General features: G+C 42.4%; 2 protein-coding genes across 8 annotated transcripts in view; both read right to left on the minus strand.

Moving 5' to 3' along the window:
* LOC129643159 (cytochrome P450 4V2) overlaps positions 1-4,451 on the minus strand; it is a 15,414-nt gene extending 10,963 nt beyond the window's left edge. For both annotated transcript variants that reach the window (XM_055567337.1, XM_055567335.1), the window contains exons 1-3: positions 3,930-4,451; positions 471-583; positions 3-88 (exon numbers count right to left, since the gene is read on the minus strand). In XM_055567337.1, coding sequence (XP_055423312.1) covers positions 3-88; positions 471-583; positions 3,930-4,143 — 413 coding nt within the window. In that variant the 5' untranslated portion in view covers positions 4,144-4,451. The remainder of the gene's footprint in view (positions 1-2; positions 89-470; positions 584-3,929) is intronic.
* Positions 4,452-10,591: 6,140 nt separating this feature from the next.
* FAM149A (family with sequence similarity 149 member A) lies at positions 10,592-51,239 on the minus strand. 6 transcript variants are annotated; one of them, XM_055567341.1, is made up of 14 exons: positions 51,221-51,239; positions 30,345-30,455; positions 29,910-30,048; positions 27,577-27,719; positions 26,122-26,247; positions 24,522-24,692; positions 23,785-23,969; positions 22,730-22,884; positions 19,720-19,823; positions 19,104-19,313; positions 16,248-16,368; positions 14,228-14,356; positions 14,062-14,140; positions 10,592-10,829 (listed from the first exon to the last, which is right to left on the minus strand). In XM_055567341.1, the coding sequence occupies exons 4-14, from the start codon at positions 27,660-27,662 to the stop codon at positions 10,756-10,758; spliced, it is 1,440 nt and encodes a 479-aa protein (XP_055423316.1). In that variant the 5' UTR covers positions 27,663-27,719; positions 29,910-30,048; positions 30,345-30,455; positions 51,221-51,239; the 3' UTR covers positions 10,592-10,755. The 6 variants fall into 6 exon arrangements, with proteins under 6 accessions (XP_055423316.1, XP_055423318.1, XP_055423313.1 ...); XM_055567343.1 differs by lacking the exon at positions 51,221-51,239 and adding an exon at positions 50,808-50,839; XM_055567338.1 differs by lacking the exon at positions 51,221-51,239 and adding an exon at positions 49,218-49,939.
* Between the last annotated feature and the right edge of the window lie 14,811 nt (positions 51,240-66,050).

A 66,050-nucleotide genomic window follows, 5' to 3' on the forward strand; every position in this document is an offset into this window, starting at 1 on the left:
ACCTTGTAAGAAGTCCTAGTCCAAGCCACGGTTCTAAGAACTTGTACATATAGGATTTTTCAATGTGCTTTGAACTGTTTAAAATTACCTCAAAAAGAGAGAAAAAAAAAGAGAGATATAGACATCAAAACGATATCAATTACAAGAACATCTGGCTAGAACACAACTACTTTTTAAAACAAGATTTCATAATTGTTATTTCTCTGTGATTCATTTTTATTCCTGTGCCTCAAAGAAATTCAATTAAGAGTTTTGAACATATAACTGTCATTCAGTCTCGAGGACTAAATGGAATTGAAAGAAAACACCCAAGATGATTCCTGGTTTCTGCCACCAACTAGGAACTGAATAGAGAATTTACTGAGGGAGATGGGGGGAGGCAGGTGAATGTGGAGAATGACCACATCTAATGAGATTCCCACACCATCAAACAGACAGTGGAATATGGACCATATTTGCCACATACTCACTTCCACAGTTTCTGCATTATAAAGGATCACGAGAGGCACGGGCCCGAGCCAGAGTTTCAGCAGTGGCAGGTGTCGGTATTCTTCAGTGCCATCAACTATCTGCTGAAAAAAATCTAGGAGAAATATTTAACCTTAAAATCAATCAAGACAAGAATTCTGTCTAACAAGGATCTACTGTAGAGCGCAGGAAACTCTACTTAAAACTCTGTAATGACCTATATGAGAAAAGAATCTAAAAAAGGATATATATATATAAAAACACACACACATATAAAATGTATAACTGATTCACTTTGTTGTATACCTGAAACTAATGTAACATTCTGAATCAACTCTACTCCAATACTTTTTTTTAAAAAAAGACAAGAATTTTGTAATAAGTTCCTTATGTTATTTTAGATTCCACAGAGAAGTGAGATCACACACTTATCTTCTTTGTCGGACATTTCATTTAGCATTCACGGCCTCAAGTTTCATCCATGTTTTTACAAATGGCAGTATATCCTTCTTTTTATGACTGAGTAATATTGCTGTGTGTGTGTGACATTTTCTTTATCCATTCATCCAGGGATGGGCGCTTGGGTTGCTTCATGCTGATACACTGCCTGCCTCAGTCTGATCTGACAGAGGAGACAGGGAAGTCTGAATCTGGTTTGAAGGTATCAGGTCCAATAGCAGGTAGCCGCTGAGGAAGACAAGTACTGACACAGAAGCAAAAGCAAGAGTCTAGTAGAGTTCAAGAGGCTCATGGGAAGACAGCCACAAAATGTAAGGCACAGCCTCCATGTGAGATGAGACGCCGAGGACAGGAACTATTTTGCAGAATATTCTGAAATCCCCAGTTTTGTTGAGCTCAGCACTGAGCACAAAGCAGGGCCTCGATAAACGGATGATTGACAATCTTAAAGAGCTTATTTGAACCAAGTTTGGACAGTGTTCTAGAAACTACATGCATTACATTTAATCCTTAAAATTACTCTGTACTACTACAAAGTGAAAATGAAGTCACTCAGTCGTGTCCGACTCTTTGGGACCCCATGGACTATAGCCCACCAGGTTCCTCCATCCATGGGATTTTCCAGGCAAGAATACTGGAGTGGGTTGCCATTTCCTTCTCCAGGAGATCTTCCCAATCCAGGGATTGAACCCGGGTCTCCCAAATTGTAGGTAGACGCTTTACCATCTGAGTCGCCACCAAGGAAGCCCGTGATACTACAAGTTTATAATATTAAACAAAAAAGTTATGTAAAAATATAGACCTTCCCATCCCCACTAAAGAAACAGTATGCTTAAGAAGTCTCATGTTCTTTTTGAGAATTTTTCTAATTGAAATCTCCACTGAATAAGACCTATTTTAAAACAAACTGCGAGTTGTCTTTGGAATTACTTTCTGAGTAAAGAGAATGACAGCGTACTGCCTTTCATAAAGGACCATTTTAATCTGGCATATAAATACTGGATTTTGGCATCAGGCAAACCTTGGCTCAATTTCCAGCTTTGGAACCAAGTTGTTTGATTTTGGGAAGTTGTTTAAAACTCTAAGTTAGAGTGGTTTCTTTTTTTCTTAAGCATGTACTTATATTTTTACATAACTTTTTTGTTTAATATTATAAAGCCTTAGGATAGAAAGGGAAGTTAGCTCAGCTTTTAAGTATTAGGGACTTTTCTCGTAGCTTAGATGGTAAAGAATCTGTTTGCAATGCAGGAGACTTGGGTTCAATCCTGGGTGGGAAAGATCCCCTGGAGAAGGGAAGGGCTACCCAGTATTCTTGCCTGGAGAATCCCAACGACAGAGGAGCCTGGTGGGCTACAGTCCATGGGGTCACAAAGAGTCGGACATGACTGAGCAACTAACACTTTCAAGATGACTTTACAAATGTGGTTTTGATATAAATAAATGTGTTGTTGGATCACTTGTGATGTTAGTCACTTTGATGTTTGGATGGTGAAACGTCTACTTGGATTTCTTCTGCCCTAAAATACGTTCAGTATTTTGGTAAACACTCTCCCACAAGGCCTCGTGGTATTCTTGTGAGTTTAAGATGACAGTATTGTTTTGCTTGGGAAAACAAAGGAAAATAATCCTTCAAGCATTGCAGTTAATCTTCAGCCTGTAAAACCACTAGTATTTACAATTAATTGGAGGGGGAATTGGGTTCTGGTCCCTGACTTATTTTAAAGCATGTCATATTGAGCAAATCTTTTCAGCTCTGGGTAATTCAATTTATACCCCTATGAAATAAAGTATGTGTGTTCATCAGTTGTGTTTGACTCTTTGCGACCCCATGGACTGTAGCCCACTAGGCTCATCCGTCCATGGGATTTTTTTCCAGGCAAGCATACTAGACTGGGTTGCCATTTCCTCCTCCAGGGGATCTTCCCAACCCAGGGATCGAACCCCAGTCCCTTTGAACCCCAGTTTCTTGGGTCTCCTGCATTGGCAGGCAGATTCTTTACTACTTGCGCTACCTGGGAAGCCCTGAAAATAAAGTGCTCATATCTGTTAATAATTCATCCTCCCTAATGGAGGACTCCAAATCTCAGATACTTCTGAGACTTTTCTAGCTTAAAGCAATCTTTTCCATCAACAAAACACTATAAATCTCTCTCTTCAAAAAGACGATCTCAATAAAAATAAATTCACTCTTAAATAAGAATTTTGAAACTTCCTGCATGAGTTTTCAAGAAGGCCTGGCCATATGTTTTGTTATTACATAACCTCCTTAAAAGGGCTAAAATATGAAAGTCAAGAAGGAATCAAAGTTGTGGTCAAGTCTTGTGATGTCTGGATAGGGAAGAACCTCAAGTGCCTTTTGAGAGAGAGAGACAAACAGAGACTTCTGTGTTCTAAGGGATTTATCTTGTTCCAGGTGGTGCCAGTGGTAAAGAACCCACCTGCTAATGCAGGAGATGTAAGGGACCTGGGTTCCATTCCTGGGTTGGGAAGATCCCCTGGAGAAGGGCATGGCCACCCACTCCAGTATTCTTGCTTGGAGAATCCCATGGACAGAGGAGCCTGGAGGGCTACCGCCCATGGGGCCACAAAGAGTGGAACACCTCTGAAGCTACTTAGCACGCAGGCACAGGGAAGTTTCTGCCCTTAAAGGCTTTAAAAGCCCAGACAGAAGCAAAGGCAGCAGTGTTCTGAGGTGTAGGCGCAGCTACGAGGTGGAAAAAGCAGCAGCAGAAAAGCAGGACAAGAGCTTAGAAAGCTTGTGATCTGTGCTGCACAGGCAGAAAAAGTTCATTTGGACCAAATGCAAATGCAATGTTGCCAGGTGTCACAGGGAACCTGGATAGAATTGGGAACCCGTCTTCTAATGAGTGGGTGACAAATTCTCTCTCTCCCGGAGTCAGCAGGCCGGGCACTTCAGTGTCCAGACTACATGCTCGAGGGCCGGCGGGCGGCGCGTGCTGGAAGCCCGGGCCCTCGGATGGGGACGCGGCCGGCGCCCTTACCTCTTGCGTCCGGCTTCAACATCAGCGCGTGTCCCACCAAGGGGTAGGGGTCCCCAATGGTCGGGACGGGACGCATCTGACGCCATTTCCGCGCGTAGCTCGCCACCATCTGCAGGAGGTTCAGGGTGAGGGTGGCGCCTGCCAGAGAGACGGCGCACAGCCCGCCCCAGACCAGCAGCTTCGGCCCGACGCTCAGCAACCACGGCGCCAGCATCGCGCCCGCGGGGCCGCTGTGCACCGGCGCCGAGACCGCGGGGACCGCAGGGCGGGATGCTGCGGGCGGCTGGCGCTGTCCAGCCCCCCGAGGTCAAGTGCGCGGGCGCTGGGAGGAGTTCCTGGCCTGCGGGCGGTCGGAGCCGAGCCGCAGGAAGGGGCGCGCCGGGCCAGGTCACTTGCCCCCTCCGGCCGGTGGAGGGGGTGAGCACCCGTCTGGCTCCCACTCTGGTCTCCGAGCCGACGACGCCCGGCCGGGCTTGTTATGAGGGGTCAAAGCCTTCGTAACGCGCACCGGCCTCTGTTGTGCTTCCAGCGGAAAACGAAAGTTCGGAAAGCGGCTAGAGCGCTCAATAGGCTGCGCGGGTGTAAACGGAGGCACGTTAGTGGGTGGAGACTGGAGGATAATGAAGGTGGAGTGGAAGCAAGCGGTGTAGTGATGGAGAGGCGTCCAGGGGCTGGGGGCTGCGTGGGTTATACCCAGCAGCTGCTGGGTCCCGGACAACTTCAGGGTATAGCAAGCTGGATGTTTTAAAATGGAAAAAAAAAAAAAAAAAAAAAAGCATCTGGTTTGAAGCTCAACCTCTGGAGCTCATTTTTCGCTCGCGGCTGGGTATCTAACCTCGCTCCTTTGCACTCCGCTAGGACCGGCTGCCAGCCCGGATGGAGATGGGTTGCTTCTTGGCTTCCACGTTAGGGTCACCCGGATAGCTACCTACTTTGATGCTGAGTAGCCTTAGGGGCACGACCTTCGGGGCACCAGTTATCTGGCTGCATTGGGCGGATGATTGCGACACAGGTGAGTTGAGTAATCCAAGCTATGATCCAAGTATTTTTCAGAGTATTTTTCAGAATATTTTTCGGGACCAAGAAAAGTTAGCACCCCAAGAGAACAAGACAAGGGCGGGTGGGTGAGGATGGAGGTGGGGGTCTCTGAAAGCGGTGAAGGTAAGAGATGCTGGGAGAGGAGGATTTGATAAGGAGACAGCAGTTGGGGAGCACGCTGAAAAGGGAAAGACGACACACCGTAGAGCCCGCACAGAGAAAAAGTAAGGACAGTGAGAAGGACCCTCCGGTTCTGCCCAGGGCCTGGGTTCTCTGACTCTCAATTCCTCCCTTTTCTCCAGGTGCTCAGTCCTGATTCTCCTTTCCTTTTCTACTCTTGATACTTCCTCGAAAAGGGACTGAGAGGGGAGTGTTCCTCTCCTAGCAGAAGGTCCCTAAATTGTAGAAAAAGTGCCAAGGAAGATGAAGTATTGAGAATACCCTGCATATTTTTCTTTTTTAAATTATGAAAGTGTGATGACACATTTACAGGAGACGTGAGAAATAAAGAACAGTTACATTCAGTTCCACTATATATTAAAATTACTCTTAAAGTAGATACATTAAGATTTTTACTTGGAGTTTCAATATCAAAAATTAGACGAATTAAGATTTTTAGTTGGAAAAAAAAAGATTTTTAGTTGGAATTTCAATATCAAACTCTAAAAAATTAATAGGCAGAAAAGTAGAAGGATATAGTAGACCTGAAAAGCACTATGAACCAGTTCAACATAATTAAGATTTATACAATTTTCACACAACAGCAGGATGCAAAGAGAATATCCTGCATTTTTACTTTGCTTAATTGGATTAGTTTTTCCAGCAGCTATTGTATAGTTTGCTCACAGTCACCTGCAGAGGAAACCTAAGACTTTTCTCTAACTGGATTTCAAGTGATCAACATATACTGACATAGAACAATGTTTGTGAAATAGTAAGTGAAAAAAATAAGCAAGTCGCAGAACCAAGTATTTAACCTAATGCCCTCTTTGGGAGACTTTTTTTCTTTAATTTTAAATTTATTTATTTTAATTAGAGGCTAATTACTTTACAATATTGTATTGGTTTTGCCATACATCAACATGAATCCACCATGGGTGTACATGTGTTCCCAATCCTGAAACCCCCTCCCACCTCCCTCCCCATAACATCCCTCTGGGTCATCACAGTACACCAGCCCTTTGTTTTTCTTTCTTTCTACCGCTAGACTGATATCTGGAAAGAAAAATACTGAGCAAATTGATCATTTGGGAATGGGGAAGAAACTTGAACTTTTATGTGATTCATGTCTATATTGTTTACTTTAAGACTTTAAAAAAGTGTATCTGCAGCATCTGTTAGTATATCTTCCTGGACTTCGATTTCCTCCTCTCTAAAGGATCAAGGATAGAACTTCCTGGTGGCCCTGTGACTAAGACTCTGCACTTCTACTTGGTCGGGAACTAAGATCCCACATGACTAACATCTCTCCAAAAAATGTATCAAGGCTCAACTACAAGGTCCGTTATACATATAAAAGTACAGGGTTTGTATATATCTGACTCTCTGCTAATCTCTGTGGACAAAACAAGAACTGTTACATACAAGTGCTGCCTTCGGAAGTGGAGAAACAGGGTGATCCCAGGAGCAAGCAGCAAATGTGAGCCAAGAAATGCCCCCACCCAGGGGAGGATATGAGGGATTCTAAAGGCAGTGGAGGGGCTCCTGTTTGCACACAGGTCAACTCATAGTGACAAGAGCAAGATAATTTGGCGGCATGGAGCAAGCTGAAATAGAGCTTGACTGCCAGGCTTAAATTTTTATTTCTATTTTGAAGACAATTTGTGAGTGAGGAAGAGGCACTGAAGTTTGTTTTTTTTAAAGGGGCAACACAATAAAAGCCTTCTGTTTTGTTTCCTTTCATCTTTCCTATGGTTTCCTTGTTACCAGATGGGACCCTCTCATACTGCCTTGGAATACTGAAATTGCCTTGGAATATTGAAATTTCAGATGAAACCAGTCAAATGGCCAGGCCTGCAAGAAATGTACAGCACCATCCTTTCTCTCTTGGCAACAAAGCGCACAGTGAGTCCACCATAAAGTGGAAGAATCCTCTGTGTAGGGAACAGTGCTCTGCCAAGGTCAAGACTATCAGCCTTTGTAACTGTGTTGATTGTCAGCCTTGCGGAATGAATCTGACTGAGTAGGAAGGTGTGAACCTTCTCTCCTGAAGATTCATTCTAGAGTAAAGGATGAATTCCTTCTCACCTGGAAGGTCTTTGCCACTCTCTCCAGCAAGTGCTTTTGACAGTTAAAGTGGTAGGCCAGAATATGTTATAAACTACAGAAGGGCTTTGTAAACGTTGACACTTGGATTTACTGAAATTTTCTGTCACTTGGAATGGTTCCCAATATGAAAAAGGTTATTTTAGACTGAAAAACAAATTCTGGCTGGATACAGAACTATGGTATCTATATACTCACACACGTCAAACCATCAAGTGTAAATTCCTATCATCTTCAATTCCTCTCCCTGTATTCTCTCCTGAAGCCTCTGCAGTCAGAGTTTTGCCTTGACCATTCATTCTCCTAGCACAGATCTTGTCAAGATCACCAATATCTTCCATGTTTTTTTTTTTTTTTTAAGTCACTCAGGTGTGTCTGACTCTTTGCAACCCCATGGGCTATACAGTCCATGGAATTCTCTAGGCCAGAATACTGGAGTGGGTAGCCTTTCCTTCTCCAGGGGATCTTCCCAAACCAGGGATGGAACCCAGGTCTCTCACATTGCAGGCAGATTCTTTTTTTTTTTTTTTTTTTTTTTTTTTGCTGTTTATTTTTTTTTTTTCAAGCTGTGGGTCTTTTTTATTTTTTTTAACTTTACAATATTGTATTGGTTTTGCCATATATTAACATGAATCCGCCACAGGTATACACGTGTTCCCCATCCTGAACCCTCCTCCCTCCTCCCTCCCCATACCATCCCTCTGGGTCATCCCAGTGCAACAGCCCCAAGCATCCAGTATCGTGCATCAGACCTGGACTGGCAACTCTTTTTCGATGAGTCACAAGGGAAGCCACAAGGGAAGAATACTGGAGTGGGTAGCCTATCCCTTCTCCAGGGGATCTTCCGGACCCAGGAATTGAACCAGGGTCTTACAAACTGAGCTATGAGGGAAGCCCTATCTTCCATGTAGCTAAACCTTTAAGTCATTTCTCAGACCCTATCTAAATTGACTTATCAACAGCATTCAACATATGTGAGTGCTTATTACTTCCTTGAACCCCTGCCCCATTTAACTTTGAGGATTCCATATTCTCTGGACTGTTTTCTCCCTCACTGGTCATTCTTTTCTGCTTTGCTAGTTTCTCTTCACACCACATACCACTAGATGTTAAAATACCTAGAGCTCGAACTCTTTTTCTCTGCTTTTCCATTCTCCACTCTCTTGTTTAGCTCATCCATTTCAGTACTTAAATTATATATATATATAAAATATATATATATATATCTGGGGTATATATATCTGTATCTATATGTATCTGCATGTATATATATTCCCCCAGTCTGAACCTCCTCTTTAAACCCCAGTGTAACATCTCCACTTAGACATCTAATAGGCATCAGACAAACACATCCCAACATGCTTCCAAATCTGCTTCTCTTGAATTCTTTCTGATTTTGGTAAATGTCAACATCATCTTTCCAAGTATTAAACCAAAGCCTTGGGGTCAACCTGGATTCTTTTTGTTGTTGTTGTTACCCTCCTCATCCAATCCAACAGCAAATCCTATTGGTTCAAATTTGAGAACATACCCAAAGTCCCTGACTTGTCACCAGCTGCCCCTCTGTCATCTAATCTGAAACATCATCTTACATCACTCTGTCCTCAAAATTCTCCAGTGGCTTCTGGTTTCAGGTAACTTATAACTCCCACCGCCAAAAAAGAATCTTAATCCCTTGCCCCTGTTACTTTACTGATCTCATCTCTTATTATTTACCCGCTTGCTACGTCCATCCCGTGTCCCACCGGCCTCTTTACTGCTCTCTAAACCTCCAGGTATGCTCCTGTTTTAGGCTATGTGTTTTCCCCTATGTCTAGAATTTTTTTTTTTTCATCTCTATATGACTTTTCTCATGTTCTTTGAGTCTTTGCTCAAATACTCTTTGCAATAAAGCCTTTCCTGATTATTCTGTCTAAACTTGCAACTCTTTCCATCCTGTCACATGGCCATATTTTATGTTTCTTCATCGCATTTATTATTATCTGACCTTATATTTCTATTGATTTGTTTATACTCTGTGTCCTTCATGAGAATATAAGTTCTGTTAGGGCAAAGTCTTTGTCTTGTTCAGCCCAATGTTCCAGAATCTTACATGAAGAAGGTGCTTGATAAATATTTGATGAAGTAATAAATCCAGGATGACGGTCACACAGTCACACACATGCTTAGTGCATGTATTCACACTAATATATGAAAGTATATTATTTAGGAATATGCCTTTTTAATCTAGCAGTATATAATTGTCTTCACTTTTGTCTCATTCTATTATTAATGCCATTAAAATCCTAGTCACTAATAGATATTACTCCCTCCTTTAGAAAAGTTGGTACAATATGCCAGGTTGACTAATAATCAGATTGTTCTAGTCATTGGGCTGACTTTCTTTTACCTTTTTTTACAGGCACTTTATATGCATAGACTATACTTCTCTGATAGAAAAGAAGACATGGCCATTTGAGATCTGACAATATCTGAATCCAAGGATTTCAGTCACTATTAAAGGAAAACAACGGTAGGTAGGGGGAAAAGGAAGCAAAAGATAAAGGACCCTAGAGGCTTGCCTCCAATTGATACTGCTCCCGCACCTTCTCTGTTCAATTTTCTATATTAATATCAGGTCAGGACATGTGCTCTGAAGAAAAATACAGCAAGGCTGGAGGACAGAGGGTGGATAAAGCTGCTGTTGAGACAGAGGGGTCTGGGAAGGTTTTCTACAGAAGTGACCATTTAAGCAGAGATCAGATTGTGTTAAAATGAGGAAGATGCTGCTGCAAACACTTCCCACCAGTAGATGAGCACTTCTGTCGTTAATAGTAAAGAGGAAACCATATGCAATATGGCTTAAATACATCTATATTCAGCTTTTACACAAGCAATCAATTTGGGATACTTTTATTGTATTTGAAATAGACTGCCTGAATTTGAGCATGAAAACTAGTAAAAACAAAACTGGCTTGAGACACTTAGCCATTGACTTTCCTCTAAGTCAGGACAATGACTAGAACAATCTGAATATAAGTCAACCTAGCATACTGTACCAACTTTTCTATCTTCTAAAGAGAGAGTAATATCTATTAGTGACTATGATTTTGATGGCGTTAATAACAGAATGAGACAAAAATGTCAAGACATAGTTATATACTGTTAGATAAAAAGGCTTTTTTCCTAAATAATATACTTCCATATGTTAGTGTATGAATACACACATTAAGCATGTGGATGTCTGTGTATAACTGATTAAAGGATGGATTATAAACACATACTAGATTCATCTGAGTAAAACCTAAAGAACCTGTATAGGAATGCTTCCGATAAAGGAGGAGGTTGGTAATTTTGACTCATATTCTCTTAACAATGCAAAGTGTTCAAAATTAAATTGTTTATTTGTTTGCATTTCTCTCAGGCAGTCTAACATCTCAGACTGTCAGATACATAACATAATAATTCTTCCACTTTTCAAGTGATAAATGGTGTGCTGAGGCTTTGAATGCTCCAGAAGGGTTGTAGTTCTGGTGATGTCACATCAGGAGGCCACTTGGAATCTCTTTCTTAAAGTCAGTGTTGTCCTCTGGAAAGATTTAGGTGGATACTGTGAGCCTGAAACACCAAGAAAAATTCTCATTCAAATGTTTTTACAAACCCCAGCTCTCAAAAGGGTCATGTTTGTATGTTCCATGCACATGATATATATTTTTTTTAATTAAAAAAATTGTAATGTCACTTTTACACAAATCAGGGAACAGTCATATGGAGAAACTGCCATTTGGGGTGCTGAGAAGAAGGAAGGGTGCTCCCCTTAACTGGGCCTGGATCCTGGCTGTGAATTGTCCCAGATAATTGTCAGCTGCCTTAAGAAGTCCTTCCCACTATTTGCCTCTCATTTCTTTTTTTTTCTTTTTTCCTGCTACAGAGCAAATGTTGGTAAGTTTATATCCCTGCTGCTTTTGGATCTGGGAACAAAGGTAAGCACAAACCACATGCCTGCTCATCAGAGAGAAAATACATCGTTAGAAATACAGGATCATCTCTCTTATGTACCTTTCATTGCTTTGAAAAAAAATCATATTACTACTTTATTTTACTTTAATTTTATTTTGGCTGTGCCTCGTCTCAGTTGCAGCATGTGGGATCTAGTTCCCTGACCAGGGATCGAACCTGGGCCCCCTGCATTGGGAGCATGGAGCTTAGCCAATGGACCACCAGGGAAGTCTCCCTTCCATCACTTCTATAGACATGAAAGAGGGCTCCAACCAGCAATAATAATAGTTGTCAGAAAGTTATTGATAAGAGAATACAGTAACTTAGTATTTGGTGAAAAAGTAAGAGTGTAGATTTTAAACAAATTCAGACTTCGGTTTCCCCTTCCTAACCTCTCTTCCTGTGTGCTATTCCACTTTTCTACTTAGCACACTTCGATCAACATCTCCAAAATTAAATTCATCAAAACACCTCAGCACCATCTGCAGCCATCTGCAGAGATCACATTTATCAACTCTCACTCTCCTGTCTCTCAAGTATCATGGCCGCCATTTACAGAAAGAACTATTGTCACTGAAAACGATAGCAAACACTGCTGGGGAACGTATAAGAAAAACAGCAACAAAAAGGCCTGGCAGCTTAGAGCTATGAGCATAGCAAGGGAAATTTCAAACGAATAAAGAACTCTTTGACATCACTATGCTGGGCTGATATAAACAGTGATAAGCCTAGACTGTCCCAATGCTTGAATTATACTAGATTTATCTTAAAATGATACTATAAAATAATAATAATAAATGATACTATATTAAGTGTTTCCCTTAAAACAGAAAATTGTCCTCTATGTTTCAGATTATTCATAATAAAAATGGTTCATAATTTTTGAGTGAACAATGTATCTTTGACATCTGGCTAGGTCCTTTCCATACGTTTTTCCAATAATTAGTCTATCTAGTCTATTACAAAAGAACTAAGATCCAAAGAGGTTGTTATTGTCTTTGTTTAGCTGCTAAATTGTGTCTGACTATTTTGTGACCCCATGGACTGTAGCCCACTAGGCTCCTCTGTTTATGGGATTTTTCCCAGATAAGAATATTGGAGTGGGTTGTCATTTCCTCCTCGTGGGGATCTTTCCATACTGGGAATCAAACCTGCCTCTCTTGCATCTCCTGCATTGGCAGGTAGATTCTTTACCACTGAGCCACCAAGGAAGCCCCTCAGGAGAGGCTGAGGCTCTCTTAAAGTGCTCAGCCAATAGGTACTAGAGTTAGGCATTTGATTCCAGAGTGACACACCTCACGACAACGCTATATGGTGGTGGTGGTTTAGTCACTGAGTCATGACATATTTCGTGAGCCCACCAGGCTCCTCTGTCCATGCGACTTTCCAGGCAAGGGTACTGCAGTGGGTTGCCATATCCCTTTTCCAGGGGACGATGCTATGTTACCTCCTTAAATAAAAATGCTGGTAATGGTTTTGAAAATTAAAATATCATTGGCCTGAGTTCAGGCTAGAAACCTCATTCTTTAAATGGCATGCTGCTGCTGCTAAGTCACTTCAGTCATGTCTGACTCTGTGTGACCCCATAGACAGCAGCCCACCAGGCTCCCTCGTCCCTGGGATTCTCCAGGCAAGAATACTGGGTTAAATGGCATATTAGCTGAGAATAAGAATTTATCTGTAAAACTCTAAATCATAAAATAACTGGAATATTTGTATTATTACTTTTGTGAAGCATTTTTGTAATTAGATCTTCAAAGAGAATCTTAAAGTATCGAGTTTCATTTAGAAGAAAAGTGTAGAAACTCTACAACAGAGAAAGACCTTGATTTCTCTTAAGACTCATAAGACAGCATTTTCTTTTTTACGTGGGTGAGGCCCTAAGTTATTCAGAACCTTTGGGCATTTTCTCTTTTAAGATTATGAAAATTAATAAAAGGAAACCTCAGCCAAAGTTGGGGGCAGAAGGCCAGTAGAGGGAGCTCTCTAGCCGGCTTACCACTCACCTTCAAAAATCCCAATAGAAGACAGCTGGTAAAGCATGCCTGCAATGCAAGAGACCCAGTTCGATTCCTGGGTTGGGAAGATCCCCTGGAGAAGGGATAAGCTACTCACTCCAGTATTCTTGGGCTTCCCTGGTGCCTCAGACAATAAAGAATCTGCCTGCAATGCGGGAGACCTGGGTTTTTTCCCTGAGTTGGGAAGATTCCTGGGAGAAGGTCATGGCAATCCACTCCAGGAGAACCTCACAGACAGAGGAGCCTGGTGGGCTACAGTCCTTGGAGTCGCAAAGAGTCGGACACGACTGAGTGACTAAGCTCAGCACAACCAGAAAGAAACTATCTTGGTCTCCCAAACAAGCAGCCCAGCCGCATCCTACCCCAGCAGGAGGAGGGAAGACTTCCTTGTTGCCGAGCAACAAGCCCAGCCAATGGGAAACCCAGCAGCTCAGCCAATGAGAAGCCATCATCACTTAACCCTTTCCTTTCCTCCAATGAACTTTCCTTTTTCCTTTGCTTATGACTTCCTTTCCTTGGCCTGCCTTCCTTTTATAAAAGCTGTCCATGCCCTGCAACTTCTCAGAGTATCTGTTTGCCAGATGAGATGCTACTGGATTCATGAACTGTTAAAAAAAAATAGAGTTATATCTTCAAATGTACTCAGAAGATTTTTGTTTTTTAACCAACAGTAGAGAAGTGCTTGTCTTTGTATTTTGCTCTTCATAAAAATTCCTGAGATACAACCAAAGACTACAAACACTTGGTCAAAATTATCCTCTCAAGGTAGATAATCTTGAAAACTTGAAACTTCACATATGACATCGTTTTGTTTGTATATGGAAAACACTGACCTGTTAAAAAACCTTGACCTGTCCACACATGCCCAGCAAATTCCATCAGTGTTAATGAACCTTTTTGAGGTGTATCTGACTGTTAGAAGAAAAATAAAATGAAGGATGAGTTTTATTGTTTTGAATATTTTTAAGAATCAGAGTTAACGGTTAACAGAGAACCTACCCGAAATGTATGGGTAGTGCTGGGCCTTGAAAACTGTTCCATGGTTAGAGATCTTTCTCGAAGAGGTGACCGTTCTACATTATCAGGTAATGCACTCAACCCATGATTTTGTAGATGTCTTCCTCTGAGCTAAATAAAGGATAATATATTCTTTTTAAAACAAATGCAATTCTTAAAAAGACAAGAGAAAATCTGTATATGTTTCAATCAGTCTCTCATCTATTCATTCTTTCGCTTATTTGAAAAACTTATATTTAGATGTTGCTAAGTATAAGGTCTACTAACACAAGTATCAAAATATACTTTGTGTAACTAACTGTATCTTTTAATCTGATAAAGCCCTAATAAGTAAATATGGATTAAAACATTAACCACATAAAATTATTAATATTAAATTATGATAGAAATGTTATTCTGCATTTGTGAATGCAGCATGGGTGAATTTGTGAGGCATCTGAATTTTTTTAAATGTGATGTTTGACTGCTTTTATGATTCCACTCTAAGCCACAATATTCTAAGGTTAAATATTAAAGCTTTGCAACTCTTGCCTTCTGGGAATGATTTTTATTGCTGTGCCCAAGGAGGCAGAAGGAATGTGAGAGAAAGCACTGCCTCAGTTGGTTTTTCTCTCTCTAGACTTTATGTTTCCTACGGTTGGCATTCTTCTATATTTTATCAAAGAGACACAAGTTAGACTTCTTTGGCTCTCCAATGGTTAAGGCTCCACACTTCCAATGCAGAGGGTGGGGATTTAATGCCTTGTCAGGGAACTAAGATTCTATATGCTACATGGCCAAAAATTAAAATAAATAGTTGCTTATATTGGAGTCTCGGAGAAGGCAATGACACCCCACTCCAGTACTCTTGCCTGGAGAATCCCATGGATGGAGGAGCCTGGTAGGCTGCAGTCCATGGGATCGCTAAGAGTCAGACACGACTGAGCAACTTCAGTTTCACTTTTCACTTTCATGCATTGGAGAAGGAAATGGCAACCCACTCCAGTGTTCTTGCCTGGAGAATCCCAGGGACAGGGGAGCCTGGTGGGCTGCCGTCTATGGGGTCGCACAGAGTCGGACACGACTGAAGCGACTTAGCAGCAGCAGCAGTGAGAAGTCTGTATAAATCTGGGGGAAATCTGATTATGCTTCCTACCAGCATCATAGCTTCCTCAGGCTTTCTGTAATTGCTTGGCTGAACTGAGCTTGGGTGAAGAAGACAGTGCCTCTACACTGCAGTGAACATGGTACAGATTAGCTATAAAGATGAGAGTTTAGGGCTTCGCCGGTAGTCCATGGTTAGGGACTCGGCATTTTCATTGCCATGGCCAGGGTTCAATCCCTGGTCAGGGAACTAAGATCCCTGATGCCATGTGGCAGGGCCAAAAAAAAAAGAGAACTAGTAAAAATGGCAGAGTATTTTACTGTGCTTTTCATCTATGCCAGGCATTATTTAACATCTATAAATTCATTTAATCCTTATAGCAATTCTTTGAGGTGGGAATCATTATTGCCCTTTTATAAATAAAATTAAGGGAGATTAATTTGTACCAAATCATACAGAGAGTTTGTGTGACAGGCTTCAAACACAGATCTACCTGTCCACAGGATTCTCCAGGCAAGAATACTGGAGTGGGTTGCCATTTTCTTCTCCAGGGGATTTTCCCAACCCAGGGATCGAACTCAGGTCTCCTGCATCGCAGGCAGATTCTTTACCATCTGAGCCCCCAGGGAAGCCCCTCTTGACCTAACCTTCACACTTTTCCTTACTACACCATCCTGACCACCAGATATTTCCTTGACACCTGGACCCTCTGATTTAATTCAGGCCATGTTTGTTTCACAAAATATTGAATCAACCATCCAGCCTCCTGTAAATTCTCACAAGCTACTGACTTTCAGGAAGCAGATCAGGGAGATGTTTTATGCTACTGAGCTCTTGTGAAAGTGTTACAGTTATGTCTGCTTGCTTTCCAACAAACAGTGAAAATGGTGCACTTAAGTATTAAGACATTTGTCTTACGGAAACAGGGCGTGATCCGGGACCTGCCACGTGGTGCTCTCCCGTCTCGGAGCCTATTGGGGGCAGCCGGCTCCATGGGGTTTGAGTCGGTGGGGAGCCCATACGGTCCACGCCAGTTTGCCTGTAAACACAACAACGTGACCTGAGCACCCAGGTGCAGAGGGACGAAAGACTTTTCTGCAAAGCTCCTCACCTGAGCTATTGATCACAGCCTGCCTCCAGCACCTAGCAGAATGAGCTGAGTTTCCTGAAGATGAATGTGGGCGGGGGACTGAGCCCCAGCTCCACTCACTCCCGTGTTTAGCAAGGACTATGAGCCTGTGTTTAATAAGTGCTCAGCTATGCGCAGAACACACAAGTTTCTGAAGGTCTAGTTCCTCCCCTTATGGAGATTTGTTGTTGTTTAGTCTCTAAGTTGTGTCCAACCTTTTGCGACCCTGTGATCTGTAGCCCACCAGGCTCCTCTGTCCATGGGATTTCCCAGGCAAGAATACTGGAGTGGGTTGCCATTTCCTCCTCCAGGGGATCTTCTGGACTTATGGATCGAACCTGTGTCTCCTGCCTCTCCTGCATTGGCAGAAGGATTCTTTACCACTGAGCCACCAGGGAAGCCCTAAGGGAGATTACAAGTTATTGAAAACAAGATGAAGACACATAAATAATTAGATTACAAGGCAATGCAGTTGATATAGTGCTATGTCCAGTATCTGGTTCTTATTACAACTGCTGTAGAAATTTAGGGAATAGAGCAATCAATGCAGGATAAAATTAATTCTACTCTGCAGGGCTTAGGTGAGGAAAACCACAAAATTTTATGTAAGGTCATAAAATCAAGAGGCAAGATAATGCTCTTTGATGGGAAAACTAAATATTCTGAAAATGTCAATTATTCCTAAATCTTAAATAGATTTAAAGCTATGAGGTCCAATGTGATACTTTTTTTAAAATTTGACAACCAGATTGTAAAATTTATCAGGATGGATTAGAAATTTTAATAAAAGAAGAGTAAGGATGATAAGACACCTTCCTTACCAGATAATAACATTGAAAAATTAAATGATCCAACTCATGCACAAGAATAGAGATGGATACTCTAGAAATGAATTCTAATTCATTTTTCATTTATTCACTAATCATAAACTTATGAAAATTAAAATATGACAGGTTTTGATCCATCAGGTTTTAAAATACACATACTACCTAAAGTTTACAGGCTGTAAGGAAAGAGTCTTGTCTGTTGCCAGGGGATCTATAAAAATTGGTAGAACCATTCTTAGAAGAACTTTGAAAAAATATTTCAAGAGCCTTAAAAATATCCATAATCTTTGACCTAGTAGCTTTACTTCTAGGACTCACTACCAGGAAACAATTTTAAGACACCCTAACTAAGATTTGGAGAAGGCAATGGCACCCCACTCCAGTACTCTTGCCTGGAAAATCCCATGGACAGAGAGAGGAGCCTGGTAGGCTGCAGTCCATGGGGTCGCTAAGAGTCGGACACAACTGAGCGACTTCACTTTCTCTTTTCACTTTCATGCATTGGAGAAGGAAATGGCAACCCACTCCAGTGTTCTTGCCTGGAGAATTCCAGGGACGGGGGAGCCTGGTGGGCTGCCGTCTATGGGGTCACACAGAGTCGGACACGACTGAAGTGACTTGGCATAGCATAGCATAGCAACTAAGATTTATGTCAGATAATATTCACTGCACATTATAATAGTGAAAATATAAAAGATATGAAATTTTCCAGTAACAGGGCAACACATATACCCACATAATTATATTTTAATCATTAAAATCATGCTTTCAAAATTATGCAATAACATGGAAAATATGAGTAATGTTTAAGTGAAAAAGTGTATGAAAAAGTGCTACATTACAGGACTTCCCTGTGGTCCAGTGGGTAAGAATCTGCTTGCAGATGCAGGTTCCATCTTTGGTTGGGGAACTACTGATAAGATCCCATGTGCCACAATTTAACATCTTGTGTGCAGTGACTAAGAGCCAAAGCAGCCAAAAATACATTTAAAAAAGCTGTTCTTGGACTGTCAAAGCAATCAACAAGACACTACTATTAACCTAAATATTGCCTGACACTTGGTGACTGAGAAAACTGCTCCTCTGTAATTCTGCAATTAAAGGAAGCGACAAATGTCTTTTTAATAAGGCAATGATTTGATGTTGATTCCCCAAGGCCAAAAGACTATCTGAAATTCCCTACACAGAGTGAAACTTGTCCTTAGAGAGAAATAAAACTAATAGGTATGTTGTTGTTGAGTCTTTAAGTTGTGTCCAACTCTTCTGTGACCTCATGGGCTGTCCATGGGATTTCCCAGGCAAGAATACTGGAGTGGGTTACCATTTCTTTCTCCAAGGGATCTTCCCAGTCCAAGAATCGAACAGCTCCTGCCACATCTCCTGCATTGCAGGTAAGGTTCTTTACTGCTGAGCCAGTAAAGAACTATTTACTGGAGCTATTTACTCTAATAGCTATGTATATCAATTTTTACACATCACAATGAAAGTATCAATTATGTTTTTTAAACGCTAATAATTAGCTAATTATTCGTTTTACAGACTCGATCACTGAAACCCATCCAAGACCCTCTCTCTCAAAGAACTTCCTTTTGTTTGGCTGCCTGTGCTATAGGTACATGGCCTGACTTTATATTCTAGTATCCAACTAAGTATACTACTTCAGTTCATGTTAAATATCCAGAGTAATGAACCACTTAGAACAATGATCATATAAAATCTGACAGCAGATGCTTTGTCTGGAATAAACCACAAACTAACTGACCAGCATCTCTGTCCTCTGTGATCTTTGCTTTACCACCAGAGAGAAGCAAGACTTACAGTTTTGTCCCCCTAAGAACTTCATCACTGTACACATTGGGGATTTTCAGTCTCTGGGAGTCCGAGGTAAGAGAAGGCAGCCTCCTGTGCGCGAGTGTTTTCTTTGCGGAGGTCTGTGGTCCACGAGCATCCATAATCCGGGCCAGACGGTTCTGGGCTGAGGAAAGAACAGCGGATCCTACACCCAATGGTTTGTCCTCCTGCTCACTCCTGGGGGAGAGAAAGTAACTTAATTGCTCAGGGGTAAGCTCTGCGAGAACAGGGCACTTACATATTTATCCTTTAGCAGACTCTGTCTACAGCCTGGCGTGCAGAACATAGTCCCATTTGTTCAATGAATGAACAGACTAACATGCCCAGCTCAATTTTAATTTCAATGAAGGATCATCAACAGGGAAAAAAGATCTAAATTTCTTCTGGTTTGCATCAAACCATATAGCCCACAAGAGGCAGAATTCATAGCTACAGTCCCCTTTTCTTATCAGCCCCAACCTAACAAATTGTTTTGTGGCTGATACCTGACTATCGTCCTTTTACACATTGACTGCATGTGGTTTTTAGGGCTAGAACGCATCCAGCCCGGGGAAGAGGGTGGATCACTATTTTTTATACGCACTGTGTTCTATCTGCAAAACAGGTAGGTCTCTGCTGAAGTGGTTTTGCTTGAATTGTCATCACACCATTCAAGTCACTATAAAAATTGTTGGAGAAGCGGTGTATCTGAGAAAAGTAAACACAATAAAAATTAAAAAGCATCCAGGGTCACTGCAATTACTGTTAAAGGACACCTTCAAACTGGCTAATGGGAGGTGCATTTAATAAAGGGACTCTATTTTCTAAAAATATGTGAAGAGAAATTAATAAAGAATGACCGAATTTCTGAATGGGCTTCTCCAGTCGCTCAGCAGTAAAGAATCCTCCTGCAACTTCATAGAGTTATTAGGAGAATTCAATTTGATAATCTTGGTGAAAGCGTGAAATAAAGACTAAATTATTACTAATCTAATATCTGGCCTGTAATACGACCAAGTAGATTTAAGATAATATTTAGTTTCAGGAAAACAGGGTTTCTAAAACTAGAATTCTAATTCCAGAAAAATGTGGCAACCCTAATCCCATTTTCCTCATATCGAATGCATATAAAAATGTCAGAGGCATAAATTAAGACCTAGTGTGATTACCACCAAATGCTTTGCCTGTTTCAAAATAAACTCTACTAGGGGTTGTGAAGAGTTGGACACGAGCAACTTCACTTTCACTTTTCACTTTCATGCATTGGAGAAGGAAATGGCAACCCACTCCAGTGTTCTTGCCTGGAGAATCCCAGGGATGGGGGAGCCTGATGGGCTGCCGTCTATGGGGTCACACAGAGTCGGACACGAGTGAACGACTTAGCAGCAGCAGCAGCAGCAGCATTTTATTTTTACTTTTAACTTTGTTGCCCATTCACTTTCTTTTACATTTATCCAAATTAAAACAAAATAGCTGTAAAAAACATTTTTAAAAACCATAAAAAGCCATAAGTACAACAAAATATCTGTTGAAAAATTTCCTTAGATTTGAAATTTTCCGTATTTCTCAAGTATATTTTGTTGAAGTGAAGTGAAGTAGCTCAGTCGCGTCCGACTCTTTGCAACCCCGTGGACTGTAGCCTACCAGGATCCTCCCTCCATGGGATTCTCCAGGCAAGAGTACTGGAGTGGGTTGCCATTTCCTTCTCCAGGGGATCTTCCCGATGCAGGGATCGAACCCAGGTCTCCCACATTGCAGGCAGACGCTTTAACCTCTGAGCCACCAGGGAAGCCCTATATTTATGTTGCCTGATAGTTAAAGCTTCTCTTCTATGTTGTCATCACTGTTCATTTGTATGTGATTCACGTTTCATATTTTAATATGAAAAGTGGGAAATATTATTGAGCCTGTCAGCAATTTAAAGAGACCAAAAAGCACATTAAGCTGGTAGCAATTTAAAAAGTTTCTTTTGAACAGCACAAGCAAAGACTAAGTGGAAAGCCCTGGCACTAGAGAGTAAATTCTATTAGTTATTTCTGTTTTAATCCACTGCTCCCTGAACCTCACGCCCTATTGCTCCTATGCTGGGTGCCTATTTCTGCCTCTGCTTTGTCATCCTCCAAAGTTGTATCTTTGGATATATCTAAAGCTACAGCTGTCATCTATTCTAAACATTATCTACTAGATCGCCTCTGTGTGTGTGTGTGTATGTGTACACGCGCACATACGCACATGTGCTATATTCTTTGTCATGGCTTGACTCCCTCCAACTAACTTGTAAGAACCAGGAATTTCGTCTTCTCTTTTGTCTGCTTCCCCACACCAGATGGGCTGTACAAACATAAAGTCCAAACTCCTTAGCCCTCCTGAAGGTCTCCCATGAACAAGTGCATCCTTTCCAGCCCACTTCCCACTAGATCTTTCTTCACATAGGGACGTAATTCAAGAAAACCGTATTGAGTTCCCAGTACATGTTTGTATGATTCTGTGCTCACAACAACCCCTTGCACAACATATGATTGCCCTCATTCTACAGATAAAGAAACTGAAGTTTAGAAAAGTTGAACAACAGGTCCAAGATAATCCTCCTTACGGGTCTCAATTCCCAATGCCACGTCCTACCACAGAGACTCTGCTGGTCCCGGTGCCCCATTCTCCAGCCCTCAGTCCGTCAATGCCGCCCTCCCTCACGCCTCCACGTGAGAATTGTCTGAATTGACCCACACAGTCTTCCCACCCAGGAAAACTACCTGTTTCCTCATGTTTGGCTCAAATTTCATCTCCAACCTAAAAGATGAAGCCTCGCTTCAGGCACGGTAAATCATCCTCATCCGCATCCTCTTACAACCCTTCTTTTGCACATCACTTAGAGAAGACACTGCATCTGACCTGTATAATACTTTTCACTCGACTATTTCAGAGAATATGCTGTGATCATCTCTGTGTGTCCTTAAAACACCTAATATAGTTGGTGTGTGGGTGCTCAGTTGTGTCTGACTCTTTGCAACCCCATGGACTATAGCCCACCAGGCTCCTCCATGGAATTTCTCAGCCAAGAATACTGGAGGGGGTTGCCATTTCCTATGCCAGGGGATCTTCCTGACCCAGGGATCGAATCTGGGCCTCCTGCATTGGTAGGCAGATTCTTTACCACTGAACCACCTAAGAAGCCCCAATACAGTTCACTTAATACAAACTCAATAAATGCTGAATGAATTCAATGCATACTCATTGATTGAGTCTTTTATTGCTTTGGTGGGAGGGAAGGAGAACATCCGAAACCTTCAACTTGTCTAGAAATACTGGGGAAAGCATGTTTTCTTTTCAAAAATTGTGGAATCAGTTCTACCACTCCAAACAGCTGGAAAGTCACAAATCTGAGTGTCCCTGCTCTGTCAAACAATCTGGTGATTCTATTAAACTTCATCTGAGTGTCCCTGTTCTATCAGGAAATCTGGAAATTCTATTAAACTTCATAAAATATTTTAAAATTTTGGTCTTATTGGCCAACAGACCCAAATATCTTGATAACAATTTAACACTGGACACTGGCACTCTGGACAACCTGAGGCCAGATACATAAAGACTGAAAGAGAGAGCGAGAAAGCACCTACCTGCAGTGGGTTAAGATGAGAAGCCAGGGATACACTTCGAGTTTCAGAGCTTCTGGATGGTGGAACACTGGACACATCAGCGTTAATGCGGGAAATGACTATGGGTGGAGATTTATTCTCGGCTACTTTCAATTTTTCTTTCTGTTTTTTTCCTTCTGTGCCAAAGAAAAACCAATATTATTACAAAACATTATCTAATACTGTATATGTACTTAAAATTCACTGTTCAGAGAGAGCATTTCTTCTTGAGATCCTTGAGTCTGCGATGGCCATTGAACCTTAAAGAGAACAGACCCTACAGAGTAATGGGCTTTGACACTTTTCCAAGAGCATCTAATGAAATGCCTATCCTTTCAGTGGTAGGTAAGAAAAAAAAATCAGAATTATACACTTGGAGCAAGAATGATTCTTGGTATTTTATAATATCCCAATTAATCCCTTTGATTGCAAAAAGTAATATTTAATTAATATATTATTAATTATATATAATATATAATATATTATAATATATACTATTATATTAATTATTGATTAATTATTACTATATTATTATAATAATATATATATATTATTATACTATTGTGAAAATTGGTTAACACAAGTCATTACTGTCCACCACTGACATTTCTATCATTTGTTTCTGCTCGGTTTCGAGTAGAGAACATTTTATACAGGTAAATGAAGTGATTAATAAATTAGCTTTGTTGACCTTTTATTTTAGAAATAATGTCATCTAGAATTAAAAAACAATATCCCATTACTAGAGATTAGTTAGGTAATTTTTTTTAATCAGAATTTAAAAAGTGACTTCGAGCTTCTCTCTAATGTATTTCTGTATTTTTTCAGGAATACCTCAATCTTATTTTTATAGCTCAAAACGTGAGAATGTCATTTCTGAGGTGATTAAAGGTTACTTGTGAATAAAGGCAGAAACCCACTTCCCTTCTCACTCCAGTCATGTCCTAGATTTGGCCAAGTCAAGCAAGTGGGACAGAAAGCTGAGGAGCACAGGTTACTTTTTCTTTTCAATACGTCACATTCTACAAATTACGTACCTGTAAGTTCCCAGTTTTTTCTGGTCAGCTTTTCCAACACCTCCACCACATTCATCCAGACATGATCAAATACTTCTGCAGCCACCGCGTCTCTGACACAGTCGTGTGGCGACACGGGAGGAAGTCCATGCTTATGCCACGTCCTGCGACGATGAGCTGGTTTTTGTTCAAGACAGTCCTCGCCACTAAGGACAAAACCCATTCTCATTACTAAGCTATCAATGGTTGAGGTTAAAAGAATGCTACTCCTGTATCCGACACACATGCATATATGTATACTGTATGTATATAGACAAACAGCATTTTCTTAGTACTAATTTTTAATCAAGACGCAAATTTTCATTATACAATACCAATAGCACTTGTCTAAGAATCAGATATGCATTTAGAGCAGAGACTGACCTGGACCTTTTCCCCTTTGCTCTCCTGGGCAGGCAGATTCCGAAACCCTGGGGGACAAAGGCCACGAGGAGCCTTTTTCCACTTTCACCAACACGCTAAACGCGATTCTTATTTTCTGTCAGTGCCACTTTGTCAGAAAGACAGGGAAACACTGCTCTAACATATCTATATCCTGCCAGGAATTGAAAAACTTTGGGGTGCACAGGACTCTCAAAAGAATGGAAAATCTTTCGGATAAGTGAAAAATGCACAAAACACTACATGAGCCTATAATCAACATACACGCCCAATAAATATTATTGTACTAAGTCAATGTCGAATAAAATTCTATTTACTCTTGTTTTCTGTCAAAAGCAAAATACTCTTCAATCTTTCCATCCACATCAAAAACCTCTTCTTCCAGAGATGAATGTGCCATGAGGTCCACAACCCTGGTACCATCAGGACCCGGCAGGGAGGGGGCTGAGAGCACGGCCGGGACTATCTGAGAGCCAGAGATGCACAGCCTATGGGGAAAAGCAGATTCTCCATGAGGGTCAGCAATATAATGTTTACATGATCAGGGTGGGCCCTTCAGTTAGTTATAAAGCCACAGATTTCCAAATTTTAAAAAGCACTAAACATTACATTTGACAAAAGGCATATGCTTAAAAGCAACATTTTAACCCAGGCATCATTAAAATTTTTAAGGGCTTCTTAAAAATATTAATTATTCTACGAGTTTGTGTCTTCTTTGCTATGATGAAGGAGCATCATGGCATAGTCCGTCCCTAAGATGTGTGAATGGCATAAGGGATTTACCAAAATCTGTTCATGAGCAAAAGAACACAGAATAGAGTTTATTTCTTCTGCTACTGTCTTGAGGCTTAGTATCCATCACCATGAGGCAGTTCTTGATTTGGCATCTAGCCCCCGCCTCTCAGAGTATTTGAAACAACAGTTTAAAAGTTAACTGTCTTGATATTTGTATTACATGCACACAGCACCATCAGTTTAGAATCGGAAGTATCTTGGGTGAAAAAAAATTGCTCTATATTTGCCCTTTATTAAAATCTAAATTTCTAAGTTGGTGAAGCCAAGGATCGCGGCTGAGATAGACATGAAAAAGTGTAACTAAAATGCATTTGAAAATACTTTTTAGGGCTTCCTACATGGCACAGTGGCAAAGAATCTACCTGCCAACGCAGGAGACACAGGAGACTCGGGTTCCATTCCTGGATCAGGAAGATCCCCTGAAGGAGGGCATGACAACTCTCTCCAGTATTCTTGCCTGGAGAATTCCATGGACAGAGGAGCCTGGCGGGCTACAGTCCACGGAGTCGCAAAGAGTCAGACATGACTGAGCGTGAGCACATCTGCTCGTAACAGTGGATGGATGTGTGTGTGTGTGCTAAGTTGTTTCAGTCGTGGCTACTGGGGTTCCCCAGTGGCTTAGCAGTGAAAAATCCACCTGCAATGCAGGAGCCACAGGAGATGTGGGTTCAGTCCCTGGGTCAGGAAGATCCCCGGGAGGAGGGCATGGCTACACTCCATGGCTAGTCTTGTCTGGAGAATCCCATGGACAGAGGAGCCATGGATAGTTCATAGGGATGCAAAGAGTCAGACGCAACTGAAGCAACTTGGCACATGCACACTCTGGCTATTAATTATTCATTTAAATATGTAATTTAAAATATGCTTCCCAGGTGGCTCAGTTGGTAAACAATCTGCCTGCAATGCAGGACACCCAGGTTCGATACCTGGGTCAGGTAGATTGAGGTCAAGGGATCAAGAAAGATCCCTTGGAGAAGGAAATGGCAACCCACTCCAGTATTGCTGGAGAATTCTATGGACAGAGGAGCCTGGCAGGCTATGGTCCATGGGATCGCAGAGAGTCAGACACGACTGAGCGACTAACACTTTCACACTTTTCGAAAGTAACTTCTAGCAACATACTCTCTGATGTTGCTGCTGTGTCCACAGTCATCAAGGAAGGGTCCGTGGATGGCAGAAGCAGGCCGGCTGCTCTGGAAATGCTCAACTCCTTCATCAGCAGGCGGGATGAGCTGTCTTCCTAATACTCTGAAAGTGGGGGGAGGGGGGTGGAAAAAAGGAAACTAATATTTTTTTATTGGAAAGGGGAAGATGTTTTGAAGCAGTTTTGAAAGTATGAAGCAATAAGGTAAATACTGGTACATGAGCAGTGTAACGGGATCACAGGAAATGTACGGGCTTTGAGAGGGGACATACTACACTGTTCTTGCCATTGATGGAGAGCTTTTACCCAAAGTTTGCAGGCTCCCTGAGCCACTAATTTCATCTGTTCCATTTTGTATGCAAAGTGGAATAACAGTTCCCTTGTAGGACTAACAAGTAGCTTAGAGACAGTATAATCACATTCAGACAACTAGGGTAATGCTAGGCACACAGAAGCTCCCTATGTTAACTGATACATTCGCAACAAAGGAAAATAATGTGAATATATATACTTGGTTTATGGTCCTTGCCATCTTTTCTTTTCTCTACCCTCTCTCTTCCTTCATTTTTATCTTAAGTATGTAAGACAACACTGAAAGAAACAGATCTGAGCTCCTGGGTTTAGGCAAGTGCACCATGACGCCTAGGAAAGTCCACGTTGCATCATTAACATCTAGTGGATTCTAAGGCAGAGGCTTACAATGGCCTGGAGATGAAAAATTAAACCTACCGAGTAAAGATTTTTAAAAATCTTAGTTAAGTCAGGAGTTTTAAAAATCTTAGTTACTTAGTTAAGATAACCAGAAGATTTATCAACATGTGTATGGAAGTTCTAATGTAGTCTCCCCAGATATAACCCAGAGAAACTTCAGATAACTGACATGGATTTTTTTTTTTTAACCCTCTAAGTAGGTTTGGCTGAGTAATTGAAGGAAGACAATCTTCCCTTTATACTCAATCTATATACTTCATCTTTGATATTAAAAAGAAATAGATGACCTTCTCCTACATAAGGGATCTTGATGAGATGGTCAGATTCATCCACGCCATCATCTAGCAAATAATCTCTCTATTCCTGCCCAGACCTTGCCCCATGCATTGCTCCTCAAGGACAGACAGACATAGCTGCTCACAGACTAGGGAGTGGGAAGGCACGGATAACTCCCTCCCTTCTTCCATTCTTGCCCCTGTGATACACAAATGCCTTTCCAAGCACGAGCTCCATCTGCTTCTCACAGATTAAAGTGCACTTGGAAGGTCTCCAGATTTCCTCAGACACCATTTCAAAGGGAGTGATTTCTCAGTAAAGCACACGTGTTCTGGGTACATATTTTGACAAACACTTTCACTCAAAATATACCGACGTATTGAACAGGTCAACAGGGAGCAGTTCCCAACTCCCTTCTGGAGAATTTTTGTGAACAACCTCCTCACCTCAGATGCAGGGACCGGCCCGCCCATTCACGGCACTCAGCCTGGAGATTCTGGGTGTGAGGGCTTACTTTCCCTTCAAACAACATTTCCTCGACCTCCCAGAATAACTGCTGCACTTTCTGTGCACTGGCTTTGTCAAACTCCTAAAATATAGAAATGCACATTTAGTTACAGGACTAGAAGTTGTCAATAAAGGCTTCAGAATCAATGACACTTACAATTTATATAATAGGAGGGAGTGTGACTCGATCGAAACCAGACATACCAGGGCTCCAATTTTACTCTTCTGAAAAATTACATCCCAACTGAGACTTAGTTTCCTTAACTGTTAAATAGAGATAATCTCTACTACGAGAAAGTCTCATAATCCAAGATTTTACATAAACATAGTTATAGCTATGAATATACATATTGACATAGACATTGATAATGCTAGAAACACACACACCATATATCCAAGCACATACATATGCACATATATGTGGGTACACAGACATGTGTCCCTCATATAATTGTGCATCGGACACCTAACTACATTTGCAAATTACAATCTTTTTCTAATGAAAAGGAATATTATTTCATGGAAAGGGAAATAATCACTTTCTTTTAATCAAGGAAAACAGAAAAACAAACAAAAAACCATCTTAGGTATCCTAAAAGATGTGGTTATTAGGATGAGACCAGAATATTCATTTTTCCTGTCTGGCCTTAAGAGATTCTTGGGCTGTGGACGCAGTGAACTGTCAGTGAGAAAACCCTTCAGTTTTTCTATATATTGAAAATGAGTGAGAAGTAACAGGCCTTGAGCCCTTACCTCACTGACCTAGAGTCAGTGAGGAAAACGTGAACAGAAGTACAACTGGAGGAACCAATTATTGGCTTACAGGGCAAGGGCTTTAGTTCAGTCCATTTTCTCCCAGGGCAGGTGTGTGAAATCTAACCCATAAATTCAGCCTGACATACCTGATCCAAAATGGTCAATTCAGGCTGATTTTCACAGACTGCTATTCCATATTTTCCATGATACTTCTTCCCCTTAGTTGATAAAAAACTAGATTCCCAGACTGCAGGGTAGCTGAATTACCTCTTTTAAAATACAAATAAGGAGAAAACTCAGAACAGTATTTGGCTGGGGTATGAAGAGGGCTTATTTTCATTTTTCTCTCATTTTTCTCTCTTTTGTATTTTGTTGCTTTTACAAATATTACCTATTAAAAAGTAAATAAACATTTTAAAATTCAAAGCAAAACAATGTTTAGGGACTGGAGTAATTTAAACTCTATAAATGGAAGTCATAAGACTCTCTTTGGATAATTACTTGAAATTTTGCAGGAAAGGAACCCAGCATTTGGACGGTAATGCTTCATAAAGCAATGGTTCTCAGCCTTCTTCCCATCTGCACTCTTTTGACCAAAGAGTGTGGGTGGGGGTTGGCGGTGTTTATCCCAGTGACAGACTCAAATCTCCTCCGAAAAGTGCCGAGTGATTCAGGGCTGACTCCCTTTCAGCTGCCCCCCAACCCCCGCCCCGCACCCCACAACCCTCTCCCTCTGGCCCCTTTGGAGACCCACTCCTATAAAACTATGTAAAACCATCCCTGGGGAGTGGACCCACATGCACAGTCCAGGGCGGAGAGCTGCTTTTAAAGAAAGCAAAGAAAACCAGAACACAAACAAGAAAACAGCAGGAATGAGACCATCCAAAGAGCTAGTCCGGACTCTTCCAGGCCACAGGGGCGTCACAAAAGCCTGTGTTCCGGAATTCTCAGACTCTTGAGGGGATGAAGAGGTCAGAAACTGTGCAATCACACAGATTTGAATGGTAAGTTTGCGCTGCAGACTAAAGTCCCACCCAGCTCAGTCTCACTACAGGGTTAACATCTTCTGCTGGGATTAGGTGTAAAATATCTCATTTAGAATATTCAGGGGGAAATTCCCTAATTGTGATGTGTTTTTTCTAAACAGCTTTTATTTTTCCCCAATTTTTCTCTTGTTCACGTTCCTAATTGTCAGAATCTCTCCTGAATTTCCAAACACAGATATTTATGCAAGAAATCATATATAACAACCTGATGGGGGGTTTGGAGGTGGGAAAAACCGAACTATCAACAGCTAAGATTCTGGATTGTGTGGTTATGGGAGCTTTTTAATTTTTCTTAAGAGTGCCTGTATTTTCAGTTTTATGTGTGACATATCAGTGCTTTAATATTTATGTGTATGTACAAGTGGACCAGGTAAAGATTTTAATTTGGTAAAAACTTAAAAAAAAATAAGAAAGCAGATCATCGTTATGAATTGTAACCATGAGATTATCCAAAATTTTGTGAGACATACATCATCTCTCCAGGAGTAAATGGAGCTCCTCTCCGTAGATAAACCAGTTGTTGAACTCTGTGTCCCAGACCCAGACCAGGAGTTGGGGGCTTCTGTAGGCGTGGGGCTCCCACTTGATGAAAATGATGACACAGATTCCCTGCAGGAAGAAATATAAGTAACATAAACGACAGTTACTGGAAACAGGTTTTACTGGGAAGCGGCTTCACCTCTCTGAGCTTACTTCCTCTTTTTTCTTTAAATATACTGGTTAATTTTCACAGTACACTGATTTTAAAAGATTTATGCAGTGTAACATTTCACTTGGCTAAAAATAAAGCGTTTTATTTTTTTTCACCTTGGAGAAATCCATGGCCCATCAGTGATTCTGTTTCCCATATTCATTCAGGCAAGTTTTGATTTTGTGATCAGAAGCATTTAAAGGCTAATTCTTACCGACTGTATTTAGCAATGGCTTTCTGTACATTTTTTGTAAAATGGGTAGGTAAAGGATCTTTGCTTTTCACAGTGAAACTCTGCTTTCCAGATCCTTCTGACAGTCCTCTTCTGAAAAAATAAAATATGAAAAGTAACTGTAAGAAAAGTTCATTCATTAAGACATTTAAAATTTCCTTTCATATAGAGTTGACCCTCTCTTCCCATCATGTCTCCCTAAAATACACACATGTATGAGCACACACACCCCACACACACCTCAAGACACTGAGGCTTAGTTCCCTACCATTTTTATTTTTCTTAAAATCAAGGTTGTGCAGTGGGGAGGGAGGTGGAAGGGAGGTTCAGGATGGGGGGACACGCGCACCTATGGCTGATTCATGTTGATGTATGCAAAAACCACCACTATTTTGTAAAGTAATTAGCCTCCAAATGATGCTAAAGCTGAAACTCCAGTACTTTGGCCATCTCATGCGAAGAGTTGACTCATTGGAAAAGACTCTGATGTTGGTAGGGATTGGGGGCAGGAGGAAAAGGGGACGACAGAGTATGAGATGGCTGGATGGCATCACCGACTCGATGGACGTGAGTTTGAGTGAACTCCAGGAGTTGGTGATGGACAGGGAGGCCTGGTGTGCTGCGATTCATGGGGTCACAAAGAGTCGGACACGACTGAGCAACTGAACGGAACTGAAAATTAATTAATTAATTTAAAAAAATCAAGGTTGTTATTAACCTATATGCACTGTTACATAAACTAGGAAAAAGCAACTTCTTGTGACTCAACCAGATTGGTCTAAAGGTTGCCCCAAACCTAGGTGAACAGAGCCTCGCTCCAAAACTTGGTGATGGAAATGTGAACTGGATTTCAGGTCCCAGGTATTCCTTGACCCCAGGCGCCCTTGGGCTTGCAAAAGCCAACCAGCCTTATACCAAAAAAAAAAAAAAAAAGTTTTAAAATATTAAAAGTAATGGAAAACTAAAACAGAAGAAATCTCTCAATTTTAAATATGGCATTAAACCTGGCTGGTGTAGTCCAGTTAGTGTTAATCATTAAAATGTCCTTTCAATGAACCTCTTAAAACATTTACTTCCCTCTAATCAAAATACCTTTGTAACAGTAAACTACTTCTGTTCTTTTATCAAAATCGTATTTTCCCACATGTTTTATATTAACTTTAGATATGGTAGTTATTTGAGGAAAACAGTCCATTTTCTAACAGGGACACCACTCTAGCATTCATTTAAAAATTTGCTTTTCAAATAAATGGTATGTAATTTTCAACACTTGTGTTTCTGAATGTAAATGGAGTTTTAAAAACTATTAATATGAGGATCAGTTTTACCCTTTGTTATATACTAAAGAACTCTACAACAAGGAGAATTTTTAACAAGTTAATTACTATTACTTTTAATTACTATTACTGAAGGAAATGGCAACCCACTCCAGTATTCTTGCCTAGAGAATCCCAGGGACAGAGGAGTCTGGTGGGCTGCCGTCTATGGGGTTGCACCGAGTCGGACACGACTGAAGCGACTTAGCAGCAGCAACTATTACTTTGTGTAGTTATTACTACACAAAAGTGAGCAATCATATATATATTTACAAGGGAGAATAACAGAATTATAGGATTTTTTCCCCTCCCTTTCTTGTTTAATAGTCATAAGTACAAGCAAACAATCTTAAGAACAAAGCTGTTAAAGAAAGAGTAATGGAGAAAAGAATATAGACAAGCTTTTATACTAACATACTGCCTTACTTATAACCTTATCCAGTCATGTCAACATGACTCTATAACTCTAGATAAACATAAAAATACTTATGACATGAGACAATAAAAAATTGTATCAAATACATCTGCTTTGAGTATTATAAAATATATACTCATATATAAGTTAATTTGCTTGTTATTGAGAAAGAATTTTAAACACCAGGGTGGTAAATTAGATAAAATATTATTCTTTGGTAATATCTATAGAATAAAATAGCATGGATTCAAATCTTGCCCAGGCACTGACAAGCCTGTGTGCTTGACCAAGTTATTTTTCCAGTTGTTGTGAGACTTAAACTAGATGAGTATGTAAAGTGTCTACATAATCAGGCCAGATAAATCACTACTTTGTTGGCATATGCCACTCAATGAAAACACCGTGTTCTTATTTTATTTCACTTTTCCCAGCATTTCCTATTATACATCTGTCTTGGTACTTTAGTTTTTAAAAATATTTATATTTATTTATTTGGCTCCACCAGGCCTTAGTTGGGGCACGTGGGATCTTTAGTTGTGGCATGCGAACTCTTAAGTTGAGGCATGTGGGATCTAATTCCCCAACCAGGGATTGAAACCAGCCCTTCGCACTCGGAGTGTGGAGTCTTAGCCACTGGACCACCAGGGAAGCCCCTACTTAAGTTTCTTATTGGGATGATCCTGATACCTTATTAATATTTTCCATCTAGAGCACCCAAAATACTTCCTTTCACTTAGAGATGCTCTCTGTTTGCTGAAAGGATCCCTAGTGAGATATTAAATTAGTACCTCAAACAAAGAGCATACTTTGGCCCTCTAATCACTCTGAATGTTTCTGTTTAATGCAAAATGAAAGTATCCTCCACATCCAAGATATTGCTGGAGAATTCTTTATCCTTTATAAAGAAAGAAGATTCACAGTTCTTAGCATAGCTGCTATCTCCAAAAATGACTATTTATGAAGCACCTAATGCACTCAAGTCCACCTTTCTCATTTTGAGCTCTTCCTCTGCCTTTTCTGCAATTGAAAGTTAAAGTCATTAATCAGACTCATGCCAGTCTGCTTTGTTTTCAATGAACAGTAATTTCTTCTTTCAAAAAATTCACCCTTTTTCTAAGGGAGCAAGGGGATATCTTTTCAAACTAAGAAGAAAGCTGTTTACAAATTGAAGAAGGAACCCCTCTCTTCACATCACACCATATTCTTGCTCAGATCAGCATTCCTACTCACATCAAAGTGTAGTTGAGGACAGGAGGACTGAAAGATGCACGGATGCTGGGAGGGGGCAGATAGCTGGAAAACAGAAGCCTGAAAATGCTAGCTACCTCCACACCACTTCTAACTCCTTTCTCCTCACCTCTTCCCTGCCTCCTCTTCTCTGAAACCACTGTATTTCTGTGGGAAATACATCAGAGTTCAACATCAGAGTTCAGTTGAACAGCAAATACATTTGATCACAAAGTTCAAAGGAATTCTAAAGAGGAATTTGAGCCCAACAAACTCAATGACTGCTCAAAGTCATGAAGAAGAGAGGGTTGGAGCTGGTCCTGGGACCCAGGCCATCTAATCTGCATGTCTCTCCAGGAACCACAAGTTACTGATGTGGTGAATGAAGGATAAAACACATAAAACTGGCCATGTTTCTTTTTACAGTTTATTTTGAACCTTGTGGTTTCTCTGGCCTCTAACCATGTACTGTAGTTATATCAGACATAATATTGAGCATCTTTAATATCCTGTAAACTGTCAACTCCTCCGTCATTTAGAGAGTCTAGGAAAGTATACACAACTTAAAGTATGTCTTATAAATATCTTAAAACTTAAAGCGGTGACATGTCTAGTAAGCTTGTATTATGTGATGCACAGACATATAAGCATTTTACACTATTTCCTGTCCATTCTGTTTAAATTTTAGAAATAATAAAATGCCACTAGTCACTACATTTAAGGCTGTTGATCTGGGCACAGGATCTGGGTCTTAGGGCAGACTGAAGGGCAATCACTGAACTCCACTGCACTAATTGGTTGCTACATGAAAGTTAAATTAAGGCTAAGGTTTGGGAAGATCCCTTGGAGAAGGGCATGGAAACCCACTCCAGGATTCTTGCCTGGAGAATCTCATGGACAGAGGAGCCTGGACGGCTATAGTCCACCGGGTTGCAAAGAGTCGAACACGACTTCAGTGACTTAGCATGCACATGCACTCTATCTCCTTGAGTCACTCTATTCCAGGTCAAGGAAACGACTAGATAATCGACTTTTTTTTTTTTTTTTTTAAAGCTGCCTCTTGGGAGTTTCCTGGCAGTCCAGTTAACTGGACTTAGACTGCCAGGCCGGGGTTCCGTCCTGGGTTGGCGAGCGGATATCCTACAAGCGCCCCACAGCAGAAAGGAAAAAAAAAAAAAAAAAGCCCTCGATAGCCCACAAACCTCTGTCACTTTGCTCTACAGAAATTCAATTAGTAATCAGTAACCGCAGCTTTCAAAATGTGTATTTCTGCTTTAAAAGACTGTCTGAAACGTGAATGGGCTGGAATGCAGGATGGTAAACCCTGATTTACACAAGCACATCCTAGAAGCAACTGAGGCTCTCTGCCCTCGGGACTGATGAAAAGTTATCTCAGACGCCACGAATGCTCGTCAGACCAAGCGAGCATCTTGGCTCCAGGAGGCCGGATGATGTCAGCACGAGATTTCATGAATGGATGCCGGGGAACAGACCAGATGGATTCTGGCTTTGCAAGCAGTGGTGTTGGGGGGGGGTGGGGACCAAGAGCATGGCACAAAAATGCTATCTATACGGAGGCAAGTTCATGCCTCCTACCTTCCCAGATCAGGACTTACCCAATCACCATCAGCCCCAGGCCTGGGCTTGCGTCCTGTGGGCCGGGCCCGGAGCCCAGAGGCCTGGGCACCGCTGGGCGCTGCCAACCCGCGCCCGCGCCCTGCAGGCGGCGCCCCCGCGCCCCGGGGGCGGGGGGTCCCCGGCCGCCCAGCTCTGCGCCCCGGCCCGCTAGCCCTGCATGTGCCTCCGCAGCGCTGCCGGGAACCGCGAGTCTCTAGGGCTGCGGCCAGGGGCGCTCCGGGCCCAGGCAGCGCGGTCCATGGGCACTGCGATCGCCCGGCGCCCGGCGCTACTCCCCCTCCGACTCCTCCATCCAGATTCCAGTGCGGCAGGGCGACGCCTCCAGGCCCGCGCCCGCCCTCCCCTCCGCCTCCGTGGCTGCCGCGCCCCTCGCTGAGGTCGGGCAGCGCCGGAGGCTGGTTCCCTGGCTGCGTCCCGCGTCTTCCAGAGACTCGCAGCGCTCCCTGCTCCTACCAGGCGCTCAGGGCCTCGGTCGCGCCCCCTCTCCCTGGAAGAGCACGCGTGCCCCCTTCCCGCTGCCAGGGGCCACCTTTCACAATCCAGTGCCCTGAGCTTTGACCGCAGGCGTCCACCGCTCCACTGCCCTCTCGGCGCCTCCAGTGCGCACCGATCTGACCTTCGCACCCCCTTCACCGGGGTCTGCCCAGACATGTGTCTGCCATTCTTAACCTTTAAAAATAGAATTTTAGTCAACAGGAGGAATACGGAACCATTTCACCAAGCCCCCTCCTCGCGTCAAAGGATTCCTAGTGGGGATGAGGGTAAGTAGAGGGAGGTGTAATAAAAAGTGAAGTCTCAGCCTGGTAAAGGCAAGATGCTAATCTGATTTACAGGGACTCTAGGTCTCATTGGGCTTCCCAGGTGGCTCAATGGTGAAGAATCTGCCTGCCAATGCAGGAAACAGCAGGAGAGGGGGGTTTGATCCCCGGGTGGGGAAGATCCCCTAGAGTAGGAAATGACAACGCATTCCAGTATCCTTGTCTGGAGAATGCCATGAATAGAGGAGCCTAGCGGGCTACACTCCTTGGAGTTCCAAGATCCTGCAGTGTGCACACACACACACACACTCTCTCTCTCACACACACATACACACACACAGCACTAGGTCTCATTAGGCACCCAGATTCACTTCCTGTGCGGTCTTGTGTCTCCATCTTCAGATGCTTTCTCTCATACACCTTGTTTTGGTTTATGAATATATGCTTGTTTCAGTCTTGAACTCATACAATTACACCAAGATGAGAGTCACCGGGGGCTATGCTGTGAGACAGCCAAGTGGCCAAGCCACTCTTTTCATAAACCAAAAGAAACAAGAGTGAGTTGGTTGAAGTAAGATACATTGTCAAAGCAAGATGTCCAAAGGTGGGCACTACCTGGGGTGTGCCCTCTCCCACTAAGAAGTTCTTAATAATCACAATGAATAAAGGGGATGCGGCCTGCCCTGGCCATCCATTCTCCTGTTAGATACGAGGCCTTCTAACCCTGAGCAGGTATAAAGAAGCCCATCTATTCCTCCTGCTGGAAAATAGAATGCCTCTCTCAGCAGGAAAGGGGTAAAAGAATCTGCAGACTTCTTTACCCTGCCAACATCCTCTTTGAGTCTCTATCCCTCTCACATGCCCAGTACACTCAGGCCTCTCAAGAGTCCCCTAAAATGTCATCACCCCAGTCCTGGCCAAGTGAGGATGAGGAGCCTCCTCCTTGGGAGCATGTCCTCTGGCTCTGAAGACCAAGAAACAGCTCTGCCAGCAGACTGCCTTTGGACTTGAACTGCAACTAAAATTCTCCCCTGGGTCTTTAGCCCTCTGATCTGCCCTGCAGGTACTGGATTTACCACCACCTCCACAATTATGGGAGCAAAGTCCTTAAAACTGAATTGTTTACATGCAATACTGCCACATAAGCACTAGATGGCACTCTTTTTGCACTTTGAAAACCATGCCCAATTACATTTTAATTCTATTATGTTTTGCATAAGAAAATGAGGAAAACAATAGAAAGGGAAAGACTAGAGATCCCTTCAAGAAAATTAGAGATACCAAAGGAACATTTCATACAAGATGGGCAAAGTGAAAGACAGAAAGAGTACAGACCGAAAAGAAGCAGAAGAGATTAAGAAGAGGTTGCAAAAATACACAGAAGAACTATACACAAAAGATCTTCATGACCCAAATAACCATGATGGTGTGATCACTCACCTGGAGCCAGACACTCTGCAGTGCGAAGTCAAGTGGGCCTTAGAAAAAAAATCACTACGAACAAAGGTAGTGGAAGTGGTGAAATTCCAGCTGAGCTATTTCAAATCCTAAAAAATGATGCTGTTAAAGTGCTACGCATAATATGCCAGCAAATTTGGAAAACTCAGCAGTGGCCATAGAACTGGAAAAGGTCAGTTTTCATTCCAGTCCCAAAGAAGGGCAAGGCCTAGCATGTTCAAACTATCGCACAACTGCACTCATTTCACATGCTAGCAAAGTAATAGGAGAAGGCAATGGCACCCCACTCCAGTACTCTTGCCTGGAAAATCCCATGGACAGAGGAGCCTGGTAGGCTGCAGTCCATGGGGTTGCTAAGAGTCAGACATGACTGAGCGACTTCATTTTCACTTTTCACTTTCATTCATTGCAGAAGGAAATGGCAACCCACTCCAGTGTTCTTGCCTGGAGAATCCCAGGGATGGGGGAGCCTGGTGGGCTGCCCTCTATGGGGTCGCACAGAGTCGGACATGACTGAAGCGACTTAGCAGCAGCAGCAAAGTAATGTTCAAAATCCTTCAAGCTAGTCTTCAACAGTATGTGAATTGAGAACTTCCAGATGTACAAGCTGGATTTAGAAAAGTCAAAGGAGTCAAAGATCAAATTGACAACATCCGTTGGATCATAGAAAAAGCAAGAGAATTCCAGAAGGATATCTACTTCTGCTTCATTGACTATGCTGAAGCCTTTGACTATGTGGCTCACAACAAACTGGAAAATTCTGAAAGAGATGGGAATACCAGACCACCTTACATGCCTCCTGAGAAATCTGTATGCAGGTCAAGAAGCAACAGTTAGAACCGGACATGGAATATGGACTGGTTCAAAATTGGTAAAGGAGTATACCAAGGCTGTATATTGTCACCCTGCTTATTTAATTTATATGCAGAGTACATCATGAAAAATGCTAGACTGGATTAAGCACAAGCTGGAATCAAGATTGCCAGGTGAAATATCAATAACCTCAGATATGCAGATGACACCACCTATGGCCGAAAGCAAAGAGGAACTAAAGAGCCTTTTGATGAAAGTGAGAGAGGAGAGTGAAAGGCTGGCTTATAACCCAACATTCCAAAAACTAAGATCATGGCATCTGGTCCCATCACTTTATGGTAAATAGATGGGGAAACAATGGAAACAGTGACAGACTATTTTCTTGGGCTCCAAAATCACTGCAGATGGTGACTACAGCCATGAAATTAAAAGACACTTGCTCCTTGGAAGAAAAGCTATGACAAATGTAGCGTATTAAAAAGGAGAAAAATTACTTTGCCAACAAAGGTCTGTCTAGTCAAAGCTATGGTTTTTCCAGGAGTTGTGCATGGATGTGAGAGCTGGACCATGAAGAAGGCTGAGCACCAAAGAACTGATACTTTTGAACTGTTAGAGAAGACCAGTGTTGGAGAAGACTCTTGAGAGTCCCTTGGACTGCAAGGAGATCCAACCAGTCCATCCTAGAGGAAATCAGTCCTGAATATTCATTGGAAGGAGTGATACTGGAGCTGAAGCTCCAATACTTTAGCCATCTGATGCAAAGAGATGACCCCCTGTAAAAGACCTTGATGCTGGGAAAGACTGAAGGCAGGGGAAGAAGGGGACAACAGAGGTTGAGATGAATGGACTGGCATCACCAACTCAATGGACATGAGTTTGAGCAAACCCTGGAAAATAGTGAAGGACAGGAAAGCCTGGTGTGCTGCAGTCCATGGGGTCACAAAGAGTGGGACATGGATGAGTGAATGAACAACAATGCTTTTGCAAGGTTTAGTGAATTTTCATTATAGTACAGATATAGGCTTCCCTCATAGCTCAGTCAGTAAATCATCTGCCTGCAATGCAGGAGACCCAGGTTTGATTCCTGGGTCAGGAAGATCCCCTGAAGAAAGAAATGGCAACCCACTCCAGTATTCTCGCCTGGAGAATCCCATGGACAGAGGAGCCTGGTGGGCTACAGTCCATGGGGTTGCAAGAGCTGGACATGACTTAGTGACTAAACTACCACCACCACCACAGATATAGGACCTGGTTAAATCAGAAATCACTGTTTCAGTGAACAATATCTAGTCTGTGCAGTTAACACCAAGTGTCATCTCACAGACACCCTCCATGGATGCTGCTTTCACCTTGGCAGGTAATTAGGTCAGGGACCTACATACCTTACTCCCAAACCTCGTAACAACCCCAAAGGTGACTACTTTTTTGTATAGAAAAGGTAATCCTTTATTAAAAAGCAGTCTAAACTGGAAAATATTGTACCAGCATAATTTGTCAGATGATTAATATTACTATTTCTCTGCTGTGGAAATAAGTGTGTTTCTTTTCATTAGCAATTGCATGTACAAACTCTTCATCCATAAACATTTATATTCAATATTTCTATATTCTTATATATAAACTGTGTCTTTGATGAACAATATACAGTTGTTGCTATAATCTTAAATACAGAGGGGATTAAATTTGGTTCTTACAGCAGACAGGGCTAGGAGCTCCAGCAAATTCAAATCATCTAAATCCAATCAGGAATTAAGAAGATTTAAAGCTGGGTTTCGGTTCCTATGAGGCTGGTCTATTTCCAGTTTACCAAAACTTCAGTGGCTTTTTAAAATTTATTCTCCAGCTCTTCTACATGCACTCAGGTGGTGGTTTTCCTAAAACAACCTAGTTTGTCACTGTTGGAAGTAGAATGAAGGAAATTTTTGCACTGAAATATTGTACAACGTGTGATACAAATCTCCATTCATCTCCCAAGGGAATCTTCAGTAAAATACACATTTTATCCCTAATTCTTCTTTTTTTCCCCTAATCTTTTGGCTACACTGAATGGCATGAGGGATCTTAGTTCCCTGACCAGGGATGGAACCCTCACTCCCTGCACTGGCAGCTTGGAGGATGAATCAGTGGACTACCAGGGAAGTCCCCCGTCCCTCCTGCAATTCTTTAATGCAAGAACAATTCATTGGTACTTAATGGTGAAAACAAGATTGCCTGCTGCTTTGTAATCAGTTTGAGGCAAAAACAGAGGTTTCCAACAGGGACAAGTAGATGGCTTATATGTATTTGGAGTTCACACACACACACACAGACACACGATGCTAAACTCAAAGTGTCCATGTTAAGCAAAAGAGCAACATTAAATAATTAAATGGTAAAGAAAAGTGCTGCATTCCTAAACTGAATTTCATATTGACTTTGAATTCACAAGAATCACGAACTCTGAAACATTAAGACACATTTCCATTAAGCACACGTCAATCCTTGGCTAAAATAAAGGTAAAAGCACATTTTCCTCATTATAAAAAGGAAAAAAAAAAAAAAAAGGTACTATGTAGTAAGGTGTCCCAGAGGGTTGTGTTGTTTTTGTTTTTTATAACACTGAGCTGAGTTACTGTTGAAGATAACATTACTATACAAATTTTCTATGGAGAAACATTTTTTAACTTTTTTTGCTTTGCTTTTATTTTAGTCAACTGCCTATTACATGTGTTAATGTCAACCTTTTATATTGGGGTATAGCCGATTAACAATGTTGTGATAATTTCAGGTGAACAGTGAAGAGACTCAGCCGTACATACACATGTATCCATTCTCCCCCAAACTCCCCTCCTATCCAGCTTTCTGCATAACATTGAGAAGAGTTCCCTATACTATACTGTAGGTCCTTGCTGGTTATCCATTTTAAATAAAGCAGTGTGTACAAGTCCATCTCAAGCTCCCTACCTATCCCTTCCGCATCCTTCCTCCCCCCAATCCCCTGCAAATATAAGCCTGTTCTCAAAGTCTCTGAGTCTGTTTTGTAAGCAAAAGAACAAGTTCTTCTTACTCACATCTCACCTAAAATCATCGTCCTTTACCTCGGTCTCAGTTGTGTGAAATCTGAACCAAGAAATTTAGGACTAATTTTATCAGTAATTAACATTTTTGGGGCTGGTGCACTGGGATGACCCAGAGGGATGGTATGGGGAGGGAGGAGGGAGGAGGGTTCAGGATGGGGAACACATGTATACCTGTGGCGGATTCATTTTGATATTTGGCAAAACCAATACAATATTGTAAAGTTAAAAAAAAAAAAATAGAGTAGGGAATTCCCAGGTGGTCCAGTGGTTAGGACCCTGTGCTCTAACTGTAGAGGGCCTGGGTTTGATTCTTGGTAGGGGAGCTAAGACCCTGCAAGGCTGGATGGTGCAGCCAAAAATTAAATTAAATTAGAAATTAAAAAATAGAGTTTTATCAAGACTATCCCTTTCACCTCCATTCCCATATCTTTACAGTTGTCAATATTTAATTATTAATATAAGGCTTCTTCTAAACCCTTAAGTGAAACGGCTAATTAAGAGAATGCTAATGTGTACGTTTTCCCTTTAGCAAAGGCATATCTAATTGCTTCTCCTGTTATTTTTCCCCAGTAAGACAATGCTTGCTAATTATCTGCCTTACTTGTACAAATAAAATATTTGATTTACTATTAAATATACACAAAATAATTTATGTGAAACACATACATAATAAAGTAAAAGAAAGATGACAATAGTTTTGCTTTAAAGAAAGGAAATGCTTTAAAGAAATTCTAGCTTTATAATAAAAATCATTTGTTATTTGTGCCTCAAAGTGGACAAAAGTACGCTTTAATTTTTGTCTCCTTATAGTATTACTAGGAATATTATTTTGAGAAAGATAATTTTAGATTACTTATTAACATGATTTTTATTTTCAAACTAATTCTTATCGGAAAGAGTACAATTTCCTAGAGTCAGTTTGTTTCAGAAAAAATGCTACAATTTCCTTAGAAGTAGATTTTAATCCTTATTACCATCTTAATTCTTTTAAAAAAACTTGGCTACACGTAAGCGTGGGTGATAAAAATTGACTGTGTGAATTTGAATCTTTCATTTCCACATATTAACCATCTGAATGAGACCATTTATAATCCTTTCTGAACCTCAATTTCTTCATATGTAAATGAAAATAAAATTCCTTCCTTGTGTGTGTGTTCTGGGGATTCATGATAATGACTATAGAATATGCACACAGCATTTGGTACCTGGTAGACAAGGAAATACTAGTCATTAGGCTACAAACCTTGGCTCCATAGAATAATACATATTTGAGAAACAGTCACAAAACTAATGTTTTAAACCAGTGAAACACTGTACCATAAGGAAGATGCCTGGCCAGGAAGTTAATGAGGGCGGAACTCTATCGAGCCCATCATTGGAAAAGTGCTTCTTTTCTTATTCCCATGGGCCAGTGGAGCCCTGAATCAGCCTTTCAGCACCAGGGAGTTCTAGAGGATGTCCTTCAGGAAACTGACGCAGAAGCACAAAATGCAGACCTCAGGGGCAACAGAGGCTGACCGATGATGTTACGAGGTAAGGGATCAGAGGGCACTGATCCTTGTACACAGGCCAGGTTGGCTGGTAGAACCCCAGAGAAAGGCTGTATGCTGTGGGTTGGCATCTTCCTGGAAGTCCTGTGACGGAGAACGTTGGTATAAGAGCAGTGGGCTGCCCCCAGGGCCTCCCAGAAGTACCACAGAATTAAGCGGGGAGACCCCTAACTGGAAGGGCCTTTGTGGATAAAGGCATGGGACCTGGGTTATTATGAAGGACAAGATTATGGATATCTCAGTATATTCAGCAGCAACAGAGGTTATTAAAGAACAAGTGGGCTCCTTCCCCACTGATGAATGCCCTGGTCTTATCAAAGCCCCCAGAATGAGGCTCAAGTCTAAGATAAAGATGAGAGCAATCCCAGATAACTGGGCTTTCATTTCCACCAGGGGAAGAAAGTGAGTTTCAAATGTAAATTAAACTTAAAATTAAACTTAAAAAAACTTAATGGGTCATAGAATTCCCTCCTATGGGACATGATTCCCTCCTGTGCAATTCAGAAGGGATTAATACACCTGATCATTTATTACTGGTAAGTCAGGGATTCTTCCAAAGAGACTACAAATTGGCAATAAGAGAAGAAAGCAGATCATGTCTGTAAATTTCCTCTTAAAAGTTCCTTTAGAAACAAAAAAACACATTATCTGTACTTGCAAGTTATGCCTTATGAGAGAAACAACAGCCACCAAGGGCTGTGAACGAGCTCTGATGGGATACAGCATTGGTGTAAAACTTGAAAAAAAAAATGCATTAACTGTGAGAAACCTCCTCCTTCTGGCCACAGGTTATATCCCCACAGCCAGGGCTCCCAAAAACTTTGTGACAAGAGCATATTCTTGACTCTAGATTATTTGAACAATCATTTAAAGAATGTCTTCTTTAATCAGAGGATACTGTTCAAACATTGCTTAGCCCTGTATTTTAGGAAGAGTAAAATGCTAGTGTGGTCATCTGGCTGTTTTTTTCTCTCGGTGTCCTGAAATTTGCTGTTCATTGTGGTTTACAAGTGTTTAAGTAAAGTCTGCTTCAGTGCTTCTCAGGCTAACACGTGCTACAGGCTTACTCACCAAGCTGTGTGTGTCTAACTCTTTGCAACCTCTTTGCAACCCCAAGGACTAATGTGTAGTCTGACTATTAAATTTTTCTTTCCTCTTCACTGTGGATGTTATAACTTTTAAGTATAATAAAAATAAATTATTAGAAAGCAAAATGGAAAAAAAGATGCACAAAATACAAAGTCCAAAAGTTTTATCAGTCAATAGACATAATGTTACTCTGTCAGTTGCTAAAAACTTTTCTAAACATTTATTCTCTCATTCTTTCTTTTTTTCCAAAGGTTATTATTTTTTATATAATATAATTTGGTAAGGAGTTTGATGTCCTTTAAAAATTATTTATTTATTTTTTTTTTTTGTCATACCCCATGGCATTCAGGATCTTAGTTCCCTGACCAAGAATCAAACTAATGCCCCCTTCACTGAAAGCACAGAGTCCTGGACCACCAGGAATTTGTTCTTACTTTCTGTACTTTTCATGGAGTGGTAACCGATAACTGCTAGCATGCCAAGTGTTACACACACATTAGCTATTATATTACATTAGCTATTACATTAGAAAAGGTTTAATATGTGTCTTTTAAATACACAGCAGAAGAACATAATAGCTCAAGTTCAGTTTTTTGAGCCTTCAAAGTAATAAAGAAGATAATTTAAAGCTTAAAAACCTACAGTATAAGACATTAAGAACAAAATTCTTTTCTTGGGTTTAAGCAAATGCGAGGCATGAATGCCCAAGTCAGGTTCATTACTATTTTTTAATGAAATTTATGGTCATCTGACTGTAATAGAAAGTAATAGTCAAATGACAATTGTCTGCTGAGCACACAATTCATCCCTGTGGGAATGCAAAGTCCCAGCAGAAAGCATTACCAACTCTGGGAAAACTCCAAGACAATGGAACAGAGAGGCCCAAGACAATTATTCTTAAAGAAGGACATTTAGGGACTTCCCTGGTGGTCCAGTGGCTCAGACTCCAAGCTCCCAACACAGAGGGCCTGCGTTCTGTCCCTGGTCAGGGAACCAGATCCTTCATGGCACAACACAGATGCTGCTCCTACGTGCCACAATTAAGACCTGGTGCACTCAAAAAAATACTTTTTTTTTTTTTTAAGAGGGCTTCCTTGGCTCTCTAGTGGTTAAGAATCTGCTTTGCAATACAGGGGACACTGGTTCAATCTCTGGTTCGGGAAAATCCCACATGCCACAGGGCAACAAAGCCCGTGGGCCACAACTACTGAGCCTAAATGCCGCAACCACTGAAGCCTGTGTGCCTAGAGCCCCCTGCTCTGCAACAAGAGAAGCCACTGCGATGAGAAGCCCATGCTCCCCACAACTAGAGAAAAGCCTGAGCAGCAACAAAGACACAGCACAGCCATAAATAAATACATAGTAAAAAAAGACATATGTACATTTAAATTTCCTCTGGATTTTTACAAGATTAGGAACATACGAAAGTGGATATTGTAATGGAAATATTTTCATTTATTCATTTAATAAATATTTATTAAATGCCTTTTGTGGATGTGTGCTGTCTTAAATGTCACAGGACAAAGTTTATAGTTTAAAAAAGATATGATGTGCATATAAAGAACACATCACTAAGCAGGAATGGCAAGGGCTATATGAAGTATTGGCCATGCACGATTTGATTTGTGAGGCTACTGGTTACTCTGCAGTGTCCCTAAAAATTAAAAGTTTGATCCCTGGGTGGCAAATACATTTTCTTCTAGATACTGTACAGCAAACAGTAGCAATACTAATTAAAGTAGCCTTTATCTTCTGTAAGTTTCACAGGGAAAATTATGCAAGATTAGAGTGTGCTCTTACTTGTTCTGCCTAATAACTGCACTAAAAGATTCCATTTATTACAGTCAAGATGATAAATATAAATGAATTTTTGTCACTCTTTTCTTCTCCTGGTATGTATTCTTCAATGAAACATACTTTTCTATTTTCATTTCTGTGCCAAGAAGTAGGTAAGAATCAGATGCGCTTGGTCACTCAGTCGTGTCTGATTCTTTGCAACCCCATGGAGTGTAGCCCGCCAGACCCCTCTGCCCATGGAATTCTCCAGTTAAGAATACTGGAGTGGGTTGCCATGCCCTCCTCCAGGGGATCTTCCCAACCCAGGGATCAAACCCAGGTCTCCCACATTGCAGGCGGATTCTTTACTATCTGAGCCACCAGGGTTACACACATTTCTCTATGTTAGGAACTTAAAATATTATTTCAATGAATTTTTGAAACATCTGTATGAGAAAAGCATCATTATTATCTCCATTTTATCAAGGTGGAAACTGAAGAGCTTGCCCAGAATTACACAGCAAGCAAATGGTTTGAGATTGGAATTCAACTCATTCAATTCCTGGCTGAATCCTGAAGAGTCACCCCAGCTCTGGACTCAACAAGTCCCTGCATTCTTTTTCATTGGCAGTCAAGTTCACAAGTCCTGCATGCAGCTATTGTGATATTTCCATACTTAAAAGACTTTAACAAGGGAACTCAACCACTCACAAAAGCAATGACTATATATTATCAGCAATAACTTAAAAGAGATAGAAATACCTTCCAACAATATGAGGTTTAAATCTACCAATCTTCACAAACAACAGTGCCGATCTGCCTATCTTATCTACTGATAGAAGTTCTTCTATTCGCAAAGAAAGAGTAAGTCCATTTACAAGGTGATAAATGTATAGATCAAACCAGAAATGCAAAAGGAGGTAGTGATGAGGGATGGGGAGACGGGAAACCAGTGTGAAGGAGGGACAATGTGTATATCAAAGACACAGGGAAATGAAGGTGAAGTTGACAAGTGCTAGCTCACACATCCGGGGGTGTGGGAGAATGGGGTAAAGGAGGAAACTCAGTACCTCTGCCTCTGGTTTAAACGTGTCACTGGAAAGAGCGAACCCCTCTTCTGTGGGCTAGTCATTCATTTAATCTATGAATCAGAGATCAAAACTCATGCTATTACACAGCACCTTAATGAAAAAGAAAAAGGCTCTGAACTGAAAGACAGTTTGCATATATCCTCACTGAAATTTCAGTATTTTTAATTTTAGTAAAGGCCAAGAACAGAATCAGGTCAAAGGTAAGATGCATAGATCTTCCAAAAAATATAAATTGTGAATGAGGACTTTTTTAAAAATGAGTGGTGGTCTTAAAATTAGATTAACTGTTTCTCAAGATTTTCTTACCTTTGTTTGACATGTATCTACATTCTCTTTAGTTATGCTTTTCCCCCTCTTCCCTCTCTTATTCCTACTTTAACCACCTTCCATTCTTCACATACCTGGCTTGAGAAAACCAAATATATGGTTTTATTATTAGTTAAGCGGGCTAATGATTAACAGCAGCTATCTGAAAACAAATAGATAAGGTGAAAATTGTTGTGCAATTTAAATCCATTGTTGAAGGATTATTTCTTACTCAGTGTCATAGTCAAACCAGATGTCCAGGAGGGAAAAAATACATTTTAAGATGCAAAAGGCCTGTAAGATCGAAAGAAAGATTTCTTTCTTTTTTTCTTCCCCCTTGTCCCTTTGTAAATTTCATGATTTAAAAAAAAAATGAGGTATGAAAGGAAGGGAATATGACTATTTGTATATGCAAAAGAAAAAAAAAATAACTAATGTACTCAAAAGTGCTGTAGGGTGTTCCACAGAGAGAACAAACAAGCATAAATAGGAAGATCCTTGAACACACGTATCTGTGCCTATTATTCCTCAAAGCAATTTTATAAAATTCAGTGTCTGCCCTTTCAGGACAATTGGATATCTCTGCTAATGCAGATTAGCATACTGTAAACAGTGCCAAATACAGTGTTATTCAAAAAAGTATCTATTGAGCATTTTTGGACAATGCTAACATAGACTATGGCAAGCCACTCCAGTGTTCTTGCCTGGAGAATCCCAGTAATGGGGGAGCCTGGTGGGCTGCCGTCTATGGGGTCGCACAGAGTCAGACACGATTGAAGCGACTTAGCAGCAGCAGCAGCAGCAACATAGACTAAAATGTTCAAGAAAGTAAACCACACTAGTGCTTTCATTGGCCCTACTGAATGTTTCAGTGCCTGCTGGAAAAAGGACTAAGACTAGAGTTCAAGATCACTGTGTATATGTTTGCTCATAAAACATTAATTGCATAAATGTTAAGGACCAGTAGCCAATAACAAAGGTCTAAATCCTTAGGCATACGTATTCTAGCCACTTGCAGGCATGCGTGCTCAGTTGCTTCTGTCCAAATCTTTGAGACCCTATGGACTATAGCCTGGCAGGCTCTTCTTTTGTGAGGATTTTGTGAGGATTCTCCAGGCAAGACTACTGGAGTGGGTTGCCATGCCCTCCTCCAGGGATTCTAGCCACTCATCCAAATGCAACTGATTTTCCTTTAGGGGGAAAAAATCAGTTAATTCATCTATTTCATAATACAATAATTTAAGTGAAAAGAAACAACTTACTACTTAACTGCTTATTTTAACACTGAGATGAGTGTCACATGGCTTTGTGAAAATAGTTATTTGAATTTTGAATGACTTAGAATCAGTCTTAATGCCAAAGTTTTCCAGTCCATTTTTGTGGGCAGAGGAGAGCTTTTCTGCTAGCAGGCCTGACCGTTCTTCCTTCACTAGACTACAATGAAGAAATCTGCAACCAGGAAAGGGACTTCCTGGTTTGTGCTTGACTGTTTCACTACATTTGCCCTTGACTGTATCCTTTTGTGAAATTTAGAAGGCTGAACATCTTTATATTCACTTAAGAATAGCTATATCTTCTGCTCATTAACAAATAAAATTTGCCTGACTTCTGACATCCACATTTTCCAAGAGGAATGTGTGTGAGTTTGTGTGTTGAGGGAAGTGTCTCCCAATTCCCATTGAGATGGTCCCCATGAAGTCAGTCAGTGTTTCTGGAGTATCTCAAGGCCCCATGGCAAGAACACAGGAGCTCTAGGATACAAGATATAACAAATCCATTTGTGTCAGATGATGTTATGCATACATAAATTGCCTCCTTGTCTCATACCAAAAAAAAAAGATCCCACTTAAAGGGATGAGAATTGGGGCTGATCCTTGAAAAAGGGGGGAGGCATGAGTCTCACCATTTCTTAAAATGAGAGCTGCGAGTGTAGTAATTGGGTTACTTGCACATCTGTTAATCCTGCATCAGAGAGAAGGACTCAAAGGCTCCTTTCTAAATCCTTAAGGAAACCAGACTCTCAAACGATCTAAAAGGGAAGGCTTCAGCGAGAAAAGAAACAAAATGTTGCCTTTCTTTCCTGCAAGCCCTGTTTCATCGTCTTTCCCTCTCTGATGGTAAACACCAGAGGATTATTTCCCAGAAAGCTGAGCGCAAGCCTGTCACAGCCTGTATTTTAAAAGAACAGAAAGCCAAGGAATCAGGACCCAATAAAAGTGCAAGGAGGGTGATCCAGGGGAGTTTGCGGAAGTAATGGCAAATAGCGCGGTTCTGTAACAGGGCGCCCAGCAAGGTGGCTGTGGCAGGTGGAGGGTGGGGTCCCCAGAAGGACCTGCCTGGCCCCAGCGGGGCTACTCACCCTAGCCGGCCGTCCTCCGAGTCGCTGTCCGAGGCCCACTCCTCGCCGATGTCCGGCAAAGTGAAGAACAGGGTCTTGGGGCCAGGCCCGGGGGGCACCCGAGCGCTGGGTTCTGTCTCCCCAGGGCAGGGGGGGCGAGGGTTCCGCGGGCTCGCGGTCACACTGCTGCTGATGCTGCTACCCACCGAGCCCCCGATGGACGGATACGCCGCCCAGACCACGCCGGAGCCCGGGGGCTGCCGCGCCACGACCACCAGGTGGGCGGGGGAGCCCGCCGAGCTGCAGCCGCCGCTGGAGGGGGCGGGCGGGAGAGCCAAGGGCAGGGGCAGGGGCGAGGACCGGACTTTGGCTGCTCCAGGGCTACTGGGCAGCGAAGCGGGAGTCTCCACAGCCTCTGCCGGGCGGCCGGCGACGGAGACTCGGACGTGGGGGGCGGCAAGCAGGGGATGGAGCGCAGCGGGCGTCGGCTGCAGCAGGACCGAGGGCCCCCGAGAGCTGGACGGGGAGTCGGAGGCCAGGGCCGGGAGGACGGTCAAAGTCCGGGCCGCGCTGAGCGAGGTGCCCGGGCGGGAACCCGCGGCCCCCGCGGCAGCAGCGCCTTGCGAGGGGCTGGAGGAGGCAACCGGCGAGGGGGCCGCAGGGGGCGCCGTCGAGGTCTTGAAGATTTTGGCAAAGAGAGACCCAAGGTCCAACACCGCGACCTTCATGTCCTGGCCCTAGAAACGCCGTCCTGGCTGTGGCCCGAACCTCAAGTCCACGCGGAGCCAGGCTGCAGGGCTCCATCCACCGCCGCCCGCAGGGCTCGGGATGAGGCGGCCCTGGGCCGGGGCGGGGCGCGGCGGGGCCCGTGGAGTCCCCTCTAGTCGCGCACCCCCGGGGGGCCTTTGATGCTCTCTCCTAGCGGAGGAAATCCTCCGGGCGCTCGGCCCCGCTACTCCTCGGCCGGACCTTCCCCGACGCCGGGTTTGCCGCCCTCTGCGGTGAGCAGATCCTTCTTTGCCTTAGCGCTGCTGCAAGACCCCGAGGGCAGGGGTCCCGGTGCCCACGGGGGCCGACTCCTGCAGCCGCCGGTGCCACCGCGGGCGGAGGACTCAGACCCGGGCCTCCGGCCCCCGAAGAGACCCCGACGGGCCCCCGGGACGGCGCAGGCGGTTGCTAAGCTAAACAAAAACCCGGATTAGCTCACTGCTAATTGGGCCCCAGACTGCAGCCTCTGGCTGCGTCTACAATAGACACCTGGGTCTCCTCCTTGAACCTCGCCTTAAAGGAACACTCTCCAATTTATCACCCTTGGAACTTCAACAGATTTGCAGAACTCTGGGCAAAATGATACGAAGTTTGAACACAAACCTGGGAACCATAAGCCTGATTCCAAAAGATCTGGGACTTAGCCGAAGGCCAAAATGAAACATGGCCAGCTCTCTGATAGGAGGGAAGGTTAATAAGAAGCTGTATTCAGATCATTTCTAGAGTATGAGCTTTCAGGGTTTAAGCCCTTAATCATCGGATTGATTCTGAACACAAGTAATGTAACTTGAAGGGAGAGTCAGCACAAAGGGTCATTGCTGAGTGAAGCTTGATTCAACTCACCCAGTTCCTTGGGAGCTGCACTTGTCTGCTGCCACCTCTCTGGGTTTCTGATTTTACAGGCCCAAGACCTTCATAGCTGAGCAACCTCTTAGGATGGAGCCCCAGTAACTTAACTCATAAAATACTGATGTGTAAATCCAACTCAGATGTGTTAAGTAATAACAGCTGCAGTGTTGTCTGCTCTTTCTCTTAGAGAGGAATTCCTGTTGAGGTCAAATTAAGTTGAGCACAGAATCAAAGCAAGGGGAGTGAGTCATATATATGATATATATTTTATATACAGAGGGCAGTAATATAAGGGAGCAAATCACCCTTCTCCATGAACAGCAGGGAATTCATCCACCTGTCTTCAGTTATTTCTATGCTTTCATTACTAACCACTTCCATTATTGCACACGCCTTTTTTTACATACATGCTATTATTGTTGTATAGCTGCGAAGTCATGTCCACCTCTTTTGTGACCTCATGGATGTAGCCCGCCAGGCTCCTCTGTCCATAGGATTTCCCAGGCAATAATACTGGTGTGGGTTGCCGTTTTCTTTTCAAGGGATCTTTCCCACCCAGGGATCGAATTCGCGTCTCCTGCATTGGCAGGCAGATTCTTTACCACTGAGCCACCTGGGAAGACCGCTTTAAATACAAAGATACTGTCAATAAGGCCAACAGAAAAGTTCCTACTCTTTCAAGTCCCAGCCTTGAAGGTAGTTTGTCTCTGAGGTGTGTTTGCAGGTATCCTCTCTGTTACGGGCTGAACTGTGTTCCCCACAAAGATATGATGTAGTCCTAACTCTGTGTGTGTATGTAACCTTATCTGGAGATATTAATAGGATCTTTACAGATAAAATCAACATAAGACAAGGTCATTAGCATGGGCTCTAATCCAATACCCTTAAGAAGAGAGATCTCTGAACACAAACACACAAGGAGAACATCATGTAATAACAGAGGCAGAGGCTGGCGTGAGGCAGCTGTAAGCCCAGGGGCATCAATCTTTGAAGGCCAGGGCCTGGAAGTTAGGAAGAGGCAAGGAAGACCCTTCCCTACAGGTTTCAGAGGGGGCTTGGCTCCACTGGCATCTGTTATCAGACTTCTAGTTTCCAGAACTGTGATAGGAAACATTTCTATTGTTTTAAATCACCCAGTTTGCAGGACTTCCCTGGTGGTCCACCTTGCAATGAAGGGTGAAAGTGAAAGTCGCTCAGTTGTGTCCTGCTCTTTGCAACCTCATGGGCTATGCAGTCTATGGAATTCTCCAGGCCAGAATACTGGGGTGGGGAGCCATTCCCTTCTCCAGGGGATCTTCTTCCTAACCCAGGGATTGAATTTAGGTCTCCCACATTGCAGGCAAATTCTTTACCAGCTGAGCCACCAGGGTACGTGGGTTCAGTCCTTGGTTGGGGAGTTAGGATCCTGCATGCCATAGAGCAACTAAGCCCATGTGCCACAACTTCTGAAGCCCACGTGCTCTGGAGCCCATGCAACTACTGAGCCCATGCACCACAACTAGAGAATCCATGCATCGCAATGAAAAGATCCCACACGCTGCAACTAAGACCTGACACAGCCAAAATAAATAAATAAATATTAAAAATTAAAAAAAAAATCACCCAGTTTGTGACACTTTGTTATAACAGCCCTGCTGCTGCTGCTGCTGCTAAGTCACTTCAGTCGTATCCGACTCTGTGCGACCCCATAGACAGCAGCCCACCAGGCTCCCCCATCCCTGGGATTCTCCAGGCAAGAACACTGGAGTGGGTTGCCATTTCCTTCTCCAACACATGAAAGTGAAAAGTGAAAGCAAAGTCGTTCCGTTGTGTCCGACTCTTCGTGACCCCATGGACTGCAGCCTACCAGGCTCCTCAGTCCATGGGATTTTCCAGGCAAGAGTACTGGAGTGGGGTGCCATTGCCTTCTCCAATAACAGCCCTAAGGAACAAATACACTATTGGGGTAGTAATTAATATTTGGGATGCTTCATGATCATAGGATCTTTCTGGTACCTCTATGAAAGTCTTCAGTGGGTGTGCTGCTGCTGTGCTAAGTCGCTTCGGTCGGGTCTGACTCTGTGCGACCCCATAGACGGCAGCCCACCAGGCTCCTCTGTCCCTGGGATTCTCCAGGCAAGAATACTGGTGAGGGTTGCCATTTCCTTCCCCACTGCATGCAGTCATGCTAAGTCTCTTCAGTCATGTCCGACTCTGTACGACTCTATGGATAGCAGCCCTCCAGGCTCCTCTGTCCACGGGATTCTCCAGGCAAGAATATTGGAGTGGGTTGCCATTTTATTCTCCTCAGTGGGTGTATTGGCTCTAAAAAGCTAGCTACAAATTAAGATAATTATCATAATTGTCTAAAAAAATTGACAGGGAGGATGACAGAATATATAAAAAGGACAGAAAAAAAAATACCATGGTGGTTTAAACAGTGGATGTAAGAACCTTCTGGTCAGCCCGCTTTATGAAGAAGGCACAATGGATAAATGATTGATCCTTTTGTTTGAAGGTCCTTTGAAAACGACGGATAATTGCAAACATGACAAACAATTCTACAGAAGACACTAGGTCTTTTATACCCATTGTTCATCTGTCAGCAGTCTTTCAGACAGACATTAGAGGCTACCCAGCTTTTCTGTTAATTACCAGTTGCATGTCATTCTTAAAACATGAGCCCCGGGTGATGTGCCATGATGGCCTGGCTCTGCAGAGTAGAGAAATGAGAGTAAATGCAGCAAATCATCCTTTCTAATTTTGACAGTGTTGATCTTGGATAGACTTTATTTGAAATGTCAAAGCTGTGTTTTATGTAATAAACTTCTCCTGCTTAAGTTGTTTAATTAATTGGTTTTCTGATGTGTATAATGATGCTTGACTACATCACTGAGAAAGTATTAGGAAGTGATGATCATGTTGCTATGTAGAGATATTATGTTTTGGAAACCTGAAAGTTAAAACAACCTGAGGAATTAATCTGTTTAGGGATTTATATTGTCTCAGTATGACACCACGGTCAAGATTCTATAAAGAAAAATACAACCAAATCTGATTTTATAAAAGAAACAACTAAACTTCTGGGCAAGGAAAGGCATTTGTTGGTTCGACAAACATTTAGCTTAGCACCTGGGTGGAGACGGTACGGTATGGAAGCCTTTGGGGCTAGACTTTCTAGTTCACACTGTCTCTGCTACTGGCCAATACCCATGGCTCTCTGTTCCTTAGTTTCCTCACCTGTAATCCCATGGTGATAACGGTTTCTATCTGAAATAGTGGGACTTGGAGAGTTACATTAATTGACACATGCTTGGGATGTGATATGATCCCACAGCATAAGCTCTCAGTAGATGTTGGTTTTTCATCACATGTGATACCAAGTCACACTGAGAGGATCCTCTTTATCTCAGCACAGATGAAGCCCAGGGCTCAGGCAGCAGCGCCTGCAGCTGCATTGCCCTCCTGCGGAGCACAGGAAATCTGTACGTGTGGTGGGGCTGCCAGGCTCAAGGGCTTTAGGTCTCACCAGCAGGTCTCCGTCCACTTCAAGGGTCTGCATGTCCAAGTTTGTGCTTAAAGTGAACTGGGAGGTAAACAGCAGCCCTGTGCCTGAGAGTTTGATTTGGTATAAAGCCTCAGTTTTAGCACATAATAACTGTGTGCAAGACTAATGAAAGGGAGCAAGAACCTGTGGAGTCCTCCTGGGTATAAATCCTTTCTGTGTTTGTAGGGAAAGGTTTCTTCAGCCTCCTAGAACTTCCCAGAGTTCCAAAAGGCAAATTCAAGCCCCTGCTAATCAAGGAAGTAGATGGGGAGACAGTGGAAACAGAGTTTAATTTTCCAGGCTCCAAAATCACTGCAGATGGTGACTGCAGCCATGAAATTAAAAGACGCTTGCTCCTTGGAAGAAAAGCTATGACCAACCTAGACAGCATATTCAAAAGCAGAGACATTATTTTGCCAACAAAAGTCCATCTAGTCAAGGCTATGGTTTTTCCAGTAGTCATGTATGGATGTGAGAGTTGGTCCATAAAGAAAGCTGAGTGCCAAAGAATTGATGCTTTTGAACTGTGGTGTTGGAAAAGGCTCTTGAGAGTCCCTTGGATAGCAAGGATATCCAACCAGTCCATCCTAAAGGAAATGAGTCCCAAATATTCATTGGAAGGACTGATGCTGAAGCTGAAACTCCAATACTTTAGCCACCTGATGCAAAGAGTTGACTCATCTGAAAAGACCCTGATGCTGGGAAAGATTGAAGGTGGGAGAAGGGGACGACAGGGGATGAGACGGTTGGATGGCATCACTGACTCAATGGACGTGAGTTTGAGCAAGCTCCAGGAGTTGATGGTGGACAGGGAGGCCAGGCGTGCTGCAGTCCATGGGGTCCCAAAGAGTCAGACAGACTGAACTGAACTGAACTGAATCAAGGAAGTGAAGGAATTTGGAAACAAAGGAGGAACAATCAAGAAACAATGGTGCAGCGATTAAAGCAGGGTCCAGGGTCCTCCTCAAAGAACACACAGACCAATACCTTTGAGTTCTTCTGAAAGAACTAAGATCTCCACCTACGTGGAGGATGGAAACTTCCAGCTGAGTCCTGGAACATCTCTTTTATCTTGCAATCAACCAAAGAGAAGAAAGTCACACATCCTGTAGCCCTCACCCTAAGCCTATAAAAACATTTCGCTGAAAACCATTGAGGGGTTTGAGATTTTTTGAACACGAGCCACTCATTCTCCTTGCTTGGCCATTCAGTAAACCTCTCTATGCTCCAAACTCTGCCCTTTCAGATTTTTTGGCCTCACTGTGTATTAAGCACATGAACGTCTGTTCCATGACACTTGTCAGTCTTGCAAAAGACTGATAAATTGAAATCTTAAAACATTTGCAGAACCAAGGTAATTGCTGGGGGGTGGGAGGGGGAGGATAAATCCCTGAATCTTCATGAAAAACATTTCACAAACCAAGATGCTCCAGAAGAGGAATAGAGAGGAAACTGAAGAACTGGTTAACAGTTCTCTAAAAAAAGTTTGCAACTGTAGAAGAGGAAGAAAATTATTTTTTTCTCTACACCTTAGGTTCATTGGCTGGGCCCTAAATAAAAGACTGATAAAAATAAGATTAACAAGAGTAAAGTTAAGAAGCTTCCCAGTAAGGAAATAATATTTGTACTATTTTTCTGTAACACCAGCCAAGATAATGCATCAGCAAGAGAAATTGAAAGCGTCTGATAAAATATTGGTAACAAATACTTATGTACAAAGAATTCACGAAAGCCTAGCTCTCCACTTGAAGCAGAGCATATGGCAGTTGACACTGGAACAGATCAAACCACTGGCTGGGATTACAAAGCACATACTGATCCAGAGGAGGAAAGTCACCCGTAGCAGAGGTTTTCAGCTGGAGTTCATCCCCTGTGGACAGACACTCCAAGATGAAGACAGTAGTAGGAGGATAAGAGGAGAGGCTGAGCCCTGTCCAGATGAGATAGAGACCACATATTCTTCATTCTCAAGGTCAAGGGGAGCTTCCTGCCTACACTTGTACAGAAAGGCTCGGTGGAGGTCAAAAAGAGTGTGCTGATGTCAACCTACCCATGGGCCTCTTCCCTGGAATCCATCTTGGCTAAGAGATGCACGCCCAGATGGGAGGACCCTGAGCTAAACCAAACAGACTCAGAACAAGGCCAAGCAAAGTGACTGGTCAGAGGAAACACAGAAGAAATGCCCCATGTAAGAGATTCAAAGTACCACGAGGGCATGACTCCCTGCCTCTGCTCTGTGTGCCTGCTCACAGGGACTCTTGTTCCTCCTAATAAACACTTGACTTATTTCACTGCTTTCCGTTGCATTGTGGGAATTCATTTCCACAAAGCTGACGGGCCAGGGGCCTTGTCATTGGCCCCCTGGTCAGCGCTCTCACTCTGAGGCCTCATTCCATCTCTGGTCAAGAATCAAAATGCTGCTTCAAGCCGCTGCAGGCTGGAGTGACTTGAGATCCAGAAGACAAGGGAAAAGGACTTTACGTTTCTAGGGGCAGCAAAGTGTGGGACAGTAAAAACATGGGGAGAGTAATGGAAGATCGGCTGCTTAGTGAGGTTTGTTACTGTTGACCTTTTCATGGTGCCATCTTATCTCTTCCTGCTCCTGGTTCGGGAGGTTGGCAGGGAGGTGGTTGGTGGTGGGGGTTCGCCTTCACATGGGGATTTCTGTTCTGCTTTCATGCAGATGGTGGGGGGTGGGGTTCACTTTCACATGAGAATTTCTGTTCTGCTTTCATGCAGATGGTGGTGGTGGGGATAGGGATGCAGATTGCTCATCCTGGTTGTCCTTTTTCTCAATTGCTGTCAGCTCAAAATGACCCTTATGCCAATGTCACACATTTTGGAGTGGTATACAAAGCACGATGGGCATAAAATATTCTTACCTTTGACTTATAACACTTTAAATATTTAAAGTTCAGTAGATTATAAAGGACACGATGCTTATAGTTCTGACTTTTAAAGTACAGCAAGAAAAGGCCACTGTGAGAAAAACTGGTTTTAAAAAGCACAGAGATAATTCATATGATAAATTTAAACAGTTATCAAAAACGACAGCACTGTTGGGGACTGACTCATCAATTTTCCAGGAATACAGTCAAGGACCCTCTCTCTTTGGACTCCTCCAGTGGTCATTTCTTTGTTGTTATGGTAACTGGCCATAAGCTTTCCCTGGTTGCTTAAAGCCCTGTGGCCAATGAGCACACAAGGAAAAGCGGAAGATTAAGAAGGGCGTCACAGAAAGGTGAGTTCAAGAAAAGTTTTGAATATTTTATTGATTTAGTTTTTAATTTGGCAATGTTACACGGCATGTGGGATCTTAGTTCCCCAACCAGGGATGGAATCTGAGGGCCCTGCATTGGAAGCTTGGAGTCTTAACCACTGGACCACCAGGGAAGTTCCAATATCTCCTTTTTTTAAAAAAGATAATTTCTCATATAGCATGGACAAAATGTCATAGTGTGTTAATTACTGTCCAAGCTGTATATAAATAAATTTGCCTTTAAGAGACTTATAAATATTATAAAAAATAATTACACACACACACACACACACACACACACTAGATTAGGGCTTCCCAGGTCGCTCTGGTAAAGAATTGTCCTGCAATGCAGGAGACACAGGAGATGAGGGTTCGATCCCTGGGTCAGGAAGATCCCCTAGAAGAGGGCATGGCAACCCATTCCAGTATTCTTGCCTGGAGAACCCCATGTTCAGAGGGGCTCGACAGGCTATACTCCACAGGGTTGCAAAGAGTCAGACAGGACTGAAGTGACTGAGCACGGATGCATGCATACATTAGATAATAATAAACTATAATAATATATAATTGGGTTGTTTGCACTTTTGTGCCTTTGATTGTTGTGATGTAATGAATCTGCTAATATCCCTTTGAGATCCTGAACAGTAACTCTTTTGGATTGCTGACCTGAAACAAATGCCAGATATTTCTCCAGCAAAAATGAGCTAATTTGGGATCAGCATAGAATTGCAATTGGGGGTCCATAACCAGTGTGAGCCACGTGCAAGTTCCCACACAGCAAGAGAAGGAGACCATCTCTCTAGGGAGGAAAAAAACCCAGCGAATTAAGGAGAGCTGTAGTAAACAGAGTCCCTGACTTTTCATTGGCTGGGTCCTTGCCAGAAAAGTCTTTCTTCTTCCTGTTTGGCTCAGCTATCCTCAAGGGTATGAGAGCGCCCTCTTCTGGTCTCTGTTTATTAATGTTTTACAGGATAAATACCCATAAGTGGGATTGCAGGATCATTTGATACTTGCAGTTTTTTGAGGAATTTCCGTATTATTTTCCATAGCAACTGCACCAGTGTGCAAGGGTTCCAGTTTCTCCACAACCTCACCAACATGTGCTGTCTTTTGGTTTTTTCAATAAAATCCATTTCAACAGATGTGAGATGATATCACATTGCGGCTTTGATCTGCAATTCCCTGATGCTGAGCATCTATCCATATATCTGTTGGCCTCATCTTACACCATACACAATAATCAACTCAAATGGATGAAAAACTTAAATATTTAAGACCTGAAACTGTAAACCTACTAGACGAGAATACAGGGGAAACCCTTCAAGACCTTGGTATTGGCAATGATTTCACAGATATGACCCCCAAAGCACAAACAACAAAAGCAAAAATGGACGAGTGGGACTACACCAAATGAAACAGCTTCTGCACGGCAATGAATACAATGGAAAGAGTAAAGAGCAACCTACAGAATGGGAGAAAACATTTGTAAGCCGTATATCTGATAACAGGTTGTGATATTGTGATTTATAATATGTGTTTGGCCTTTGTTCATTTCTGGCACGGAGCTAAAACCCTTGAAATTCTTTCAGTGAGAAGAGCAATGGGAGCAGCTTTTGTTATAATATTTGGTTTCTTGATCTCAGTTCCTGAAACACTCAGAACCATAAAAGTGAAGCTTGGTGTCTTCACTTTTCACCACAACTGGTGAAAGTCCCTTTCCACCACAACTGGCTTTAACTTAATGAGATGACGTGGAAAGAACCTAAGGATGGGGGCTGGGTGTCAGCAGAGCTGAGCATATGATTAGAGGTTTGGAAATTTCAGTCGCACCCCCACATTCTGGGGAGGAGGGGACTGACACTGAATTCAGCCACCAGTGGCCAATGATTTAATCAATCTTGCCCATGTAATGGTAGAAGGCAATGGCAACCCCCTCCAGTACTCTTGCCTGGAAAATCCCATGGATGGAGGAGCCTGGTAGGCTGCAGTCCATGGGGTCGCTAAGAGTTGGACACGACTGGGTGACTTCACTTTCACTTTTCATTTTCAGGCATTGGAGGAGGAAATGGCAACCCACTCCAGTGTTCTTGCCTGGAGAATCCCAGGTACGGTGGGGCCTCGTGGGCTGCCATCTATGGGGTCGCACCGAGTCGGACACGACTGAAGCGACTTAGCAGCAGCAGCCCATGTAATGAAACCTCCATAAAATCCCCAAAGTATGAGGGTTAGAGGGCTTCTGGGTTGGCAAACACCTGTAGATTCAGGGAGAATGGCTGAACTCCAGGAGGGCATGGAAACTCCACACCCTTTCCCCATACCTTGCCCTGAGCATCTTTTCCATCTGCCTTTTCCTGAGTTATATCCTTTTATAATAAACAGGTAATCTAGTAAGTAAAATATTTCTCTGAGTTCTGCAAGCCACTCTAGCAAATTAATGGAACCCAAGGAGTTGGTACCAGGAACTCTAATCCAATCAGGTGATGACTTTGGTGTGATTTTGTCTGAAGTTGGCGGGGGGTGGGGGGGTGGGGGGGGTGCAGTCTTGTGGGAATGAGCCCTCAACCTTTGGGGTCTGAGGCTCTCTCCAGGTAGATAGTGTCAGAATTGAGTTGAGTTACAGGACACCCAGCTTGTGTCAAAGGACTGCTTGGTTGTGTGAGAACTCACTCACACCACCACACATTAAAACTGGTTTTAGAAACTTTTGGAAATTAATTTCTCAAATATATAAGGAACTACGATTCAATAGCAAAAGAAAAAAAAAGCCCAATAACCTGATTTCTAAAATGGGCTAAGGGACTTCCCAGGTGGGCTAGTGATTGAGAATCTGCCAGCCAATGCAGGGGACACAGATTCAATCCCTGGTCCGGGAAGATCCTGCATGCCCTGGGCAACTAAACCTGTGGACCACAACTACTGGAGCCTGTGGGAAGCCACTGCAAAGAGAAACCTGCAGGCTGGAACTAGAGAGTGGCCCCCGCTTGCCACAACTAGAGAAAGCAATGATGACCCAGCCCCCAGTACATAAATAAACAAAAATGAATGATAAAAAGAACCTATTCAAAAGATTAACCAGAACTTCTGTTTCCTAACCTCAGTCCTGGACCATCCCTGAAATACCACCTTCCCTCTGTAGACTCTGCTATCCTGTCCAGAACTCGCCTGGTGTCCCCTAGGAAGTGTGGATCTGGTGGTGGGCAGGGGTGTTCCTCTCTCTTCAGGGTGAGGATTGATCTTGAGAGCACACGCCCTTTAAGGCCAGGGAACGTTGTGAGCTGCCAGAGATAAGTTACATCAGGAGAGGCTGCAGAATCACTGTTATCAGGAAGTCTAGAGGGATCCTCTGTTTCTCACCACTGCTTAGGTAACCGGGTCTCTCTGAGGAAGGACGATCTCATTTGACCCAGTGTTTATCCCAGTCAAGGCTGCTTCACACCAAAACAACCCCAGCAGAACAGCTCTTTAAATCCCCCTGCACCGAAGGGTTATCTTCAGCAAATGAGTGGAGAAAAGTCTCTGATCTGAGAGTCCCCTCTGAGGCCACAGCCAAGACAAAGCCCTTTCTTCGACCAGGGCTTTGGGTTTGTACAGATGCCTGCATCAGTAACAATGGGTCCTACGGTTGTTCCCTCCTGTGACTCCTCCCAGGCATTCCTGGTGTTTAGGAGCCTGAGCCCTACCTGTCCAAGAGTACTTGATCTAAGATAAAGTTCTATAACTCATCCTACGGAGGAGACATGTTTAGGAAGCTTGTAAGTTTCAAGGGATAGGTCTCTTCTGAGGAGATACTGGCCCCAGATAGCTAAGGTGCACATCAAAGGAATGATTTCAGTGATCCCAGACTCTTGCATCTTCCCATGCATGCTGTTTAATCGTTCAGTCATGTCTGACTCTGCAACCACATGGACTGTTGACCTCCAAGCTCCTCTGTCCACGAGATTTCCCAGCAAGATAACTATTGTGGGTTGCCATTTCCTTCCCCAGGGGACCTTCCCAACCCAGGGATCGAACCCTGGTCTCCTGATTGGCAGGAAGATTCTTTACTGCTGAGCCACCTGGGAAGCCCATAGACGGAAAAGCCCTACATTTCTTAACTTGAGATATCTGATTTTCTTTAATTAACAACTATCTTTTGACGTTCAGACTACCCTGTCTTTGTTGTAAAACTTCTCTGAAACCCGGCTCCTCCCTTCACCTCCTCAGAGCAGTTCTCTCGGGGTTACTCGAGGTGCTGCTTCCCAGGCTTGAAGTTCTAAAAATTCCCGCCGAATAAAACACGACTCAACTTTTAGGTTGTGAATATTTTTTAACTCGACACCTGCTTCAGTTAATCTCCATCCAGGAGTCTGTTTTCTGGGGAACTGACTTAAGATAAAAGTGAGCTAAGAATTCAGAACAGGTTTCCCAGGAATTCTCACACAGAACTGGAAACATTTTTCCATTACTGAGAAGTGCGGTGACCCCTCCCTCGTGACTCTTTGTTAAGCTGGTGGGGGGAAAGTCACAGAACCAGTTTTTCCCCTGAACAGTAATATGGATTGAAACTTGGTTGCAAGAACTAAGAATGGCTGACGTATCACCTGGTGTACTTAGTAACTAGTGATCAATTGATTATCATGCTTTGCTATTTTAATACAGATTTATATATTTATCGGAAAAAAATAAATGCTTCAAATCCCCTTGTGTTATGTGAGAGTAAGTCTTGCTTGTGTGGACTGTGAAGTTACAAGTTATTCTCCTCTGTTCAACCAGGTGTCATGTAAATCAAAGTCACAGACCCCAAGAGGGAATTTTATGATAATTTCTCATTTTGTCTATAGAAATCTACCAAGTTACAACTTCAAAATACCTTAAGCACTTCCCTGGTGGTTCAGTGGCTAAGACACTGAGTACCCCATGCAGGGGACCCAGGTTCCATCCCTGCTCAGGGAACCAGATGCCCAAATGCCACAACCAAAGACCCTGTGTGCTGCAACTTAGACCAGGCACGGCTACATAAAAATAAATATGAGAAACAAGCAAAACCAAAACAAACACAAAATACCTAACCCCTTAAATCTCAGCTCTTCTGCTATGCCCTCCACAATATGGTTCCATCCTTTGCATACCCGGACTGTCTTCCAGCACCAAACCATGTCTCCCTCCTTCCCTTCCATCTTACAATTCATTCTGCCATCTTCCTTGTCACTCACCAAAATCCTTCCTTGGCCGGGTCCATCTCTGAGCATCCCTTCCCACCTCTACTCCTACTGCCCTATTTCCTACCATGCATCTCAGACCCAACTGTACCCCACAGTGCTTAGCACAGGGTTAGGCACATATTGGAGAAGGAAATGTCAATCCACTCCAGCATTCTTGCCTGGAGAATCCCATGGACAGAGAAGCCTACACTCCATGGGGTCCCAAAGAATTGGAGACAACTTAGTGACTAACTACAGGCACGTGTAGCTAGCTCTTCAGTGAATATGATTTTTAAATAGCTATATTAATGTTTAATTTTCATACCCAAAATTCACCTGTTTTAAGTGTATGATTCAGTGATTTTTAGTAAATTTACAGTGTTGTGCAATCATTAACCACAATCCTATTTCAGGACATTTTCACCACCCCCAAAAGATCTCTGATGCCCACTGTCTCTAGGGTTGGCAAGAAACTTATTTTGAGCTCTTGATTTGGAACATCTTTACATTTTCTCAGGATGGCCATCAGTTACTACTGAGACCCTTTTACAAATAATCCAAGGTAGATATTTTAAAAAGTAAACATCAAGTAAATGGCGTTGAAAACCTCTCTTTCTCCCAAATGGATTGTGCCTACTGCTTACTGCAGCCTAAAAGGTGTCATTTTTAAATCTCAATACCTAGGTTTATTTCAAACTCCGTGTTGTTGATTCAGCTGGATTCTGTTCTGAAAGTGAAAATGGGAAGGAGTTGGGGTGATTGGTTTACATGATGACATCCTGAGCACATTCAGACAAGTCAGTTCAACTGTGGAAATTAGGTCAGACAAACATTCTTTTCTGTACTCCCTTTGTCTTGAACCCAAGGGGGATGAACTCCCCCTGAGAACAATTAGAAAGGTCAACCTGCAGAAGAACCGGCAGCTTCCTATGTGGGTCAAACACAAGTCAAGGCTTATACCTTTTATTAGTTATATTTATATTCAGTTAAACTGGTCATCCCTTGTACAGCCTAACCTCATAAATATTAAGCAACTTCTAAAAAATGACATTTGAACTCAATTTAAATTGTGCCCCTGTGATCAATGACTTCATAAACAAACAAGAGAGAAAAAGCAATATTACTTCCTGCTTTGCTTTTCACAAACTGATAATATATTGATAAATTCATAATAGTGAAAATGAAAGTCACTCAGTCATGTCCGACTCTTTGCAACCCCATGGACTGCAGCCCACCAGGCTCCTCCATCCATGGGATTTTCCAGGCAAGAGTACTGGAGTAGGGTGCTATCACCTTCTCCGGGAACTTACTTTAGAGTCATTTAAAAGAGAACATTTTTTGGTAGCCTAAAAAATCACTAAATTGAAGTATTTATAAGTGTTTTGAAGTTGTTACATTTTGTAAAAGTTTGTGAATGTAACTTTGCCTGAGTCCAGCTCTGGCAGCCAGACCTCAAAATGTTTCAATGAGGTTGGGAGTATTGATAACATACAAAGTGCATCAAGAAAAAAGCAGTTGTGATTTTTATTTTATGATACCAAAATAAAACAGGATTCTTTCACAGATGGGCTTCCCTTGTGGCTCAGCTGGTGAAGAATCCGCCTGCAATTCGGGTTCAACCCCTGGGTTGGAAGATCCCCTGGAGAAGGGAAAGGCTATCCACTCTAGTGTCTGGCCTGGAAAATTCCATGGACACAGTCCATGGGGTCGCAAAGAGTCAGACACGACTGAATGACTTTCACTTTCACTTTTCACAGTTAGAAAACAAATCTTTACAAAAAACAATAAAACTAACATCTCAAGCATAACGGTGGCATATAAATGTGAGAGTGAAAATGAATTCTCCATATATTCACGTTGTTGTAGAGTTCTTCAGAACCAGCAGTACAGCGAGTGTACTTTATTTAGGATTACATGAACCTACCCTGAGAATACAGAACTATTTAATAGTTCTGTGTGTGTATATATACACATGAGTGCTGAAGAATTGATGCTTTTGAACTGTGGTGTTGGAGAAGACTCTTGAGAGTCCCTTGGACTGCAAGGAGATCCAACCAGTCCATTCTAAAGGAGATCAACCCTGGGATTTCTTTGGAAGGAATGATGCTAAAGCTGAAACTCCAGTACTTTGGCCACCTCATGTGAAGAGTTGACTCATTGGAAAAGACTCTGATGCTGGGAGGGATTGGGGGCAGAAGGAGAAGGGGACGACAGAGGATGAGATGGCTGGATGGCATCACTGACTTGATGGACGTGAGTCTGAGTGAACTCCAGGAGTTGGTGATGGACAGGGAGGCCTGGCGTGCTGTGATTCATGGGGTCGCAAAGAGTCGGACATGATTGAGTGACTGAACTGAACTGAACTGATATATATATACACACAGTTAATATGAAATACAGAATATTTAAACCAAATCTCCAAAATGTGACATCTCACATGCTTCCTAAATTCAGCAGATAAATGAGTGCTTCAGATACAGAAAGTATCTCAGCATGATCATTTCAACTCTCCCTTATATTTGAATACCAGAACTATAAAGGTTTAAAAAAGCTATTCATGTCAATTTCCAATAATTAGACCCTTTTTAAATTGTAAAATGAAAGTAAAACAAAACAATCATAAGAGTAACTTGTACACAGGATACTTTTTAAATGGTTATAATAATATAGTCTACATGAATATATTATACCACAATCATCATCACTAATGATATATGAATAGTTCAGTTCAGTTCAGTAGATCAGCTGTGTCCAACTCTTTGCGACCCCATGGATTGCAGTGTGCCAGGCCTCCCTGTCCATCGCCAACTCCCAGAGCTTGCTCAAATTCATGTCTATTGAGTCGGTGACACCATCCAACCATCTCATCCTCCGTCATCCCCTTCTCCTCCTGCCTTCAATCTTTCCCAGAATCAGGGTCTTTTCAAATGAGTCAGGTAGGAATAGTTAATATTTTGTTAATCACTATAATTTTCAAGATTGGCAGGCAGAAATCCCAGTGGAACCAAGTGAATTAGCCAGGGCCATCTCCTGAGTCTGTGACCAGGGTAAGACAATATTTTGTTTCCACAAAGCCAATCTACTAATTAAACTTTGGGAAGTAAGCCTTCCTGAAACACTTGTAAGCAAAAGAATTGTTTATTCTAATGCCTCAGAAATCCAAATATCAGGAAACATAAGTATTCATTAAAAGATTCATTTTATTAAGTAATCAAAATGAAGAATAAATGTTTTTTGTCCTGAGTATATGGGATTCCCAGGTGGCACAGTAG

Source organism: Bubalus kerabau, chromosome 2 (assembly GCF_029407905.1).
Source record: "Bubalus kerabau isolate K-KA32 ecotype Philippines breed swamp buffalo chromosome 2, PCC_UOA_SB_1v2, whole genome shotgun sequence".
Taxonomy (NCBI): Eukaryota; Metazoa; Chordata; class Mammalia; order Artiodactyla; family Bovidae; genus Bubalus; species Bubalus kerabau.

What these genes read in the sequence shown, in the direction of transcription:
- FAM149A (XM_055567338.1), bottom strand. Translation starts at nt 49,924, where the DNA reads ATGAAGGTCGCGGTGTTGGACCTTGGGTCTCTCTTTGCCAAAATCTTC. An exon ending in TGTTTTGCAGATAGAACACA is followed by an intron (nt 19,314 to 19,719) that starts GTGCGTATAAAA and finishes TCTCTCCCCCAG; the next exon opens with GAGTGAGCAGGAGGACAAAC. An exon ending in GCACTACCCATACATTTCGG is followed by an intron (nt 14,141 to 14,227) that starts GTAGGTTCTCTG and finishes TTCTTCTAACAG; the next exon opens with TCAGATACACCTCAAAAAGG.